Below are 70709 nucleotides of genomic sequence, written 5' to 3'. Positions count from 1 at the left end.
AACTTGAAGCGCACCCAATTAACACGCATATGCAGGATGATCAACCGCAACCAATGACGTCGCGAGTCAAGATTGAAGCTTCGACAGTCGTTTTAGAGAGTCGCCAAGTGGTACACGTAGCTCTTATTTGCTTAGGCCACTGATCACTAATCCTAATCAGTAATGACCATGATATTGGCATAGTGCTATACAACAGGCGTGGGTTGGCTGCACCACGTCGCGCGTTTGAGATGTCGGCAAACACAAGATGCAAGCTCGCGGCGCTTACCTCGGTAAACAAACAAACTTTCAGCACATGTCAACTGCGACGGTTGCTGCGTTGCTGGTTATCTTCGTGATTGCAGATTGCGCGTCAAGGCGATGACAAAGCGCGAAAATACTAACACATAAACGAGCTGGAAACCTAGGAAACCGATGTTGATACCGTCTCGTCTGAACCAGCGAAGCGAAACGCGTACTTGTCTCCGCCTATTACAGATATCGCTTGCCTCCCAAAAATGAACGCCGGTTGATCAAAGTATCATCGGGATCCACGGCTGTGTTCGAACTAAATTTTACCCACGCGGTGGATGAACAGGTTTGATCAGATGTGGGAATAATGAGTTTTCAACTTATTTCGGTTTGTGCCCTCTCACGTTTTGAATGGCTTGCGTGCGCGACGTGTTTCGCCTTTTGCCCGTCAAAATAGAGGAGGCGTGAGCAGCGTTAGTTGAACGTTTTTGTGATACAAAACTGTGATCTTTGTGGCGGTTTATTGGCCCGGCCGGATTTAATCTGGGTAAGCGGCACATTATTCCTGCACCAGGGCATTCTCGCCCTACGAATAAATTTCAACATTACCGCATACGACGTATTCGGGAGCGGGGATGGCTGAACTTCCGCGCTGTTTCGCTACAGAGGCTGCTTCCGCATCGTCCGAGAAGGCATCCTCACATCTAAGTAATCGAGGTTAATCCGCCCTCGTCTCCTGAACATTACCTGGTTGTCTGGCCTCAAACGTACGTTAGACATTCCGAATTTACATTCCAAGTTGTATTTACTTCAGCATTACTCGTTGTGTCGGTCTATGCTTCTATATACCTCTCGTGTGAATTAAGTGGCTTCTTGATTATGTTTTTCTTGACAAAATAAAATATGTGATTGCACTTTTGGCTAGAACCCTACTTGTTTCGCGCTCAACTTTGATATAGCTTATTGATTGAACGATGATCTTCGGTGTAACCGTGGTCATTGAAATGTTAGAAGCTTTTTTTTTTTTTCTCCCACAAGCACAGGCGGCTTCGGCAGTCAGATAAGAGAAGGTATTGTAACGCGGCTGTTTGGTGGGTTAAAAAAAGATGCCCAGCATAGGAATGCCTAACACTTGTGTCATTTAAACTTTTAAACGTTTCGTAAGCCGGGACAGTGCATGCATTTTTACGTCCCGTCGCCATATCGGAACTGCGAGAGAGTCTGTCATATGTTTACCTGCTCTTTGACCTGCGTATCTGTCCGCTCAACGCGGTAATCTTGGCATGTTGTTTGGATCGGTGGAAACAGTTTAGAAGACTAGTTTGGCCTCCTTGGCTTGAGCGGTACGTATTCGTGAAATGTAGACACGGAAGAGGCCGTGCCTCGGACGTCTGTCATTTGCATACCATAAAGAAAGAAGTTTGTGGTAGCAGTTTGATCTTATTCAGCTTACTCCGCTGTGTGTTAGTCCTAAACGCTAATTTACAGCTTTTCATGCTTAATTTCAGTTTCTAGTACTTTCGACAGGCCTATGTTCACGAGTGCTGCTAAGCAATTTAGGCCGCGATGGCCGTTGAAACGTGGCCCAGCTTTGCACTGACCCTTAGTCAAAGGACGCTAGTCTGCCTCCTGTTCGTGTCATGCCCTCCTGACTATTGACTATATGTCTCGATAGTGTCTTGGAACAGTATGCAGGTAAATGTGTCACATTCGTAGTCATATAATAACAGACTTGTACTCAACTTGCTAACCTAAGCGCACATTGCCATCGAATGGTATTCGTATGGTACTAATACTTCCAGGCACCAGTCGGGTGTTCGTTCATTGCAGTTTCTTTTCAGTTAGCAAGAACATGTAATAAATGGTACCACCGATTTCCAGTTCGGCATTTTCTATCTTTCATCTCTTGCAATATCAATAACCTATTCCTCCGCCCAGCTATTTTTTCCCCAGAAAAGTAGTACGTTCAGGAAGCATTTTCGTACATTGTGTTGCTGCAGTAATGCAACAAGCTGACATTACTTTGGTACATTTATTTGTCACCAGTGAGGTTCATTTGGTAGTTTTAGCATGATTCCCTCTCTGTGCTGGTGTGTACCCAAATGATGTGGACTTCAAGTAACTGCATATCATGCGCTTAATTTTTTTCTAGTGATTTGTATTCGTGGTGAACAAGCCAATATACTGTTACACTGAAGATTCAAAGCAATCGTGCAGGTAGCTTTGAATCTTGAGGTTTGCTTTCATTTTGCTTGGTCAATAGAGATTTAGAATTGGGGACCCAAGAGTCAGGGTCCCAAGCCACGTTGGGTAGCCTACTCTTGGGTTTAGAGGAGCAGCAGAGTTTGAGAATTGGGCCGAGCGCTTGGGATGCTAAACCCAAGAGTAGGCTACCCAACGCGTCTCGAGGACCCAAGACTCGGGGTCCCCAAGCCGTGTTGGGTAGCCTACTTTAAGGTTTAGAGGAGCAGCAGAGTTTGAGAATTGGGTCGAGCGCTTGGGATGCTAAACCCAAGAGTAGGCTACCCAACGTGGCTTGGAGACCCAAGACTCAGGGTCCCCAAGCCGCGTTGGGTAGCCTACTCTTGGGTTTAGAGGAGCAGCAGAGTTTGAGAATTGGGTCGAGTGCTTGGGACGCCGCAGTGTGGAAAATAAAAAGGTGCTTGAAAGCAAAAAACGAATAGTTTTTCTTGCAACTGAGAACGAACAGAAAGCATTTTCGAGCAAAAAGGGGCAAACAGTAAAATGTAGTAAATGTAATGACTTTTGTTAGCACTACGAATTAAGTATGCTGCTTTAAGCCGAGCAAAGCTGCGAGGGCGACTTAAGACGGTTTGGGTACCCGCGGTAGTTTGCGATTTTCGGATCTTGGGTCGACGCAAATGCAAGAACTCAAGATTGGCTTGAGTTCTGCGCATCTTTATTAGTGCGTAAGCATGAAAAGAGAAGCTCAGGGTAGGTGGTAATACACTTCTCACATAAGAAAAACTTGGCATGAAAACACAAGGACAGGAAATGTAGGCAGCAAACTTGGCACAGCAAGCACCATTCTCACTAGCATGCATTCTATTGTGGTCGTTTCCCATTTTTCCTGTTGTGTTTTCGTGCTGGCTGTTCTATGTCAAGCCCCCATGCAAAGTATTGCGTCTCAAGTATGAGTGGGTGCTTCACGAAAAGCTAGCAGAAATTGATGTTTTTGATACTGAAACTGGAAAAAAAAAAAAAAAGCTCAGGTTAGGCAGAGATTAGGCAGCATGCTGAAAACCTGAGGCAGTGGGCTGGGATTTGCGTCATATCTTCTGACCACCAGCTGCATGCGACATCTGTTTAAGTGCAGTTCAGAGGCTGTTAATAAAAAAATTAGACATTGTCAGCCTTCCAGCTTTGCCAAGACTGCTCCAACGGTGTACACTACTAATTCCCTAACCAATTCAGCTGAAGCAAATTTTTTTTGCAGCTGACCTTTAAGTCCACTGTAGAATAAAAGCCTTTCAGATGGATCTTCACTTACCACCAAGATCCTGTGTTAGGTAACTCACTGTAGCCATTTCCTGACAAATATTTTTTTAGCCTTGTCACTACTACCCTGCCATCCCTTCCCTGGTCAGCCATTGCTTGAACAGGCCAACATTTATTTGTTCTATGCATTACATGACTCGCACAGTGCTATTCGTCCTCAGCTAAAATATCACCTGCGCCCTGTCAGCCCAAAATCTTTATTGCTGTCTTCTCGTTTCCTAACGTTAGGCCTATCATTAGCTAGCACTAACTCTCATGCAACGTTTGCTCATTTTTAAATATTTTAATATTTTTTCCAGTGCACGCCAAGTAGAGCACGATGCACACCAGCAAAAATGGAAGCGACAGCACAAGCGCCGCGTCGGTTGACGCCAAAGGTGAGCAGGACGAAGCGGTGTGCCACTACCGGGGGCCCCCGTTTCGCTCCCCAGATCCCCCCAGTCACTCCCCCTCCGATCGCTTTTCAGTGACTTGGCTCGGTGAGAAAATGGCCACCGGCCCACTCCCCCAACCCTCTGTTTGGGGGCGTTCGATTGTTTTTGCGTTTCTGGCAAAACGCGCACGTGCCTTCTGCCGCCCCCCTCGGCCGGCAGGGGTGTGCCCCAGCGGCCCGCAAGGCAGCGACGGCTGACAGGTGCGCCTTCTAAGTCCCAACGAAAAAAAAAAAAAGGCAAAATGCCGGCTGTATTTTTGCCGACATGCGGAGGAAGCCGCCATTGATGTGCATCTCTCTTTGTTTTATTCTGACCTGTTTGCGTTGTGCTGTGTCCCGCGGACCCACCTGTAGACGCACACGCTCTCTCTTGGTCGCAACATGTAGACGTCACGTCGAGACGGGACATTGCCACAGTGGAATGATGATGACGCCCGCCCTCTCCTTGGGGAGGAGGCCGCTCTTACTACTCTTGTAAGCTAAAGGGTTGCCCCAAGGTAATAACCACCTCTTTAAAAGCCGATGCCTTCCTCTCTCGTCTGTATCTCGTTTCTTTTATGGGTGGACAGGTTCATAGGTGCAAGTGCGCTGACCCATTGCGTGTCTCGTCTTTTTGCCCTTTCTTCTTCTCCTCCCCCTCCTGCGGCTGTTACGGGTGGGCGGACATAGGTGGCGCCGGTGACACCAAGAAAGAAGGTAAGGAGTCTGCGGAGCTGGAGAAGTACTGGCAGGTGGTGCGGAACAACCCAGCGGACTTCACCGGGTGGACTTACTTGCTGCAGTACGTGGAGCAGGAGGTGAGTTTTCACTAGTGCACCCCAAAGCATTCTGCATCCAGAGGGAGTATGTCGTCTGCTGACTGAAAGAGGAGCTGTGCCATGAACTGCCACTCTTGAGGATTCATTTCTACGTCTGCTGGCATAATTTTCATCTGCCGATGCAAAGAGAAGCCGTGCCGTTCCCTCATACTTGGGATGCCAGTCTAGCAAGTGCGAGCTGGCAAACCTGCATAAAAATGCACATTTTGGCTTTACTGTTTGCAAGTCTGGTTGAAAGCACAGCTCCTCCGGAGTTTTGGACCACTTTCAGCAGGTGCTGTAGCGCCACCATAGCTCTGCATGATGTGCTATAGTGCTGCAACTTTCCTGCTGCTTGGGACACACGGTGGAGAGTAGTAAAGAAAGCGGACACATAGGGAATGCCCATCTAGTTTCTAAGGTGTGTGTGTGTGTGTGTGTGTGTGTGTGTGTGTGTGTGTGTGTGTGTGTGTGTGTGTGTGTGTGTGTGTGTGTGTGTGTGTGTGTGTGTGTGTGTGTGTGTGCATGCGTGCATGTGTGTGTGTGCTACAAATTATTCAAGTACACTCCAAAGCTGTGTTGGCAGTGGGGAGGTTTGCATTGCCACTTGGCTGACCTGTTTGGGAGAAACTGTGTGCCAGTCGATAGCATAGTTGTTTGTTAGCCCAGCCTGGACAGTATGAAGTGCGTTTTTCTTGAGCTGTGACCATTCGATAGGCAACAGTGTCGGAATAGTTTGTGAGGAATACTTGCATGTCCTGTATCCTGTAAAATAATGGTCCCAAAGCACACAACTAATAATGCAAGGAGGAAGCACCCATATGTACGTGCTCACATGAATTTTGTGTTTTTGGGCTTTCCTTGTCTTCTGTAGTCAGTGTGACAACGTGGTTGTACACAACACAATTGCTAAATTTGAATTTGCTACTTGCTCTTCTTTACATGAGAAAATTAAATAGTAAAACGCTGTCACAAGGAGCTTTCTCTGTTTTTGAAACAACTTGGCTGTTTTGGTGCTGTGAGGCCATGAAAGTGCTTCGGTTTCTGTCTACCAGGTGGCACCATGGCAAATTGGAGATTTATCACTTTTACTCGCACCCTTCTTTTTAGTGCCACCAGGTCTAACAAAAGACTCCATTATTGCTAAATAGGCCCTTTGAGTTTTTTTCTGCCAGTTGCAGCACATTAGGAATGACTTGTCACATAAGCTGAATTTTTTATGTTGAATTCCAATGGCGGAGTCAGAGCAGCCAACGGACTCCACGAGCGAGCACTCGACTCTGGCGCAGAGCAACGCCTCCAGATCCGCGAGCGGAACACAACCTGCGCCACCGGAGTAAGGCGGAAGCGGAAATTCTATCACCGAGTTACCCAGGATACCTTGCGCGTTGCCATTTCATTCCGCTATTTGCTCCCAACACTGCCATACCGGTCACTTGTCTCTTCAGCGCCGTTCACCTGTTGTTTTTTTAAAAATGCGGAATGGATATCTCGCCAAGCGTGCAGCAGATTTTGCTTCCTCGCGAGTCGTGACCGGTGGCGCCTCCTAGCAGACAAACGTGGTAAAGGAAATACGTCACGCAGAGTTCCGGTCCACTCCGCTGATTTTGGCAGAGCATCTTTTTCTGCTCCATCGACTGACTCCCGCTCTGAATCCCCTCCGACTCTCTCATTGGAACACCTTACTCCCGCCCTCACTCTGCCTTTGGAACAAACTTGCTCCGAAACGAGCAGAAAAATTTGCTCCGACTCGGCCATTGGAATTCAACATTATTCAGCACTGCTAGTCTTTATAGATGGCGCCAATGATGCTGCAGAAAAACCTACTTTTTTTTTTCGAGAAGGCAGCGTAGTGTTATAACATAGACCTTGCTGTTCCCTTGTGAAATGCTCCTCTAAAAGCTTCTCAATTGTAGGATGTTACTAATGACTTGCTACTCTTTTAAAACTAAGTTCCTGTTTTGGAACAGAAGAAGGTATTGCTGCTGCTGCTGCAGGAGTGCTTTTACTTCCGCAGCTACTAAATTTTAGTTAGCCATGCGGAGTGCTTAATTACCAGCTTCCCAGAGAGCATCAGTGTAGAGGGTAGTAGCCTCCTTGCTGCATTTGCGCAAATGGTCACAAGTACACATGCTTCTATGAAACAGCCCAGTGAACCCTGTGTTGCTGTCTCCGTGTGCTGCAGAACAACCTGACAGCAGCACGGGAGGCCTTTGACAAGTTCTTCTCCTACTACCCCTACTGCTATGGCTACTGGAAGAAGTACGCCGACATGGAGAAGAAGCTATGCTCCATCGAAAAAGCTGAAGAGGTGGGGACTCATTTCACTGTCGCACGTCAAATCTTGGCCAGCTGGCCACATTTTCGTGTTGCGTCCTCATTGCAGGCCGCTGTTCAGTACTTGTACTGGTCTTGGCGAGAGAATCGCTTCTCACACATTTGTGTCTAACATGAGATATACGCGCAACAGATTTGTGTTCTGTTCTTCACGTAAGTGGCTACATTAGACAGACTTCTGGGTAGGTACTGCAGAAATTGCGTGGTCAGCGAATTTATGCCCTGCGACGGACTGTGCGACTTTGGTAAGCTTGACCTACGTCACCGTTGCACCCTTTCCAGACGTTCGAACGAGGAGTTGCCGCCATCCCGCTGAGTGTCGACCTGTGGATTCACTACATCAACTTCGTCAAGTTACACTTCAAGGACGAAGAAAACTACTACACCAAGGTTAAAAAGTGAGCAGCGACGAGATCTGGCCATTTATTGCATTTTGCATGACCACGCTGATGTTACTGTACGAACCCGCATTGCTGCACACACGTTTCGTGTGTGTGCCACTCGTAGTGACAGGATCTTTTAAAATAATTCTGAGGTGTGTTTAGGAAGGAACATAGGAGGACATGAATTATGTTTGAGAGAAGAGCCAAGAGACAATTTGCTTAACAGTTGAACTTCTAGGACGTTTTGGCACGGGTGATGTGCGCAGAGATGCTCTAATGTATGCCTACTGGAATGCAAAATGTTTTTATGGAACACGGAGTCGCGACTAGTGTGCGCAGGGCTGGCATTGCCAGCGTGAAGTTTGTTGCCGTATGTGTGAGACGTGGGCCACGTTTGCACCCCCCATCCGCAGCCTGTTCGAGCGTGCCATCGAGTCGTCGGGCCAGGACTTCCGTTCGGACCGTCTCTGGGACATGTTTGTCACGTGGGAGCTGGAGAACAAGAACCTCAAGGAGGTCACCGCCATCTACGAGCGGGTACTCCAGGTGCCCACCCAGCTCTACGGACACCACTTCGAAAAGTGAGCAGCTTCGCACTCTAGCTGGGCACTCGCGAGTTACGAACAGAAGGAACTGGCAGAGCTCTATCAACAAATTAGTCAAAACGTTTTGTTGCTTCCTTCTGTTCTGTCCCATGTGAAGAGTTGGCACTTTTCTTGCACTGTCTGTCTGTTCATACATCTTTTCCATGGCGAACCCTTGGGAGCCAAAATGAATTTGTAGCTCTCTGCTAGGCACATGTCATAGCCCTTGAGTTTGTTTGGAATAATAAGCCTTGTTGTCATTTGCATTGGTGAACTTGACCGTGTTGAGAAGTTCAAGAAGGAGGCCAGTGTTGGTCAAGCACCTTCTTTAATTTGAACTTTTAAATAATTTAAACAAGTTTCCGATGTCCCACCATGGTGTGATCAAAATAATTTATGTTTTAAGCGGTCTTGCATGCTGCAGTTCCCATTCAAATGAGGCCATGATTGCTTCACATTCTTCCTGTTGTGGTCGCTGGCTTCTGTAAGTTCTGCCGAGCTGGTCATGGAGTTGCACGAGCTAATGGTTTTTTTTTTTATGAATATAGAAGAGAGATGTAGTTGCCTTATAATGGTGACAGCTACTCTTTTTCGCATAGCAGAAACAACAGTATAAAAAATACATGTAGTGAGAAAAGAAACCACATCATAGGGCCAAAAATTCACAGCATACAGTCCTATACACCCACGAACATATATAAAGGGCAAATGCTAGTCACACCACAATGAGTTTGTAAACAAAGTCACAAACACACAGAGCACCGTGATGTAGACTACGATGAGCACATAAACAAATAATGCTTGCACAGAATACAACAAAGTATAATGAGTTATTTATATGTGATCACATTCTCACAGGCAGTTATATTCACTGCCAATGTGTCACTTGAGAACATGGCAGAGCAACAAGTCGCCAACATGGGACAGTCTGTTGCCAATGTTTATTTCATCATATGTTGCCACATCACAATATATTGAAGACTTTCTCTCAAGCGTTGAAACATGTCTTTCGCATGCGTCATTCATCAGGGCGTTGACAGAACAGTGTGAGTGAAGCAACTTCTGGGGACGTGTCACAGAACGCACATTACGCGGGCAACTCTGGCACCTTAGAGGGAGAGATTGTTGGCATTGCTTGGCACAGCGAAGTGTTCATCTTCATTGGCATGTAGTCGTGGCATTGAGATGGTGCTCGTGTTAACGTTGTTGACACTGAGTGTTACACTCACCTGTCCATTTAAACACTTAGGGCATTCGGTCGTGTGGGTGTGCTGGCTCTCGCAGTAATCGTTCGGGCCCGCCTTGGCAACAAAGGTAGCTTGATGTGGAGCTGCCCGTGCAGACTGTGATAGCCCACGAGATGTTTTTCAGACAATAATGTCGCTGCGCAGGTTCCAGGAGCATGTGAAAACCCACTTGCCCAAGGACATACTGTCCACAGATGAGTTCCTGCAGCTGAGGCAGCAGTACATGGAGTCCATGCGCAAAGCCACGCCCGTGGGGCCGCCTGGCCAGTCCGGCGACGAGGCGGGCACCGCGCAGATGGAGATCGATGAGGACGACGGGGATGCCCCTCCGCCGGGCGTGGACGATGCTCCGCCCCCAGGTGTTGAGGACGCCACGAAGGAAGACACCAAAGCGCTGGTGGGTGCTGAGAATTGGGGCTGGTACATTCACTGGCCATTTTCTTTGCTTTGGATTTGCCGGCGTTAATTCTAGAAATTGTTCAGCTTAGTGCCAGCATTTGTCCAACTTAGTGCTGGTGTATGGCTCTTCCCTCTTCAGCTTTTGGCATTTTGGTTTTGAAATTGGGCCTGGTTTGAAAATGGGTTAATACACTACATAACACTGGCGTGAGTGTACTGGAATCAAGCTAAGACATGAGTAGCACCAGTGTAGCACCAGAGTAGCACCAGTGTAAGCCAGTGTTAGCCCAGGTTGCTTGTTCCTGCCTTTGTCAAGAACAAATAGGAGCTAATTCTGGCTCTAGATTCGACATTCGTGATTATCCTACTTTGTTTGGTGTTTTGATCCTATGATGGGGTAGCACCAATGTAGGGCCTATGTAGGACTTGTAGGACCAATGCTGGCATGAGTATACTGGAGTTTCATGGAAACAACACATGCGTATGCTTTTGTGAGTACCTCAGACACCTGTCTCAACATGTGTGGAATGGTTTTCTGTTTTGCAGAAGAACGACAATGAGGCTAAGTACATCCGAGACAAGGTGGTTGAGAAACGACGAGAACTGTTCAAGGCGAACGAGGCAGAAGTGGGTCGACGGTGGGCCTTCGAAGAAGGAGTGAGCTTGCTATTTTTATCATTGTAACCAGGACCCTTGCAAGTGTTTGATACTAACAAAGCGCATATTTTCAATACATTTTTCTGCACTAATGAAAAAACGGGTCACAACTTGTGCTAAAGATGTCAGTTAACATGCTAAGCTAGCGAGAACAGAACTACGTCGCTTGTTTTCAGTCTTCCATGGTGCAGAAGAAAATGGTGGAGCAGATAGCCTAGGCAAGGACCACCATCACATTCGAGATATTTGCACAGTTGTTCGAGAAGTCGGAATAGACTATTTCGCACGCGCGATAACAGCAGCAATCTGTGGCCCTAAGAAACAACCATTTACGTGATTCATTCGTCTACTGTATAAAAACAAAAAGAGTGTTTTAGGTTGTTTCGATGAACGGGAAGTCTATTTTTATGTTTTTGGATAAAGAAGAGAAGCACAATGCCTCAAGACTAATGTTTACAATTTTTCATATAACTTGTGGCAAATTTGTTATGTTGTGACTACGTACAGAGGGGAAGAGTTTAATATCAGTGGGCTTCTGTTTTACCTCACTTCTGCTACTTGCCGTTGAGTTTTTTTGCCCGCTAAATTTAGTGGGCTATTTCAAAAGGCAAAGTTGCAAGCCATCCAGGGCCAATGTTTGCAAACGGCGAAAAGGCCTACCTATGTCAAACAAAAATGAACCCCACGGGCGTGTTGTGGTCCAGTGACAGTGGTAGGAGCTTTCCGATAGTGGTGATGGTGCTTGTTAAGTTTGTGAAGGTAAATTCTGCTGGATTTAAAACAATATCTTTTTCTTATTGTGAAAATTGGAAACATGCTACTTCTCGTCTCGTTATGAAATTGGATTTGTGTCAGGTTGGGGTACGCAGTATTTTCACATATTCTAGTTATGAAAACTTAGGTGTGCGTTAAGATTCGAAGACGCTCAAGAACTGGGCGAGTACTGCCAAATAAAGCAGCAGTATGTTTGTATGTTCATTTGTCTCCCTTCTCTTTAAAGTTAAGCCCAGATGCAGTATAAGGTCGTTCATACGTTTACAAAGAACACGAGAAAAAACGTGCTAACCTGGAAAACACACGGTCCGAAGTAACTAAAATACTTTGACAGACTCAACTGTTGTTGATATCTGCGTAATGCGAAATGTGCATATTTTTGTGGCACGAGACATAGACACACGTCAAGTTTGTAATGCTCTGGCAGCCCGAGACGCGGTTTGTTTTCCCATTGCATGGTGTTTTAAGAGGGCGACGAAAAACCGAAGCGAAACATGATGGCCACATTGCGTCGCCTGCAGCAGGGAAGGGCATTGCATTTGGATTATCGCCTACTAAAAGCGTGCAGTATGCTACCAATGGCACTGAGCATCACTCATTGTAAAGCAGATAGGTGAAGATGCTAAATCACAATATGTTTAACGGCGATAGCTATGAATGCGGCCTGTGATGACCGCGGCAGAGATTTGCTGGTACCGGAATAAGAAACTGTGCGCACCGTCATTTTCACGCAAGATGGGGGGCTATATGCTGTTTTTGATCGCGCCCGCCTCGCGCCTTTTCTTGTTTGTATGAGATCTAGTGGCTGGAAGACATATACGATCGCAGTCTGCAGCAAGGAACGGCAGCGGGTTTTAGTTATCGCCTATTAAAAATGTTCGCTACGTTTCCGACGGCACCGTGCAGTGTAAAACAGATCGTTGAAGTTGCATATCACAACGAGATTGGCGGCGATAGCTGTGAATGCCACGTGCGACGACCCCAGAGAAAATTTGCTGGTACCGAAATGAGAAACTAAGTGCACGCCTGCGTTTTCATGCGAGACGGGCGGGCGAGTATTGTGGTGAAGCTGCCACAGCGGGCAACTATTCACTGTTCTCTATTGCACACGCCTCGTGCATTTCCTTTACATGAGATCTAGCGGTCGGAAAACGCATCATACGATTGCAATTTGACAACGTACATTGGTGCCAAAAAATCGTGTTTTCCAGGAACACGTGGACTAGTAAAAGATGAGTGTAACGCTATCGGGTTGTTTTTTGTGTTCTCGATCGCTGACATTAATGCCGGGAAAACATACGTAACGGGAATATATTAATGATGTTCGACTGTAACTTGATCAATTTCATCAGTCCTGTCGAGGTCGAATCGGTAAAAGCCGGCCATACGCGCATATGCCGCAGGGCAACCTGTATGAACTTGTAAAAATTCTGAATCGGAAGGCTATTGACAAACCTATACAGGCAGGGTCAAAAATTTAGCTGCCTTTCAGTTATTAACAATTCATTGGTGTTTCCTCAATCTCTTCTCATGCAGATCAAGCGGCCTTACTTCCATGTGAAGCCCCTTGAGCGGCTGCAGCTGAAGAACTGGCGCGAGTACCTCGACTTCGAGACCCAGAACGGCAACCACCCGCGGACTGTGATACTCTACGAGCGGTGCCTCATCGCCTGTGCCCTGTACGAAGACATGTGGATGAAGGTTAGCGGCAGCTCTTTATTTTTGTTATTTATTTTCCCATGGAAGAACGAGTTTTGCGCATCGAGCATTTGTCTTTTCCACCTTTTTTTTTTTTTTCCCCCATCTTTGATAGTCTTCCATCATGGTGTACTAAAAAAAAAATTCTGGGGTTTTAGATCCCGAAACCATGATTTGATTTTGAGGCACACCGTAGTGGTGGGGGTCTCTGCAATAATTTTGACCACCTGTTCTTTTAAAATTTTTTTTTTTATTGTACACCTAAATCTTAAGTACACGAGCATCTTTGCATTGCACCCCCATCGAAATGGCGGCTGCCGCTGCTGGTATCGAACTCGTGAGGTCGAGCTTAGCAGTGCAACGCCGTAACAGTAAGCCACAGCGGTGAGTCACGGTGTGCTCAGGTTATAATTACGAAATCAGCTCTGGAAATCTGCAATGTGGGGCTAAGAAAAGTCAGTATTTTAATTGTAGCATAACACTGTCAAGTAAACACCTTGTCTTTTTTTTTTTAAGTAATATAGTGTATTTATTTGAATCTAGGCCAACAGTTTTCTTGTTGTTTTATTTTTTCAGATAATTGTATACTAAACTCTAGCGTCAGCTTAGATTCGAGGATCTTTAAAACACGCCAATTTGTAATTGAAAGTTATAAATTTGGCGCATAGCTAGCGCCATCTAGAAATGTCAGTATCGCAGCCGCTATTAGCCACGCCAGTAGCCAGCTGAAGCGCACGAGCGATGTCGCTATTTTGACCTGTGTCGTATTGGTGTATGTCGTGGCCCATAGGGTGACGTTATCGTAATGGCACCGAACAGGCAATGCCACTGTAGTGCCGCTTTCAAACTAAAACTGGTGCTAGCCTTAGAGGCATCATCAAACGTTAAAGCCGGGCAGGACTTCGGCATCGATGAGAAAAACGTCCCGTCGTAGGAGGGGTCAATGGGGGGACGCTTTTTGCCTGTGCCGCAATGAGGAGATGACAGCGATAGGAAAAATAAGCGCGTGGTCTGAGCTATAGTGACGAGGCTAGCAGCAATGATAGTTTAGAGTGAGCCCGGCATGTTCGTATTAAATAACTGCTGTTTTCATTTTGCGAATGCTGTCCTCACTTTTTTGTTCGCCCTACGTTCAGGTAAGTTTTTTTATATTCTGTGGCTTCAGACATTCAGGGTTTGGCTGTGATTCGGGGCTGGCCTAGATTCAAGTAAATACGGTACAGTGAAACCTCGTTAAACCGTAGTTGGCCGGAGCTCGGAAAAAGTACGTACTAAACGGTAGTACTGTTAAACCGAATAGCATGAGATCGCCCACTTACCGGTCGAAAACGGAACCCAGAGAGAGTGCGATGAAAGGGGAAAAAAAACATTCAGTATTTATTCACTTCGCGATACAAAAATGTTATTTTCGCTTGATGCCGCGGCGGCCTAGCACGACGACTACAGCGGCCTCAAACTTGCTGAAGCTGCGTGCCAGCTTTTCAGCCAGCCCCCTCTTCTCGGCAAACACTCGCATGGCAGATTCCTCGTTCGCGTTACGTATTCTCCGTGCACGTGCGCAGTAGTGCTACAGAAGTCCCGGGGGCGCCTTTTTCATTGCCGGCTGCCGGAGTTTGGAATACTTTTCACTTGGAATAGAGTTACATTATCGAGCCCCTGCTCTCGTCGCGACGATTGCATTCACGAGGCTGACGTAACGCGCAGCTTATGCCACTGTCGGGCCTGAATCGCCCGTGCTGTCGCTTTTCGTGTCTTCCTTATCACTGTCGCTAGTCGACACTTCGGCAACAACACAGGCAACGATGGCGAAAAGTCGAACCTCGTAGCCGACATGTCTTCGCGGTCGCAGCAGCGCTCCCGCGCAACTTCTTCGCATTCCAAATGCCACACATTGTAGTCAACAGCAGATCCCTGTTGCGTGCCAGCGCCGACTTCTTCGTGTCACGTTCGATAGCACGGACGATGTCTAATTTTTCTGTGCTGAGCACCCGGCGTCTTCTTTATCCGAGCTTCGGAACAACGCGAGTCGTCGTTTGGACGACGCCATTATGCTCTCTGGCACGGCGTCGAAATGATGTTGATGTTGATGTGGCTTCTCAAGCAAACGCACAGGGCGCTTGGAGGCTGTTGTTCCGATCTCTGAGGCTTGTTGTTCTGCCGGGCCGCCCGATGGAGACGGCGCACCGCCGTTCTTGCGCGACGAAAAGTTGAAACGCTACGTTTTAACCGATGCGTACGCAATACGGTGGTACGGTTTATGCGGATACAAAACACATTATGTTCAATGGCCGCTGAGTCGGGGATTTGACTTTACTACTTTTAAAACGAAACTACTGTTTAAGCGGGTACGGTTTAACGAGGTTTTACTGTAGCTCAGATCACTCATAATGTAACCACTTATAGTGCAGGACCGCATATAATACTTTTTTTACTCCTTCTATCTAGTGGATGCGCAAACGTGAACTGCCTGCACGGTGCAGCCTCCTGGTGCCGTAGAGATCAAACAGAGAAACGCCTAATATTGCAGTAACCATCAGTATTATACATCAGTGGAAAAGTAGAAATAGTGGTTACTCTGTGTTTGTCTGGTGGAGCCTCGCACCACCAAGTGGCTGCAACGTGCAGACTCTTCACGTTTGCGCCTCTGTACACCTAGTAAAACGCCCAGTCTGCTTGCGTTTACCCGAATACTTGACACGCTAGAACTCCATAATGTGGTTGCCAGAAAATCCCGCAGACAAGCGAGGCAGCAAGCTAGCCGCGGGGAAGGTGATGAGGGTGATGTGAAGGAGGAGACGTGGAACGAACAAGCAAACAAGAAACGGAGGAAAGAAAAGAAAAAATGCGATGGCGGCAGTGTGTTGACTCAGCAGGCATGCTAGTTGCCTAGGCGAAGAGAAGCCTTGTGCTCTGGCAGCTTGTCAGTGGCAAGCAGTCCGCATCAAAAGAAAGTGCGTTGTCTCTTTGGCTCTTCAGTTCACGTTTGGAAACCTAATACAGTCGCCGACTGATATTTTTAGACACGGACGGGGTTGCAAAAAACATCTCAATTATTGGATAAGCCGGAGGAAACAAATTTCGACGGTCATTAAAAAAAAGTTATTTTGGGCCTCTTTACCGCCACGTTTCATTCACACTTCGCATAGCACTGTCAGCTCATTGTTACCATGCCTGGTACCCTGTGGCCAAAACTGGCCTTTGCGCCAAGAAAACCCATTGATCATTCACTCGTTCTTGTCTGTTGCAGTACATAAAGTACCTGGACACAGCAGAACCGGAGAAGGTGAACGATGTCTTCCGGCGGGCTTGCACAACGCATCTGGTGCGCAAGCCAAGCATCAGCCTAGCCTGGGCTACCTACGAGGAGAAGCATGGTAAGAACGGGCTTTATCAGTATTTCGAAAGTGCCGTGGCAACAGTGAGCTTGCAACCACAATAAATTTGTGGTTTCGTGCGCTATCGGTCCATGCCAGAATAAAAAACATCTTTAGAGTTGATTTGCTGAGTTGCATCAACAATTATTTATTGGTGCATCCTGCACCACCACAATTGCCAGCATTGCAAGAAGTCACCGAGCATTATTTCACGTAACTGCAGCTTCCAGTGTAAATTGACGCCGCAATCATGCCATTTAGAAGTTGCGCCTTCTGCCTAATCGTTCGCCTGAGCAAAGGCTGCGATACCTGGGAATGAAAACTTAAGTACAGATGGACAGTTGGCATTAGAGGATTGCGGAATGCAAGTTCTGGAAAAAATGTTAAAAAGTGAAATTTTGGTCCAGTTTCCCACCTTGTAACGACTGTAACGGCACAGTTGGTTGCATACGCTAGAACAGGTACCAAACCTGAAATCCAATCTGCGTTTTTCAGGCTTAGGTAATGATTGGCTCTTGGCTTCATTTGCCACACTCAAGTTTTTGACGCCAGCTGTACCGCGGTTACCATTGCGGCAGCCGACTTGGTCTCCGTTGGTCCGCTAAGGGTGTCTTATACATAGTATGCACGTACATCATTCAACGATACTCCGCGACTTCTGGTTTACAGCAGCGCCACCTTGGGGAACCTATAGGCCTATGCATGCACCTGTTGATAAGGTACCCCAAGATGGCGGAAGCAGACGGCAGCATGGGAATGTGACGTCACGTGCATACTATGTATTGCTTGCAGCAGTGTGCTCTTCACAAGTTCACAGGCGTTTAGTTTTGGCAAGAATCAAGGGGTTAAAACTGCAAAATGCATGCTTACTTGTGAGATTTAGCCACACTGTAATGCACTAGGTGCTCAAAGTAATCCTCAGCCGTCCAGTACGGCATCCTTCATACCTCTATGGTGTCAGTTTTGGGAGGGCAAGTCCACGAATCGGTCTTGGTCTGCTGGTTTGTCTGCTTGCATTACCACTACTGGCATTACTGAAATGGACCTCGCACCCATTAGCTCCGGAGGTGTGTCCACAACAGCGTTTATGCATGCTTGCAGCTGTTACATTTAATACATAGCAGACAAAGCTTTTAGAAAGGCCAGAGACTGAGCTTACAGTCGCAGCTGAAAGGTAGCGCATCAAATATGAACACAGGTGCACAAGTAACACTTAGTTTGTCGTAAAGTAGTCACAGACGACTTCTGTTAATTCAAACCTGACGGGTCTGAGAAAACTGATAAAATTATCTGGCAGGTCGATTTAAACATGCAGAAAAAACTCAAAACGTTCCGCTGATTCATTTGGCAATATTTGAATTGTTCTAATATGCCCCGAAATCAAACTTGCTCCCTGTTTCTATGTGGCCAAAGTATAAACCTAATGTAGAAATAGCATTAGGGCTCCGAAACAAAGTAGAAATGCAATGTTTGCCCCACGTGCACGATAGCGGCCGGTTTCCCTAAAGCCAGCTTCGCCTCAGTTTTTACTCCGCTTCACCGCAATACATCCGTGTTATGCAGTAAAGTATACAAATGTGGCGAAGTCAGTTTTGGTATCTCGGCTGATGGGCACCACACAGGCAATTTTGGGCCCAACTATCCTGAAAAAAAAAAAGAAAAGAAAGAAGGAAAAAAATGCGCATGTTCGGATTGAGTAAATACCGTAATCGGACGTTGTGAGCTACGGTCATCGCTAGAAAATTTTCGTAGGGCAGGCTGAAAATATGCTTCTCAATGGGAAATGATATGTGTTCACTGCATTCACTGTCACATAAGCTGTGTGGAGACAGATGCTGCCACTAAAGAAGTCAAGCACATACATGCCGACCAATGAAGTTCAAATTACCAGTGGAGGTCAACTTTAGGATCAAATTAAGAAATGTTTGGGCCCACAGAAAGGCATTGGCACCAGCCAGGACCTTCAACTGAGATCGAATTGAGCGAAAAATCAAATTAAGCAGAGTTGCATTAATGAAAGTCTAGTGTATTCCTTAGAAAGCTTCGCGGATCAATGGCAACCGGACTGCAAAACACACGTAGCGAGGCTTCTATGACCGCTCTACTTACATGTCGGCTTCTGCAGACTTGCTTGCTAAACATGAAGCAGAGCATTTGTACAAGTCTGCAATTGTCAGAGGAAGGGGGACGCGCTGAATTGGAACACGCTTTCTCAGGCCGCTTCGAGGAGGCATCGGCCATCCTGGCGGAGATGGAGTCGCGCATCCCCGACCTCCTGGAGCCGACGCTCCGCCGGATCAACGTTGAGCGGCGGAGAGGCTGCCCCGAGAAGGTGGAGGAGCTGTACCGCAAGTGCATCTCGCAGGCGGAGACCGCTTCACTGAAGAGCCACTTTGCCGGCAAGCTGGCCCGCTTCCTGTGCAAGGTGAGCCGAGGGCTGCCCCGATGCAGCAGGGGTTGCACTTTTGCATGGCTCTTTTGTCTTGGACTTTGGGACGATAGTCCTTTTTTTTTTTTTTCCTTGCTGATGTGGGGTTGTCAATGTGTGAAGGGCCCTCGCTGTGTTGGAGACAGAAAAGAGACACTTGGTGCGATCTCCGTCTATGTCGTGACTTCAGGTAACTCAAGTGCTCTAGGTTGGGCCTTCACGACTGCTCGGGCATTCCAGACGTTGTCGTGCAGCCCTTCGACTTCGGCCTATTGCCGCTGAAATTCGCACCTCTATTCTCGACCCCCCACGTTTTGGAGACGATTGCACATTGGTACGCTTACAGTGTACCGTTTCTGGCATCTTCCTGCCAGTATAAATCTCGTTGAGCTTGAAGATACGGCAGGTTTACCTGTACTATATGTCTGCAACGTGTCCGCAAGATGTCAAAATTGGGACTGAATTGTCCGACACGTGTGGATCGTTACAATGGGCAAAGCACACGTCTGGCCGGCGCGTAGCAGCGTATGGGCCCAAGATTTACAGTGGAAAGGCTGTTTCTTGAAACCTTCACAGATTGCGGCGTTGGTTCGTAACCGACTCTCCTTCATTTTTGTCTTCCACCAGGTTCAGAACAAGTTGGAAAACGCCAAGGAAGTGCTGAAGGAGGCCCTTGACCGGGAGCCGGTGAGTCGGTTGGCGTCGGTTTTTCTCGCTCGGGAAGATGCTGACAACAGTTCTGCTTTTTTTTTTTCCTTCCTTTATTCTTTCTTTGTCCGCAACCACAGTGGTTTCAGTCATCGAAGACCGCCTTCCCTCGTCAACCCTGCAACTGGCGTTACAATTATGAGCCCTGTTGACTGTTTTGAGCAGTAGCAGCCTGTCTGATGAGAAATCTTCAAGAAGAAAAGTAGAAAAGAGGCTTGATTGCCCTGTAAGGTCTAATGAAAAGTGGCACGGAAAGCAGTCCCTGAAACCCTAGAGATGTTAACAGTGCTAGGTGTGCCTGGGCTTGTGATGGCTAAGGAGAAGTGATGCTTATGTTTTTCTGCATAGGCCTTGGAGAGTGAAAGAAAGGCCTGGGGTTGGAATATGAAAGAATGTGGATAACACCTTGCGCTAGACCTAGCCATGTGTTGTTATGCATTCTGCAGACCACTAGAGTGACACCGTCGTTACTGCTTAGCCTCGTTAGACCTGGAAACTTGAAGGCACAATGTTGCATGCCCGCCCGAGGGAGGGGTGGATGGCCACCGATTCGGGAGTGCTAGTGCTAGGCTTTCACAGGTAGGGTGGTGCTTTTCTCTCCCCTCTGCCCCACAATACAACACGCGCGCTCACACGCCTTCTGCAACCACAGCTGCGACCAACTCTGGGGGTGTGAAGCGGAAGCTGGGGGCAGAGGAGTGAGTAAAAAAATGAAATCGAACGCCACTCGGCGCTCTCGTGCTGCAGGCGTCGCCGTCGCTCGCCTAACTGCTCGCGCTTTGTTCTCTCTCTCTCCCGCCCCCCTCTTTCCCCTTCCTCTTTGCCTCCACTCCACTGCGGCACCACCTCCGCGTGGCCGCTGGTAAACCGGTGTTTCACCGGCCCGTATAATGCCGGACCAACCCGTATAATGCCGTGGTGGTGCTGCATCCCGGTGGCCGTTGACGACTCGGTGTTCTGCCGTCGTTCTCGGCCTGCTTCCTGCCGCGGTGGTCGTGCCGTCTCCATCTGTGTCGACGCACTGCAACGGCAGACAAACACTCGACTCTACATGCAACTGGCCGACCTGGGATACCAGCAGTGCCCGCCCGACGAGGCCCTGGTGCTGGAGGCCTTCGACCTGGCCATCGGCAACTCCCAGTTGCCAGCCGCCGACAAGCTGGTCTTCCTCCAGAGAAAGCTAGAGTTCCTTGAGGACTTTGGCAGTGATGTGACGAAGTAAGTTGCTATTGGGGGTGCTGCTCTGTGCTATGTGGTTGTGCTATTAGCATGATAGTGTCTGCCAGGATTATGACACAGTTGTCTTGAATGCATCTGGAACTGTTGTGTCAGGTCCTGTATAGCGGTAGTGTTTAATAATGTGTGTTTCAGCTGTGACTGTCTTCGATAATTTTAAGATGTTCATTCGAGAATCAGTGATACTTTCTGCAGAACAAGATTCGCAACAAGGACAGACAAAATAAACTTTTAGGACCATTTGGGAGCCTGATTAAAATTTGCTAATTAACTGTTTAATTATCTCTAGGACACCTGTGCCAATTGTATGTTGGTAGCTAACAGTGAGTTCATAAAGCGGCTTGTAAAATGAATCTAAACTCTTACTTAAATGCACTGGTGCAAAGAGTTCCGACTTGTTTTTGGCACAACAGCAAGTACATCGGGAGTGTGCATAACAACCATAACCAAAAAGTGTCTATGCATAATTTGTTGAGGATAATGAGAAATGAGTCACCTAGGTCTTGCACGGTCCTTTTTCTTTTTTTGCAACAAAGAAAATAACCTGTAACATTTTAACGGTATTATGTGACCGCTTGCCAGCGAGAGCAAAGGTCTCTAACGTAAATCTCGTCATTTAGTATGACATGCATATTCTGCATGTTTGAAGCCAGGGCGTTGCATTTGATAAAGACCGAAGACGTGCCGACAGCTGCTGGCATGTTGAGGAAAGAGTGTGGTCACGCCTTCCCATTGCGATAATGTACGCCTGTATTTGACAAAGTTTACATTTGAGAGCACTGCAGTTGATGTCATTTTATTTTTAGATTTTGTGGGCTTCCCCCCCCCCTTTTTTTTTCTTATTGGGATAAAGGACCACGCAACACATAGGTTGTATAGAACGCTGTTATTGATAATTTCTTGACATCTTCCACAGCTTTTGCATTGCTACCTTGTTGATTTGGTAATTGCCGCAGTACTTATTCGTGTGAGATGACTCATGATTATCAAGAATGATGCCCATCATTATACAGTGGATCCCGTTCTTGCGAAGCCCGCTGTAGTTTTTTCATCCTTGTCGACGTTAGGTTGGGACACCCACCGTGCATAGACATTTTAATACCTTTTGTGAGGGTTGTTGGCTTGGGGGGGGGGGGGGAGCTGGGGCTGGGTTACGGGTTACATGCATTCGGGGGTATGGTAAATGAAAGTTGTGGTGGCTGGCTCTGGGTGTTGGCGCTCAACATTTATTAAAGGGGCACTAATGAGAAAAATGATTTCTTCTGCATCAGTAAATTACCTTTCTACAACACTAAAAACACCGCTCTTACTACAATAAGACGCTTGGCAAGCCAGAAAAAAGTGCAAGAACGAAATACTGGTGGCGACGCCTCTTTAAAGTTCCCGCACACGGTCACTGTGACGTTATGGATTTTGATGGCATCTTCTAGGGCCTACTTACTTATCAGCGGTACAGATTGACTACATTGTGTTCCAAAGGAACCAGATATTAAACATAGCAAGTTTCGGGAACCTTTACTCAGGCAACGAGGCCCAAATGTGAAAACATACTTTGGAATCCCTGATGTCACACTGACGTACCGGCGTCGGGGTTTCAGCGCTAAATTAAAATACTGATACTTCGACCTTCATTTTCTCATCTAGTAATCAAACTATTATTTTGAAATGACTGCCTGCAGGGTTCTCAAAACAATGCTTTATTCATCCATACTAATTTATTTTTTCGCTTTAGTGTCCCTTTAAATAGCCCTTTTCGTTTCTTGTCTCTAGGGTTCAAGAAGCCTTTGACGAGTACTCCAAGCTGGCCAAGGCGCAGGAGCTGGCACAGAAAAAGAGGCCAGCGGAGTGAGTTGGCACTTTTCATTCATGCCGTGGAACACACTGTGCAGCCACTCAATATCTTTTTTTATTATTATTTTTTACTTGCAAATGGCCCTGCGTGCAAAAACCTTCTTGGTTACTTCACGCAACACCCTTGCTCCGCCGCACCATGTTGCACGAGGCCGAGACTGACCTAAACCAGCGAGGAGGTGCCAGAAATTGCATGATGCTGCTAGTTGTCACGGTGTGTGTAGCTGCTGAAGGTTGATAACATGTCCCCGAATTTTCGCATTTAATATGCAGTTGAACGTCATTGTATTGAAGTTGCATCCGACATGGAAATACATCCGTTACAGCATATTGTGATGTCGGAAAAGAGAGGTTATTCGGTTGACGCTGCAGAAGACGAAAGGAGCACCTTTTTGCTGCTAACCCTGCTGGTGCAAGGCAGTATGGCCGCGATTTTGTAACCTTGCCTTTTCCCGATGCTAGTGCCCTTCGGTGCCTTTTTCTTTTTTTTTGCGTTCATGAGTGGTCAAAGCGACACACCGCTCAGGGTGGAGCAGAACGTCTACTACAAGAGTCAAACTTTCAATGCGGAAGTACGCACGTAAGTAACCGCTGCCTCGGCAGACAGGTTCTTTGCTAAATTAACCTGCCTGTATGGGTCCAAGTACATGCTTGAAATGGCCAAAAACTTTGTTAAATCGAAACTGTTTAAAATTACTTCGTGAAATTACGAGCAGAAATATGTGGTTTTCAATGGAACCAAGGTCGGGAAGTTCAAATAGTTAGTTACATCGTGGATTTCATCTCATCGAGATTATATAGGTATGACTGTACTCCATTAAAATTCTTTTTTCCCCAGCCTTCTTTTGTGTGATTAAATTAGTCACCGAAGTGATGAATGTAAATTTCGTGCATCTGAATGAGAATGGCAACATATCAAAGGCTTTTCTCATGAATAGGGACTGGAGGCAGTGTATGGTTCTTCGAACTGCTTAATTTGCTGTCATAGTGCTGTGGAGTGTGGCCACAAAATACGACAGTTTTTGTGCCACCCAAGGCAAGTGATATGCCTAAGGCAGGATGCTCCGAAGGTGTCGCACATACGCTTTACGTTTATTTCTGGCACCAAATAGACTCGAGGAGTTTCTGACGTTAGCTATGCCGTTTGTTGTTCTGCATGTTGGATATTTGTTGTAAGGCATCTCTGTTCCTACGGGAATCACAGAACCAGAAAGTTTTAACGAAGTTGCTTTACTTTGGAAGGATTGGTAAACGTGCCCAAGGCAGCGTTGCAAACGAAGCCTTGGCTTATTTGTCGTGTCAGAGAGCCCCAGGAGACGCCAGAGAAGAAGCCGAAGACGGCGGAGCTGAACGGAGCCGACGCAGCGGCCGCATCTGCAGCGCAAGCGATAGCCGCAGCCACGTCAAGCGCAGCAGCGGCCGATGCCACGGCCCAGTACAACTATGCACAGCAGTGGGCCGGCTACCCACAGGTATTTGCACAATTCATCTCTTAATAATAATAGTCAAAATAAAATTGGAGCTTTGTTCCGTATACGAAACATTGGGGAAGGTGAGGGCTCAATAATTAAAGTGAACATATTCACTTGAAGAGCTTCGAACCCCATTTGATTGACAGTTATTGTAATATTGTAAGTGCTAGAGTGTAGGGTGCATGAAATAAGGCAGTGGATATTTACAGTGCAACATTGCATAACTGTGATATATATCGTACACAGTGTTACGACACAACATGACAAATGGCAAGAGATACCATATTTTCGCACATATAACTCGCACGAAAATTCAGAACATTTAACAGTACAGTAGGGTTGCTGGTTATATCCAAATTTCACCTTGAGGTGTGGCTTCATAGCAGCACACACTGAGCTGCCGTGAAGCCACACCTCGAGGCTAGGTTCTCCGCCACATGTTTCGTTATCTCCAAGGGAACCCCGCCCTCTCCCCACCCCAGCGTATGGAACCTCCCTTCTTTTCTCCGTTATGGTCGCTCATTCTCCTTCTCTTCGGTCGCTGTTTTGCATTTAGTGGTTGGCAGAGTGTACGTGGCGAGAGTGCTCTCACAAAAGAACTCTTGATTGCGATGAACTGCGCCCAACAGCCGTCTTTTACAGTGCAGCAGGACTTGAAGATTATCAGCATATACCAAGGGGGGAAGAAAGCCACTAGCTGAAGATGTGACATGGACAAATCGTGGATCTGTGAATGGAGATTGTTTTTGCAAAGATACGAGCGTTGTTGTATGGCAGTTATGTCCGCGAGTTATTCACGCTTTTTTTTTTTTCTTGGGCGGTTGTAATGGGGGGTGCGGGTTATATGCAGAAAAAAGATACGGTAAGTCGGTAAGTGCTAGAAGACAGCAAATAAGATTATGTGCAGTAATGGCTTTATTTTTGATAGGGGGTTCTGAAAGGCGTAGTCTAAACAAGATACAATCCATGCTTTTATGATTTGACAGACGTGAGAAGATGGTGCAATGTCTAAAGCATTGCGAGTGCATTCTTGGTCAGGTATTGTTCACAAGAAGTCAAACCTGAAAGCTGGGAAACATCCTGCAAGAGGGGGGGGGGCACTTATATGCCACTGTTCGCCTTAGGCCATTTCCCATCAAGTGAGACATGTCTTCGTTGCCCACCTTTAAGTGCTGTAGTGTTGTTGGGGCTAATAAATAGATATTTGATTTTTGGTAGTAGCGGGGATGGCAAATTGCAATGCCTGATGTCACCAAAACGAAAAGGGCAATAGCTGTCATAAATGTCTTTTCAGTGAACATGCTTCAGAAAATGGGCATGGCCTTTCCCTATGTCTGTACTCTAGTGTGACACAGAAACAGCGCAAAACATACTTGACTACAGGGCTTGCAAAAGGGAAAACTGAGGAGGAAAACGTAATAAAGAAGTAAACAGTGTAAATATTCAATTTTAAGTTGAAGTGGTCAAGTTTTAAGTTTAGCTGGTGTTCAGTAACAGCCATAGAAAAACATTTAATCTTAGTCATTATACAGTTACTCCTCATTAAAATAGTCACACCTGATGTAGAAATTTGTTATATCCAAGATTCTTTATCAGACTATATACTTAATACATGCCAATATAAATGAGAAACCTTTTATATTTACTTAATTATATCTGTGTACATTGCATAGAGGCTGCTTGCTTGTATGTCACCGCTACATCACGGCGAGTTTACCGTGAAAAGTGGGACCAACATGTCGTACTGTCCTTCAAAGGGTTTAAAGAACTCTGCTTGGGATTGTACGTTTTAACTGCAAAGATCCTTGACCGAAATCCTTGCAAGCGAAATGTGGCAACATCTATTTTCAGTATTTTGCAATGGTCGCTCGTTCGACTTCTGCTGGTACTTGCTCTTTCTTTTTTTCCCCTCTCGTGATAGTGGTTGCAAGTGCTGGTATATATGCGTGCGATACTGCTCTAATGTTTGTCAAGTTGTATTCCTTCAGTGTGCCTTCTCTTAATCATATTTAGTCGTCGCTATCATTTTTTTTGCTGATATTTACATACGTTGCATTGCTTTTGTATTTCCTTTTCGTGTGTGTATGTATATGTATACATGCATATGTAAATATTTGTGTTCTGCCCCTCCTGCTCGGGTCCCCATTTGGGCCTGCAGTATCGTATAAATGAATTAAAGAAACATTCTTCGTGGAACACAAGACCCTTCTGATGTGATGATGATGTGATCTGATGCGACACTTGCAACAACACCTCATGGCATTGGTGTCTCTCTCCTTTCGCAGGCCTACAACTACCAGCAAGCGTGGAATGCCTACCCCGCAAGTTCGTACTACCCGACGCATTGACCACGCGCGCGCGCCTGCGTCGCTGCGCAGCAAGAAACGGCCATTACTTGTACATAAGATCCCGCACACATTGCCCCACTTACGCCCCTAGTTGTCTTCACATGGTCATTGCCGCCCCCCCCCCCCCCCCCCTTTCAGGCCCCGCCCTTTGCGTCTGACTTTTTGCCTCGGCCCTCCATTGGTGGATGGGTCAGGCCAGCAACAGTCTTGTTGCCGGACTTGCTTTGGACAAGTTGGAAAAGGCAAGAAAACAGCCGGGCGGTCACGTGTTCATATTCTTCATTTCACCTTTTTGGCGATGAGCACCTCCACCGTGTCACAGCTCCCTCCCCCCTTTCCCTCTCTCATTTCTTTGGTGTCTTGGAGCTTCCCGTGTTTATCGCAAGCTGTAAACTATTAAAGGAACACAAGGGAGGAAGTCGCCATGTCTTACAATAAAGTGTTCTATCTTGTGTAAATCTTATTGCGTGACTGATTTTTGTGATGTTCCCTACTCTCGCATGTAAAGTATCCCCTTTGCACGTTACACTTCGTAATATAATAAGTTTGCATTCGACATTAATTGCTACAGCCAGTGTTACAAGCGTGCACACAGGATTGGGAGGGGGAAAAGTCGCAGTTGGGTCTATGAGAAATAAAAAATTAAGACATTTACAATACTCCCTAATGCGAAATTTGAGCGCAGCTCTGTATGTGTTCATTTCGCGATATTGTGGCATGACTGCCTTGCTAATCGGGATATTGCGAGATGCAGTGCATGGGCGCGATTCACGGCAGCCCCCGCAGACAGGCCTCTGCCCATGCAGCGCTTTTCCATAGACAACGCACGCTACTGTGGTGCCATCTTGAGACAGACCTCTGCCCGTGCAGCACTTTTCCATAGATAACGCACGCTACTGTGGCGCCATCTTGAGACAGACCTCCGCCCATGCAGCGCTTTTCCATAGACAACGCACGCTACTGTGGCGCCATCTTTAGACAGACCTCCGTCCATGCAGCGCTTTTCCATATACAACGCACGCTACTGTGGCGCCATCTTGAGACAGACCTCTGCCCATGCAGCGCTTTTCCATAGACAACGCACGCTACTGTGGCGCCATCTTTAGACAGACCTCCCTCTGCCCATGCAGCGCTTTTCCATAGACAACGCACGCTACTGTGGCGCCATCTTGAGACAGACCTCCGCCCGTGCAGCGCTTTTCCATAGACAATGCATGCTACTGTGGCACCATCTTGAGACATCTCCGCCCATGCAGCGCTTTTCCATAGACAATGCACGCTACTGTGGCGCCATCTTGTAGCCATCGTCGCTGCGTAGTCGGTCTCGCGTGACACTACGGTTTTCTTCTCGTGCATTTGCCATACCCTCCTCCCGTGTTTTCCTCCTTGCGCTCTCTTCGCGATCGCCATCTTTCATCTCCCGCTGCGTTCCACATTTGCTTTCATCCTTCGCTGTGCTCGTTCGCTCGGTCATGTGGCACAACGCTGACGCTTGCTGCATGAATTGGCACCCAGAGCTGTGCTCTAAGATGGCATGCAATGCTTTAGACGGGCCTGCAGGGGTTTCTTGTTTTTGGTGGCCCATCTGCGGCTTGCCGTGCCTGATACAGGCCATGTGAACAGCGATAAAATACAAGTGTGCTTGACACAATCGTTAATACTCGACCGTGCAATTCTTGCAACCAATCGTGTCTACTGTCGGGGAAAGCCTAAAATTTTAGGGGAATTTGTCAGTTCTGCAAACTTCAAAGGAAAAAAAAAAGATTTTGAATTTTCACATTGATTGCCTTTCATTAAGGAAGTGGTACTGGCAAAGCTAGTAGTATACCAGAAGGAAGCGAGGTTTTAACCTGAACTTGCATAGTCTATACAAAGAAAGGATGCTGTATAATTCAATACCATGCAAAGAACGAGTTGCAACGAGTTGCTTTCCACTTTTATTTTTTGCTGTTGCTTCTCCCACGCTTCTACTCAAGCGCAAAATTAGCGCGGCAAGACACATTAATGCCCCCTGAACAGAGTGGTGTGAACCTGTTTCCTGCAGCCATCAAGGGCACCACCAAAGTGCGTTGGTTCATCCCGTAGTTGGCGCAATACGAGCCCGACTTGTGGCAATTTTCATTTTTTTTTTTGTTGTTGTTGTGAAGTAATATCAAATATTGCGTAAGTTGGTACTGCACAGTTTGAAACATGACAGTGCGACTTTAGGATGAGGGCCAACTGAAGAACCAAGTTAACTGTCTGTCCGCATTCTTCAGTTTGTCGCCGTCCGAAGTCTAGTGCAACATTTCAAAGTTGCTTAGCCTGTTGGTTTTTCAACATAATGTGCTGTTGGTTTCACCATAATGCACCATAATGTCCTGTTTTACCATAATGTACAGTTAACCACAAAAGTTTGCGGACCACAGGATCTCTAGAAAACGCTCAATTTCCAAGCAGCCTGTAACAGTAGTCTGTAAAACTGTCGGTATATCTTGTTCACATATACTAGGAGAGACTGTAAATGCGAATACTGTGCTATGTAGTGGGGCTGCACAGATATTCATTCTCAGATATTCCCTAAAATTTTATGGTTGACAGTACGTAAAGCCCAGCTAAGAACCCTTGTCAAACTTGCTATGATGCTCCATATTTTACTGAGCTAATGTGTATGTGCAAGCTGTTTCCGTGATGCTACTGAATGCATTTGGACTATTTAGTTTCTGCGTGTTTGTGCTGAAGCTGCTTTTTCCTGCAGTCTGCCCAATTCGTGTCACATACCAGATTGCACTACCACAATCGTCGCCTACAGCAATGAACGCTTGTTGTCCTTGTTTCCTTTTTTTTATGTTCTTGTGGCACACAGGAGCAATGTTGAAATTCTTGTTGGCGCTGCATGGGCTGAACTCTCGTTATTCTGCTAGAAATATTTATATGAGAGCCACAGAGGGAGTTTAGGTAACCACAAAGAAAGTCTACAGGAAGCTTTCCCTCAGGTGCAGACTTCAATTTCCCCATTCAAATGCATGTGAAACGAACAAGCACTTTCACTAGACAAACCACCAAACCGGTTTGATTGAAACTTTTTGCAGTTAAAGGGGAAATCTTAATTGTGCAAACTGTAGAAGGCAAACTTCTATTATCAAGAAGTTTCGAAAAAAGGAAAATGGAGCTCAAAGTTCAATTAGTAAGCACCAAAAACAGGCATCACAGTTTTGTACATTGCATCTCTTGGAGCATCGGAAGCATGCAAGTTTGATAGGTGCAGATGTTAATAAAAAGAAAATGAGACATCGACCTACTCGTAGCGATTGCTACAAAGGAAGCCCACACGGGTTCCTTGAAAGAAAAGCCTCGCAGTTGAAGAAAAATTTGTCCTGGCCCGCGACTCGAACCCGGGACCACCGCCTTTCTGGGGCAGCCACTCTACCATCTGAGCTAACCAGGCGGCTAGCAGATGGCAGAGCAAAGTCAAATTTGTTGACAACACAAAGCAAAGGCAAGAGTTTGATGTAATAGTTCTGCGGAAACCCACAAGGTGGAGGGAAGGTGGATGTCTCGTTAGGTGGATGCCTCATTGTCCCTTTATTAATTACTTTCATCTACCTTGCAAGTTCCCACAGAACTGGAAAGTCAGGTGTAGATGTTACGCGAGTGAAATGGTTACAATGTTTACAAGGGTTTTGCAAATTAGCATCATATTTCAAAACAGCTTATCTGTCAATTTTGTCTGCCTTATATAACAGTTTTTGCTGATGTACAGACTCCTGTGCTTCGTTTTATCGAATTTTTTGACGTTCACAAATTTTTCTAATGATGGCCTAAATAAGGAATGTGCTTCCTACAGGTGGTATTAGTTTTTTTAAATAAAATATTAATTTTTTTTCTAATAATGCAAGGCTTGTCAAATTTGGTGCAGTGGATGAAAACAAAAATAAATTCTCTTTTTGCATGTAATTTAGATAAGTGCTTCTAGGTTAGGCTTCCTCTCAGCATCGACTTTTGAAGATTTGGTCTGCGCAGATGATTAATTTGTAGCCATAAGTAGCCTTGTTTCTGTGCATATCTAGCAGTTGTAGTTCACATTCATTTTGTGGCTAATTTCCTTGGCGAAAGGAAGCACTTAACCTACAAACTTTTTCATTCATCCTTCTCGTTCACGCTAGATGGTGTACTGACAAATTTCACCAAGGGGGAACAGAGGGAAAACTAGTGCAAGCCAGCAACTGTCCTTAATAGAAAATGCGCACAGTCCAACAAAAAGCAGGGCATAAAAGTACATACCTCTGAATACTTACCTGCTCATAGCAAGGAACACTTCTGTGCACCTGTCTTTGAGCAGACGACAGCGATGGGAAAGGCCAAATTTCGGCTCGCCACAAATGTAGGAAGCATTTGGTATTTCAGGGAAAAAAGAATGTGAAAATTATTTAAATATTAATGGAGCAGAACTAATAAGGAAGGCGGCTATACGGACACTAGCGGAGGGCTTAGATTAACTTTGAAGGTTTTTTTAGTGGGCCCAGCAACACTGTTTGAGCATGGCGAATAAACTTGCATTGCTATTGAGTGATACTGTAACGAAGATCAGAGCCAAATATTATGCCTCTACATTCTGCTGAAAGCCCACAATTTCAATAGGAAGGCTGCCTGCCCCTTAAACTTGCCAGTGACGTTGGTTGATGCTTTTAGGATCGCTGCTGTCCCATTTTTGGAGAGAAACTGACGCGAAAACGCTGTCTCATGTTGGACACCAGTGCTGTTATAGTGATGGGACAAATGCGTTTGATTGTGTCAATCAGGCCTTGGAGTTCTGTTGACGTGAGCACTCACCGCCACGGTCGAGAATTGAAACCTGACAGCTTGTGCTCGATGGAGAACACTACAGCCATTGGACTGGGCAATTAACCTTTTGCACCCAAGCCATCCTGAGCCATCCTGGACATTTGTAGAGGTTCCTTTCACTCATTTTTAGCTCCTTTGTTATGCACCACTCACTACCGGACGATCCTGGTATCATAGGTGGAATGCCATTTGAACTACTGACAACGTGCAAAAAAGCAAAAAAACGTTCATATTTTAAAGATAACTGATCAACATTTAGTTTCAGACGACAAGACATGAGAGGGGGACACAGGTTGGTTCCAGGCCACTTTGTGATACAAACTAGCCTTTATTTACTATGATGGCATCACTAGGAAAACAGCACACTACACTCAGGTATGTATGTACAAGGTTGCAACAAAGGTCTCTCTCTCTCTTTTTTTTTGTCCACAAATGTGTAGCGAGTTACAGTTGCTCTCCATTGAGCAGGTCGTCCTTGCGGCACCGTTTGTCTATGTACACAATGGCGTTTGGAGACCAAAACCTGCAGTCCGAATGGTTCTGTTTCCCGCACGTATGGGCGCGCCATCGTGAAACATACTGTATCTTTTGTGTTGCAGTATTGATTAAAACACACTCGTTATGCTTATGATACACACATGGCACATAGAAACCATTCCTGCGACTGCATGCACACACACACAAAATTTCAATACCTTCTTTTCTTTTTGGCAAAACACTCTTTTACTTGTTTGACGTATTGTTTGCTAGAGATTGGAATAGCGGAAGAACTTCCTCTTTCTATGCACATTCTCTGAACCTCGACAGCGTTCAGCTAGTTGCAAAGCTGCAGATGAACACAATAATGTAACTGTTTAAATCATGACCAAAACAGACCTCTAATGTGTGATGCTGTTACACATGGTTACTCGAGTAAGGGTAAAAATTAATTGCATTGTTCACCTTGGAAGCCACTAGCATTTTGCTACTCTCATCTGAAAAAATTTATGCATTAAATGAGTTCAATGCGTTCTATCAAACTTAAAATTAGTCTTACTTTTTCTTTTCCCTTTCTTTCAAGGAAAGCATGCAGCTAGAAAACTGCAATTTGTTCGTCGGAACTTGATCGGTAATTTCGAATGTAACTTGCAGCAGTGAACAAATTCCTACAAAATATGCAAGTTTTGCATTTGCGTCGTACTTTGCGCGATGGTTCTCAAACGCAAGCAAAGACGTCAAGAGTCATAACTTACACAACACGCAACAAAACGGTGAAATGTACTAAAGACGAAATAACTTAAAAATGAGAAGTTGATGCTCAGCTTTGCTGTATAAATATACATGGCCACAAGTGGTACCAAATAAAAGCAGTTTGAAGGCGACAGAGAAACTAAGCAGTGAAGAATTGAATTATTTCCTAAGCAATTTCTTTAACAGACAACATAACATGAGTAGTAATATGCAACTATAACAACATACCGAAGAAAAAAAGCATTATTTCACCATCATCCCTGTGTGTGTTCCAAAGAACCACACAGTGCACATATCTTTGATTTGAATGTCGCGCATACGCTTTCTCCAGTCCTGTGACCTAAGTTATAGTCAGATCTGATTTGCTTTGAGCTACCACTGCTGACTCGCTGTTTACAAAAGCGACACGCAACATTTTAACAAAAAAGCCTATACAACTGCACTACAAAATGAATGCTGCGGTGTAAACAAAACAACCCACTGAAACACTTCCTACAAGAATACAGTCAATTCATCCTTTGCACTCGCAGCAGGCGCCACACACTTTGACAACAAGTCATGGCCATGGAAGTCAAGACGACATCAGCAAGCAACACAGGAGAGCAAAAAATGTGCATCTATGGCAAAGATAACCGTTTCCAAAGTCTGATAACTACAAGACGCACATTGCACGCTTGCAAAGCACATATCTCCTTTCCCTCTCCCTACCCACCCACATTTTTTTTCGTTTATCTTGTTTGTTTTTACACAAAATGAGCAGCCAAGAAAGGTCATCCCATGTACGCCTAAGACTTGCTGGCGCTTTCAGCCATGGAGGTTTACAGACACTACCACAGGGCAGTGCATGGATGGAAATTATGGAAAGTGCGCAATAATTTTGCATTCACTCAGCTGGAAAATGCACTCCATAATTAAGTGGCTTCCGAAGGGGCTAACCCATGTGGATTTTAATGTTTAGGTAACATATAAACAGCAGCAGACACTGCTGGTTAGCTTGTTTTTTATCGACCAAACTATTAGTTTTGGTGAAAGTTCTGAAAGTAAGCAAAACGGTAGTCACTTGTAAGTTCCAAGTATAAGCTAGTTAAATGCTGCATAAAAAATTTCTCACGACAGGCAAGCTGCAAGAAATTCAACATAAGAAGCCACAAGCGCTCTTCAAGCCCAACGGAGCCGACAGTCATGTGAGCCTGATTTCAGTCATCCCCATGCTGACATAACTGCCATGTCAGCAACATCTGTGAACACTTATTTGTCGGTATCCCTCCAGTACTCTTGGTCTGAAACACTTATGTTTCCATCCACACAGCCCACAAAGCAAGCAAAAGAGTTGCAACACCACGGAATGAAGAATGACCAGGAACAGTGATTTTAAATGGGCACCAAAGAAAATGTCATGCCAATCCAGACTGGTAGGTTACTTGGCAATGCCGAGAACAGGCATAGTCGGTTACCCATCACTTGGAAGATCACAGCGCACAAGTAGCTGTAAATGGAGAAGCGTAAAAGAAGTGCTTCTGTCCATTTTGCGCTCCTCCAATCTCATCCACTTGCACGCTCTAGTGTTTGGGTCATGACAGGTTATGCCTCTTGAGTGCCAAATGTGTTAGTTCCACCAACGACGGGGTCTTAGTGCCCGAGACAGTGCCAAAAAGGCAAAATACAGGTGGCGATGGCACTACCTTGGCATTCCCGCAGAAGCTCTCTGCTCCACAAATTGTACTGCGGCGACGAACGCACTGAGGGATTGAAAAGCATAGCCAACCAGTCTGGTCTGGTCTACAGTTTCTGTTTAGTGGCCCTTTAAAGGCCTGCATCAATGGCCCAAACGTATGTGGAGCCACAAACGTCTTTGAAGACATTTGCGCATCCAAATGTCTTTGAAGACATCTGTGTCTCCAGAAGAACATCGCCAGCACCTCACCACTGCTACTTTCACTGAAGCAACGAACATTTCATCGAAAGACTGCGAAGCAGCACAAAAGGAAGCAGGTTCGCACACGAAGTCTCAGGAGCACACAAATACATGTGCTAATCTAGTGCATGTCACTGTGCACCTCTGTACACTCATTCACCTCCTTTTCATAGTGAGCACCAGATTAGGCCGCTTCTTCCAGAATCGTAAAATTTCAGCCTAGGTAAACCGCGAAACACAAGCACAAATATGAACCTGAAGTCCTTTTCTTTACAGCTACGCAGTTTGTGATTAACATTATCTTTATAATGCCCCAAGCTTCACCAAAATCGCTTCAGTGGATTTGGAGCAAGAGAATATCTCTGTGCATTTGTATCCCAACAGAAACTCCCAAGCTAAAGCATCTTCTCAGTAAAATTTTGTTCATTCGGGCCAAAACAACTAAAAACAGCAGCCACTCTGTACCAGGCACTCTCATTAGCAATACCAGGAAAGGTTCAGCTACGAAGACAGAACATTCTTTTTTTTTTTTTTTTTGAGCACAATGAAAACAGCTCACCCAGATCGTAGCCCAACATAAGAACCCAACACACACAGAGAAAGGAAAAAGACTAGGAGGAAGCATCACGTGACAATATTGAAGTCGTCGTAAAAAAGTATGCAAAGGAAAGGTTCATGGGAAATAAATGCCCGTCATGTGATAAGCAAGCTCCCATTTCAAGACCGCGGGGCGTGAGATTGCACTGCATAGTAATAACAAAGAAAGACAGTCACACATGCAAGTTGATGGGCATCGCCCTGCGCGTGTGGTCGTGTTTTTCAACTATGTGGCGCAACTCTCAAATCCGTAATCGAGACCCAAGCAGCAGTCACACAACATTTCACTGAAAAATGAACCCGCAGAACAAGTGCAAGCACTTCTTTCTGGCACAAAGCGCTGCACACATCGAATTACATTTTTTTAACTGCACGCAACAAAGCACACACGCACGTACCCATCTCACACTGCAAGACAGGTGGCTTTCAAAGCTGTGTGGCAGCATATCCGGTGGCAAATTGTGCAGAACCAGCAGCCATAACTTGCCAAACATTCATTAAATTTCTCAAAATATGTTTCTTTCATGTCTAAACAATTCGATTCCCTAAAAACAAAAACAAAAATTTTTTTTGTTCCTATACTTACAGACAGCTTCCTGTGGCAATGAAGGGAAAACTATAAGAGGGATGGAGCTTCTGTATGCATGTGTTACTAAGCCAAGTAGCCTGGCACAGTATGACAGTGCATTTCGTTTCTTGAAACAGATACTAAATCAGCATAGCTTCCATATGCGTCAGTTTCACATATGCCCAAAGGTGAAAAGTCAAATTTATCCCTCACTGGTGTACTTTGCCTCGTTTTGCTCTTGCAAATACAATGTACAAGTTTTATCTTCCCCAGTTTAGACTAAGGTGGATGAGAATGCATGACTATCGGAGTGTTTTTGCTTATGTACTCTGCCTCCAGAGTTTTCTGTACATTGCCAAATGAAGCTGTCCATGAGTACAGGACAAGACTTTAGGTTTTGGCTAATCTGCAGGCAATTGTGTCGTTGCCAGCTTTACATGAGATGCCCTAAAGAACACTAATGAGGGCACCCTAACAAAATAAGGTGTTCACAGGAAGATGGAAAGTTTAAGAGATTAACAGTGGCCTAACAAGGGATGCCTCAGGCTGGAGCCAATGTTCCAACAAGAGGACTTTAATATTTTTCAGGGCAACAAGTGCGTTCCTTGGTAGCGTTTATACAGGTCTCCCCTCCCCCAAAACACACCTAATGTGGGTGTGTGTTGGGGGAGGGGAGATACACTCCAAAAGACACGAGGTTTAACCCTAACATACTTTGAAATGCCAGTGTGACCCTTCTTTGGTGCCTAGCAGATGCCCGTAAGAAGTGTCGCCAACTGTATTTAGTTCATGTCTTCCACGGCTTGCCATACTATAGTTCATGATGAGGCTGACCTTGTAAATTAGATTGGTTGATTCTAATCTACCAATTTAGCTCAATCAAAAAATTTTTTTCGGCCTCTCTCTAATGAGCATTTGAGCACCACTGAAGTAAGATGATGACATATGGGTTTTATAGGCCCAAGCGCCAGGAATAGCCAAAGGGTGCCAACTGAAGTAAGGCAGCTGAGTCAGAAGCTAGATACTCGACCACAAAGGATTGCTTCAGTAGCTCAAATCTGAAAAATCAACACTTTAGTGACTCAATTTCAAAATACCCACTCCATAACCCGACTCAGTGGATGTGTCATACTCACTAAATGTTGTCACCATCTTCTACGGCGAAGGACTACTTCAATGTGGTGTTAAAATAATTTAAACATCTTGAGAACAAACAGGCTGAGCTTGCAAAGCACACTGTTATCATAGTACCTGCCAAAAATTTCAGCGCTGAGCATAGTTGGAACCACCACAAACTCATGAGTAGACATTGTGCACTCTTGCCGACATTGGCCAAAGTAACGTTGACTGGATTTTCATCATGTTTATGTCGTCTGCATGTTAGCTACTTGGTCAAAAAGTGCACTCAAAATGCAATGGCTATAACTTGTTTCCGGCTCCCGCATCAATTCCGCCGCGTACAGCTGGCAAAAGCATAACCTTTGAGATGTGCATCTGTTACCTAAAGGGCGCCGTCGCTGGGGTGTGGATTTTGACACCCCCTATTGTCACAGTGTGATGGTCGCTGAATGAACTTCAGCCAAGATGCAGATATTTCAGTGGCTTCCTCACACCAGCAAAAAGTTTAAATAAGAATGTAACACAGAAATGGCAATCAATCAATCAATCAATCAATCAATCAATCAATCAATCAATCAATCAACACAGAAATGTAGATAACTTAGAAAAACTAAACACAAATAGCAGAAACCTCACTCGCATCATTAAACATCCCTTTCTTTTTTTTAGGACTCGTGTGGGTCCCACTTTCTCATGACTAGCAGACGTGCCAAGGCATCCCCTTTCGCTTTTTTGACCAAGAAAATGTCTCTGTCTCTCTTGCGGTTGTGATTTCATCGTTTCTAGGCTGCATCCTGTCGTTGTTTGTCCCACGTGAGAGGCATTTGCAAAGAGTGAGAACACACAATGCCGATATGGAGGGAACACGTTGTGACCGGAAGTGAAAAGAGAGCCAGGCACATGACAAAAGGCAGGCAAACAAAAGAACAACAACAGAAACAAAAGCGCACAGAGAACAGAGTCGGATGAGCTCTCGTGCAGCAGGCTTATGTCTCGCTGATCGCGTTCACTGGCTGGATGTTGCAGCGGCATTAGCTAAGAGTCCACAATGCAGAGCCAAGGCAAATACAAATGCGCTGAATCAACCTCGATATTGCTTCGTACTAAACCAATAAATTTGGGCGAAAGTGTTGAAATTTTCTGGCTCAGCATTGCTTTGGCCATCTTTAACCCTTTCTGGTCCGATAATTCCTGCAGAGATCATAATGTTTTGCAGAAAATGTCTGCTGCCAAGGAAGACAAACAGCAAGACTATTTTCAGAAATGTGAGCGTCACCTATGCTAATTATGATGAGCAAAACGAGAACAAAGTAAAAGTGGGAGTGAATGTTTCAACAAGTGGACTAAGTCTTTTTCAAGGCACCTTGAAAAAGACAAGTACACTCGTCAAAACGTTCGCTCCCACTTCGACATTGTTCTCATTTTGCTCATTGACTCGAATTTCCATCTCCCAATTTCCCCTTGTTAATTATGTCCCTTTCCCTATGCTAATTACGTAATTTATAAACTTTGTGCAGCAGGTAAATATGGATCTCCTTGAAATGGAGTTAGGCCTCTATGCTCTATTTTTGGAGCCTGCTGCATACAGCATGCCTTGGATGGCACAAAAAAAGAAATGGTCTTCAAATAATCTGCGGCCAAAAAATCCCACTGGAAATTTTTCATTTATTTCTCTGACTTTTGTCGTTCCCAGACGCACATAATATAAAATTTTCATTTAAAAAATTTGCACCAGAAAGGGTTAAAGATATAGGCAAACATGAAGTCTGCAAGAAAGGTACTTATTAATGCTTGTATAATAAAGGTGTGGTCTGGCGATGGACAATTTAAGGGTGCCTTGACAACCCACAGAATAATTCTGTATGCCCCAATAGACAGTCAGCCCGGCATGCTCATTTTTTATGTGACCGCAATCGGATGTGTGCATGTCCCGTTGTGATCACCGCTGACCGAAAATTCAGTCTTCGCAGTCAAGCTGATAGTTTGGCGGTACATCACCCAGTCGGAGCAAAGCACCCACTACATAACTTTTACATAGCCTGAATGTATTAAAAGAAGAAACACCACACAGTGCATTTTGTATAGACAGCTAGGCTTTTCTTTCCTGGCTGAGAGTATTACCCGACTTGTGTGCTGCAGAACACACGTAAACTTGATGAGAGGGGTTTTGTAAGGAGCTTATCATGGTTAATGCTACACGAGGTTTGTTGTGGCTAGCTGGGCCCAGGTATTCGTTCCTTGCAAGAAAACTGCAAGGAACGATCTATTACAGGGAGCCCCTGTCGATTTTGGGAACACAGGAATACCTGGGTGCAACCCTCACATTAGCAAACAAAACTTGTGACGGTGGTCAGTGGGCCATTTCATAATTCTGACTTGAAAATCGGAACTTCAGTGTTGCCACTTTCTTTGATCAAGCAGATATAAAAAAAGAAAGAACAAAGAACCATCTATCATATGCCACATCAAACCGGAGTTTAAAAATCATTTAAAGTACTGCTATCATATGCCATGTTGACCTGAACATTGACCTGAACGTTGACCTGAACGTTGACCTGAACATCAGCCTAAATGTCAGCCTGAACATCAGTTTGAACATTGATGTGGTAGCTGTGAAGCAAATCAGTTTTATAAAGCGACAACCTGTCTACTACGAGAATGGCCAGATTTCGGTAAAACAAAGGAATGCATATTGCCGATGGGAAGGGTTTCCACAGAGCAAACTATTGACAAATTTCATGTTTCAGTTGCCACCGGAGGGCACACACAAATGCACAAAAGCCACCTGTCGAGCTGTCAGCAACCATGTCAATTGTAAAGGAAAAAAGGTGGGGTAAAGATTGATACAGCAATCAGCGAAGCAAAGCAACTGCACACACAAAGCGTAGAACGCATATGGGGATATCAGCCGATGGGCATGACGTTATCTGCAGCTTACGCCAGTACAGCCTCTCGAGAGATAAATAATCTGAGGAAGTCAACAGCACCTAGAACACAGGTCTGTCACATCTGAGGAACACAAATGTCTGAATGCAGCTGCACTATTCGATCCAAACTTATCAGGCTTTGCACAAGGAAGAACATCAGTGGCACGTTAGACAAGATCCCATCTCAATTTTTGTGATCAGTTGTAGTAAGAGCTTTAAAAAAAAATTTTACTTTTAACATTGGGCTGAAACGTACATCGGCGAAGGTTTAGTGTGCATGCCGCTAGTAAAAAATTGAGCCGTATTTACAGCTACGTCAAGTCCAATTTTGGCATAGCACTTCTTTTTTATGTGACACAAATTTGTGACAAGCTGCTCTTGGCAACAGGAGAGACACACACAGTGACATTAGATATGCAAGCAAGCATTTTTTTTTTCCATCTTTGTTTTGCAGATAAAAAGCCTCTGCACAAAGCAATATACTGCTTGCCTCACACAACAGCTTTTAGACACACACTGTACAAACCACAGAGTGACTTGAAGCCAGCGACAAAGGAGCTCATTGCAACGGTCACGGTCGCTACGATGTTATCGGATGCCATATCTGACAATACCCCATCTAAACTGAACCCTCGGAAGGCTGCTGTCATTGCCGCAAATTCTAAGCAACATAAACTTTGTGATCGGGGCAGTTGCTGCAAATTTAAAGCGACTGAAAGAAACTACAAGTTTTGTTCACCTCAAAAACAAAAAGAAACATCACACAGTGCATTTTTGTATAGACAGCTAGGCTTTTCTTTCCTGGCTGAGAGTATTACCTGACTTGCGTGTTGCAGAACACATGTAAACTTGATGAGAGGGGTTTTGTAAGGAGCGTATCATGGTTAATGCTACACAAGGTTTGTTGTGGCTAGCTGGGCCCAGGTATTCGTTTCTAGCAAGAAAACTGCAAGGAACAATCTATTACAGGGAGCCTCTGTCGATATTGGGAGCACAGGAATACCTGGGCGCAACCCTCACAAAAAGAAATCTTACGTGAAAGCCACCCTTAAACATTCAGAGTTTCAAAATCCTGGAGGTCATGCTGCAACAAAGCGGTAGGTGGAATACCCAGTCCACTTTCACGGAGAAGTGTGCATGAAGCTGTCTGATGGACAAAATGTTACAGCGAGTGTGACGCAGGCTTCGTGGGTGACGGTGATGAGAACAGAGAAAGAAGTGCAGATGCCTGAAGACGCATCTTAAAAGTCCGACGTGGACACACCGCTCTTGGCTCTATGACCAAGAAGAAAGTGGTTGCTGACTCGTAGACTGATGATATTGCATTTTCTGTAGTTCACTGTTACACTAATGCTGCACTCCTCGGAGGTCCAGCATTGCACACGTGTTACACCCAAGGGTAAAGCAGCAACCCCCTAATATGTGGAAAACTGCGCACAACTTCCAAGCGTTCAACCGCACATGTCAGTAGACGAGCTGCTTGCCACCACCCACACCCTTGCCGTGCTTGCGCGGGAGCGCAAACTGCTTAGTCCGGCACAGGATCACTTTCGTGTCCTCGGTGTGCATGACCCGCCACTGGACTTTCACAAAGTCCGAACACTCACCTTCCTCCTCCTCATTCCAGTCGTAGACATCAAACGAGGATGAACCACCGCCGCCACCTCCAGCACTCTTGGCCGCTTTTGGTGTCCGCGGAGTCGTCTGCACCGGGGTTGGGGGACTCAGCAGCGAAGAGCTCTGCTTACGCGCTGGTGTGAACTTCAGCTTTAGTCCGACGCCTCGCCGCGTTCGCTCGACAGTCCAGCGATTGGGGTTGCTTTCGGACATGCCATTGCTGGTCGCGTCCTCGTCGTCGCGGCTGTGTCTCCTTCGAGCCGCCGTCTGCTTCGACGTGGATGACGGCGGTGCCTCGGACGGAGTGTGTGCTGTCAGCTCGAGCGGCGATGAAGACGAGTTCTCCATGGACGGCTGCTGCTGCTGACACCTTGCGTTCTCTGCAGCCATGGATGGTGGGTCCGAGAAGGGCCACGCAGGATATTGCTGCTGCTGCTGAGGCTGCGACTGAGGTACTAAAGATGTGGGAGCGGCTGCGCCCTCCACGGCCTTCTCCAAGCTCTCCTTGTGGCCATCGACGCTCCGCGAGCCACCACTTCTCCTCTGACCATTCTCATCCTCGGTCTCGTCACAGATGCTGTGCAGGAGGTTCTGCAGGCCAACCGAGAAGTCTGGCTGCGGAAGCTCACTCGTGAACATCGCATCCTGCTGCGGAGGGTCGAGGAAGCTGAGGTTTTCGAGCGACAGGTGGTGGGAACTTGACACCGGTGGCACCCCCTGCGAGTGGTGCGACAGGTGTGGCGGTGGAGGCGGCATAGTCGCTGCCGTCGCTGCCACGTTGCCACCAGAGTCCATCTTGGCGCCTCCCGCCATCCAGCACGACTGTGGCTCCTCAGCCTTGTCTGGAAGGTAGGGTGGGTGCGGAAGGAGTGGCGGTGGCAGTGCCGGAGGGCCCTGATGGTGGTGGATGTACTCCCGAGGGAAGCTCTGCCCACAAATCTCCGACAGCTGGCTCGTCCGCGAGAAGTCGAGGGGAACGGCTGCACTCGCCTCACCTACACTGGAAAGCAGTCCCGAATGGTGCATGGCGCTGGGCGGTGAGTCGTCTTGCGGTTCTTGCTTCACCATCACTTGTCCCGGGTCGAAAGTGGGCCTCGTCGGGAATGGCATAGGTGGTGGCCGGTGGTAGGCAGCGGCAGACGCCTGCATACCGGCTGCATTGAGCATGGCAAAGTGGTACGCCGAAGGGTGCATGTCACCAAGCGCCTTGTCTACGCCATGTTCCCCGTTGCCCACAAAGTCGTCCAGACTCGGGAAACAGTCGATAAGCTCCTTCACGCACTCGAAGTTGTCCTCGCGCAGAGCAAACTCGCGGTGGTGCGCCCCGTCGGGGCCTATGTGCTGCTGCAGGTTGTAGAAGTAGGCATTGCAGCACTCACAGTACTGGTGCTTGGGCGGCGGTGCCGGGGCGGCTGCAGCGGCTCCCTGTTGCGGCTTGTTGGCCGTCCCAGTCACGGCGGGCTCCTTGTCGGAACAGTCCGAGTCGCCGGAGATGGCTCGACCGGACTTCTTCAGCTGCACGTAGCGATCCTGAACGGCGGGGTCGTCGAACGGGCTCGACGGGTACAGCGAGTTGATGTAGAGCGACGGATCCGACTTGAACACCTTGTACACGGGCTTGAACTCCTGCTCGAAGTCTTCGACCTTGATGAGCGGTCGCGGCAGGCGTGACGCCTTGCGCTTGCGGGACGTCGCTGCGGCGGCGGGCTCGAGAGCGGGCGAAGCGGCGGGCTGGATGTTGAGTTGCACCTCGACCCAGCGCAGGAATTGGCTGATGTTCCAGAGCCGAATGCGAGCCTCCCGCACCCTGTCGATGACGCAGTCTTCGGCGGACGCCTCGGATCCCTTGTGCGCGCGGCTCAGGATCAGCTGGCCGCGCGAGCGCGGCGCTTGTTCTTCGGGGGGTTTGGGCGCCGCCGCGCCTACCTTGGTCGGGTCCTGGTCGGTGACCACGAAGCTGACCGCTTCGTCGAGAAACTCGGACACGCGACCGCCGAGCACCTGAATGTTGCGCAGGAGCTCGGCCTCGTCGAGCTTCAGCCGCTTGATCCAAATGAAGAGCGTGAAGCCCAGCAGCGGCTTCTGTTGCTGGTGGTCTCGGTCGGAGCTGAGCGAGCGCCAAGAGGTCCACTGGATGCCGTCCCAGACCCAGCCGTAGTCACCCACTTTGAACGTCATTTTGCGGATCGCGCCGCCGCTGGCCTGTGGGCCATGGGGGACCCGCGGGGGTTCGTCTCGAGGAACGAACCTCTGTTTGACGAACTAGCTTGCCGCACTGAAAGATCTCCCTTCAACACGGCCACAGGCTCGACTTCGCGGGCGTCCCAGGCAACGACGCGTTCCCGCTCGAAGGTACGCGACGCCGATGGGCGCACATCGCGACCTGCTGCAGCTGCTACGGGCACAAGCTTCGGCGACTTTTTAGGGCCGTCGTTGGCGTGGGTTCGCACGTCGATGCTCCATGATCGCGGCCGGGCTTCCTCCGATCGGGGCTTCGGAACGGGCGAGGAACACCAGCCGAGGATGCGAATAAATCATCTTTCTTTCGCCTTCCCTTGCGTTCGTTCTTTTTATCACTCGTTTCTTGTTTTGTTGCTTATCCCTTTTGGAGCGCTCTCGCTGCTAGTACGAGGGACTCGGAAGCACAAGCGGGTAGCGGAGAGAGGGGCTCTCAAATGTCTGGGCACCTCCGACGCTAGATACCGCCGTTGACTTACAACGTCGAGGTTCGCGTGTAGCAATGAGGTGAGAACGAGAAACGAGAACGCACTTGCCTCGTTAGGTTTCTCAAGTCCCAGCGACGAGGATTTAGCGAAAGAAAAAAAAAAATTTCTTACCCACCAAGCGATTAATGGTTGAGAAGAGGGAAGGGAAAGCCCTGGAAAAGCTGCCGGATACGAAACTCAGCGGACAGTCGCGCGCGCGTCGCGAAAGAATCATAAATGCTGCGCTCAGCTGGAATTATTAAAAGCGTAATTGAGCGCGGAAATTTTTTCGCGATCGGTGCGCGATACCTCGAGTGCTTGCGCAACGTTCAGAAAAAACGTTACAGAATTGCGCTGCTGCACAATCGACGGCTCTGATCCGTTGACGCACAGAGCTCGTGATCACGACAACTTCCGGCGGTAGCACACACACGCACGCACATACGAGCGTTGAGTCAAGTCGATACACACGGGAGTCTGGCTATGCTGCAAAGACCTGCCGTGCTGTAAAAAAGAAAGCCTCTGCAACGGGACGTTTTTCAGCCGGTGGCGTGCGTGTTCGAAGCCTTGTGCTTGTCTGACCCCGAAACCGTTGTCGACGAAAGTGCGCCCAGAACGATGGCGGACAACGAGCAAAAAGCCATGCAGCTTGTCGCCGATGCCGAGAAGAAAATCAAGTCGGCGCAGGGCTTCCTCGGGTCGTTATTTGGGTGAGTGCAGTGAACATAGCTATTGCGAGGGTTAGCTAAGGGTCTGTCAAGCGCAATGTTTTGACGAGGCTTTGTTATGTTTGCTACAACACGAGTGTCACCGGCTGCCGCGCTTCACATTGGCGTGGACAGCCTTTTTCCTGGACCTTTCAGCTGCGGTTGCCGCAGTGTGGTGTGATCGCCTGATACCTGGCAGGCCCCATGTTAAGTTTGGGTTGCGTTTCTTAATTGCGAAATCCTAGCTACATTCGCGTATGCGTAAGGTGTCGGAGGTATTTGAAACCGAGCAACATCCATCCTGCGAACTGATCCGACTAGGGGGAAAACGCAGATGTTTCTCTCGTGCCTGGTCGTGCTACCCGTTGTGTACCGCAGTGGTGACCACACATCCGCATTCTCTCAGTTTAGGTTGCCGAGTGACCGTGGCGTATGACTATTCCCCGCTTGTTGCGTCGATGATTTGAGTGCGCCAATGAATAAATACTAGAGAGAAACAAACGAAAAAATCGCGATGTCAACAGAGGTTTTCGGAGCCGTGAAAAAAATAACTTTGCTGTTCAAAAGAGGATAGTTGACATGTAGCATTTTGCCGAGAGGGAATCGCCGTTGTTGTGACGTGCCTATGTCCGGCAGGTGTGTGCGTCGGAGAACTGTAACGACGCCCAACCGTTTTCATATAGCTATAGGTATACACGACTCCAGCGAGGAAACGAAGCCGCGATGTCACGGCCATTTCAGATGCCTCAGCACCGCACGCGGGCATGAACAACGCGATACCATGACTTCGCGTCATTATTTGTCGTACTCCCGTGTGTCATAGTCCACGTAGGTCGGTTGTGGTGGATCGCGGAAAAAAAAAATCAGAAAACGAAATCGCCGAAATAGCTTCCACAGGTCGGGTTTTGTAGTCTGTTCCGCATTCTAAAGTTTCCGCCCCCTTTTTAATACCTCGCGCATCGGATCGAAGGGTTGTCGCCGTCACGTCCTTCGCAGGCGGTATCGCAAAACTTTTCAGTGTGCGGCGCCAGTAGATAAAAGTCATGTTTAGCTGTTGTCTCAGACAAAGGAAATAGCATATACGAAAGGGGGTCAGAACGTATCGATCTCATCGCTACCAGCTTCGTTAAACTGACGCGGTTGTCGCAGCCTGGGCGCGTCGCGGCGTAATGACGAAATCGCTTGTTTATGGCTTCAAAATAGCCACCACTGTTCTTTTTTTTTTAGCCGGCGGCGAAAGCAAATTTAGAAACGAAAAGAAGAAATAGTAACCTGTGTTTGACCCCTTTAACTGGGCAATTGTCACTAACGTTTCGTCAGAGAACCAAAAGGTGTATGACTTTAGTACGATGACCTGCTTATTTGGGATTACAGCACTTAACGATTATCTTGCGTTTGTCGCTAGCCGATTAGCGCGAAAAACTGTGGAGAGGCATTCTGTGATGTGACCTGCATATCCACACATTTAGTATTCTGGTTGACTGTTGAAATAAAAAGATAGTAACGTCTGTGATCTGTGAAGTGGAACTGTTAGGGAGTGAACCAACGTTGGTGCCTTTGGACAATGCATTGGTGATGCTTATTTTTATTTTATTTTTTTGCACATGTAAGAAGACAAAGTAAATAATAACAAAAGCAAACCGGTAGTGAGGCTGCACAGACACGTAGACCCACTTGTCTGTTGTAGACCAATGAGCACATAGACCAGTCACTCTCCCTGACCGTAAGTCATGGAGGGGGTCTTGAGTTTGTATGTGACCGGTTTTTGTCTGTCCCACTTGGCAAAGAAAATGTTGGAGCTGAATGTACTATCAAGAAGCAACAAAATATTGTAGATGGGCTGATGTTTGCGTCGGGAGGCGATAGGCACCCATCTGGCCAATAAGCACTTCAGCAGCAGACGAAATGAACATGTGCACTAGGTGGACACTTACAAAAGAGCCCTTCCTGATTTCTGTTTAAAAAATGGAAACATTTCTCCTGAAGCGCACATTCAACTGTAATACCGTACGAAATAGACTGCTAAATAGGCTATGAAAAGTCATTCATATACAAGATTTGATCATTATGGGTCACTTGTTGGTAATCAACCTAACCTATTGTTTCTTTATAACGCTTTCAATGTATACAGAGATCACAGTGTATATGGTGTTTCAAAACAGCTTGTCAACTTGATTTTGGCTAGAAATTGCAGATTAGTGTTTGGCAGATGACTGGGTCAGAATGGGGAAAAAATTATTAAAAGGAACGAGTGAATCATTATGTTTCTGCTTGTCAGTAGACATGTGTATCATTGCACTGTGACACCACCTTGGCTCGGTGGTGATAGCTGCCGTCATAGCTGTGACAGCTATTACCACCATGCTCCCTTGGAATTCGGTGTCATGAAATCGAGTTTCTTGTATCGTGCCAAGACGCAGATCAGAGTTTGGCTGCATTAAATGGAGGGAAATGTGATGTGAAACACGCAGTGCTGTACTCCTTAGCTCTGTCATATTTAGTTAATTTTACAACTTGATTTAGGGTTGGCCGTTTAAACATGCCCTCACTTTTGATGACACTATTTTGCTAGCATGGTGCCAAGGGATAAAGCACTGTTTGGCTAGTTTAGGTTTGTTCGCATTAGCAAATTACTCGGGCTGGTTGAATAGGGAAATTTCCGAACCGAGTTGAATGCGAATATTAGGGAAGAAGAACCTTAGACGGTCGAATCTAAAGGCTGCCCCACGCTCAACGTTTTCCTGGCGTTTTCTGGCATTTCGACATTCAGCGTCATTCGGCATCGACGTTGAGGGTGGTGCACTCTGGTGCTGCCGCCAGAAGCGGCTCGATGAGCGCGGACCAGTTGGCGCTGGTCCGCATGCTGCTCGTGTGGCTTGAGGCTCTCTCTGGCGCCGTTCATGCGACAACGCCGGCAAAGGCCAGCAGAAATGCTGAATGTAGGGCGACCTTTATATAGAACTATTTCAATTTTCTAAAGAAAGGAGTAAAGCTTGAGGTAATTGCAATTTGTTTAAAAAGAAAAGCCTCATTTGCATTATTTTATACTGCAACTGATGTTCCTCAACTGAGCAGCTTGTAAATTTTGAAAAACAAAGGTAATTTCAGAAATGTCATATATAGTGTAACCACGATGATTCTAATGAAACAAAGGTACAGCGCACGACCAGATGCGTGTAGGAGAGTTATTTGCTGTAGGAGCTAAGCGTAACGCTACAGAACCATACGTCACTTTGAAGAAACACAGACGTGGCAGCCAACTAAAAAATTGCTTTGCCTAAGATTGACACGGGGAATTGGCATGCTGCACAAAGGCAAGGCACCCTTATTCAATGACTGGAAGTTATTGCGCAGAAGTTAACTGGCTCCACAATATTTGCTCACTGACCGGCGCCCCCGTGCAGCAGCACAGCTCACATTCAACAGAGTCCGTGCTCGCAATGGTCTTTCTCTGCGTAGACTTCAAATAAGTGTTATGGCTTATGTTTGTGCTGAAGTGAATATTTGAAGATTCTGAATGGCAAATTATCCAGTCGCATACAAATCGAACTGCAGTGGCTATTCGATTTGTATTCGAATTCTAGAGTATTCGTACACCCTTATAAATGACACATTATTAAAGGGACGTTAAACATGTATTTGAGTTTCATTAGTAAATTACTTTCCTACAATACCGAAATGCCACCCTTACCATGACGGGATGGTTGGTGAGCCAGAAAAGGTGCAGAAAGGAAACACAGGTGGCGCCGCCGCCTTGGAGTTCCCACCCCAGGTTGCCGTGACAACATAAATTTAGACACTGGTTGTTTGGGTTTGGTTAAATTTTTATTGGTAGAGATGGGCTACGCTGCATTCTAAAGCCGTAAAAGAGCAAACTAAGAACTTTTACAGCACCTCCACAGCCCAAATACGAGAAAACAGTTTATGTCAGTGACATCCGGTTTGATATTTGAAAAATTCTACATTTGGCATTCATTCATTCTCTACTAATCAACCTATTGGCACATATTTTACAAAAATAAAGTTTTGAAAAAATACTTTTTCAGTATAAACTGTGACAGTGTTCTTGTTTAGTGTCCCTCTAAACGTCTAAGAAACAAGACCTGTTGCTGTGAACCATTCTATCCATGCATGCAGCGCATTCAACCGATAGCCAGCATGAGAAATTCAGCTGCTGTTTTCAAGGGAGGAAAGTGAGATAACACAGTCTTATCTGTTCATGTGTAACACTTCCACGGGGACAGTTGCCGACTTGGACAACTGACAGGCACCGTACACATACGTGAAAGAAAAGTAGAGGAGAGACGAGGTGGGCTTAGTGCTAAGACGGGCAAGATACAGTAGTAGTCATTTCTATTCTGTCGCGCTGTGGTGGCTATGACGTTCCGCTGTTGAACACAAGGTTTCAGGTTGGGCCCGGGGCCTCGGCTGCCATCTTTCAATTGGGACAAAAAGGTAGAAACGCTGGTGCAGACTGCTTTGGGTGCAGGTTATAGAACCTTAGGTGGTCAAAATTGATCCGGAGTTCTCCACTACAGCGCTCCTTGTCACCAACTCTGCAGTTTCCGAACTGCTTGAGAAACCATCATATTGTCACATTGTAGCAACGGTGTACAACCACCCCCAGTGGCACAACGCAAATTGCAAAACTAACTGTTTATTTGACAAACTTGTTCCCAACAATATAAGTAGCACTTGGAACAGTTATATCGGCGAGCACACTCGTTCGTCGTCAAAACCTGATCTATTAGTCAGATGTGTCGGCTGCTTACGCATAACTTGTAGAAGTTTCCAGCATAATGGCTGGTGCTTACACACCTTCCAGACAGTGCAACACTATTCTCATCGTTCATACAATCTGATTACACAAGGTTCGGCGACAACATAGACATCAGATAGTATCAATGATAAGATTTGAGTAAGTTCCAACGCATGCAGGTGCATCTTGTGCTAAGCGTTCAACAGTTAGCACGTGAAATGCGGCCCCACAAAAAAGTGCGAACAAGTACGCATGTCAATATCAGGTGTACTGCCTGTCTCATGGATGGATGTCTGTGATTGTTAAAATTGGGGCATTAGAGATACACTCGCCAAACTTCAGTGACAGGCATCAGAATGTGTGAGATAGTTGTGAATACACTTACTGTAAGAAAAAGAGGAAAAAAAGAACATCACCAATTGACGTTGAAACAAATGATTTTTGAGGCGTGTTGTGATTGGACAGTTGAAAGTTGGCCAGTGCTCAAAACACAACTTGCTGCTGTACAGTAACGCCTGTAGCGCTAGTCCGTATGAGTTTCACCGTTGTGGAGAAGTGACCTTAAATTGGCATCATGGTGGGTCCTGAGCGTCCGGGATTGTAAGATAGCTTGCTGATATTGCATGCTTTGACTGAATGCTGAATAAGATTCTACAAAGCATACACTAGCGCAAGTGAGAAGTGTTTTGTCCATTTCCAGTGTCAGTTCCATCCCATCGAACAACCATATGAAGAAGAAAAAAAAGTGATAGCTGTCATAACGCTGGCAAGACAACAATGGCCCTGTTCTGTCAGGCTTGCAGGTGCACGTTGGAATTGTCAGCCTTACTCTATCAAAAGCATTTAAGGGGATGCTTCATTTAGCTCAGGCCAATTGGGATTCTCATATCGAAATGTGTATGAGATGTAGGAATATTCTCGTTAATGTTAGAGAACCTCTGAGCTTATTTAGTGAAATTGGCAGCACATAAGAGAGAAAGCTGAGCTCACCTGACTGTAGGAAGCAGGATTTTGATTTAAATCCTTGTAGATTTCGCAGAAATTGGCAGAAAATTTGAATCTAAAAAGAAATGAAGCACCACGTTTCCAAACTAACCTTGCACCAAAAACGGATGTTGCAGTTCCATAAACTGCATCTAAAGAGGAAGAATGTTATAAGTTCACAGCTAATGGTATATTGGTTGCAATGTTTACAAGGTTTTTGCAAGAGTCATGCTTACACGTCAGTGATATATTTCAGTGCGTGGCATGTAATATGTGATTGTGTGTTTTAGGTGCATTGTAAGTGTGGTTTAGGGAGTTTTGATGTTGTGCCGGGGAGTTAGAGTTGCAAGCTTAACGTTTCAGTTTTTTTTTTCCCTAAGGTTTGAGATTTTCAGCAATATCTATAAAAAGGGAAACTGACCTAAATAAAATATTTGCTCCCTGCAATTTGTACAATATGTTTTGTTTTTGTTTTTTTATGTGCTGCTAAGTTCATCAAATTCGATGCAGAGGATGCAGGGCAAAATAATTTCTGTGCCCATTTATTTCAGATAGGAGACTCCCAAGTTTCCTCTTAGTTCTTACAGCCTTATAGGGTGCAAAACAATGTGAAGTATGATTAGGACGTGAAGGAGAATTACAACTAAGTTTATTCGCAGCAAGGATGAGATTGCTGGACATTTGCTTAATTTGCAGAAAGCTCATTTTAATAATAATTAATTAAATTATTTATTTATTTATTTATTTATTTATTTATTGGAAGTGCTTCAGCTTCCCTTTAATGAAGGCATATGACATCAGAAAAATACAAGACATTATTATCATTGATACGTCTGTGGCTCTGACCAACGCTGAAGATAGATTCTTTGATTGTGTATTAAAGTGAACATACATTTTCACAATTTCGTCACCATGGTCTGATTTCAATGCACCACAAATGTGATTATGCACACTGCCACCTTTTCTATAGTCGTAGTAGTAGTATCACAGATATATATGTTGCTACACACACAAGAAAAAAGAAAGGCAAAAAGCACTTTGGGTCTTTTGTGCTCCGTTCAAAAGTGAATCTGTCTGCTATGAATAAACTAAGTTGCAAGTGACGTTTCCTGTTCTAGTCTTATTTCACTGTTCTGGACTTATTTTACATCTTAGCACACCATAATAAGCATGAACCATCTAGTGCAGCAATGAGTAGTAATACTATGTTACAGTTTACAGTTGCTGCCTGTACCTTCTTTCATTTTGTTTGTTTCAATCTCCATGTGCATCTGTGCAGGAGTTCATCTAAGCTGGAAGAAGCATGCGAAATGTATGCACGTGCTGCCAACATGTTCAAGATGGCCAAGAAATGGAGTGGTATGTTCAATACATCATCCTTGCATTTTTTCCTTTTATGCCCTCATAATTGTTAATTGCAGCTCTAGTGGTCACTCTCTTGTAAGCACTACATTCAATTATCAGATAGCTTGCTATGTTGATGAAATAGATTGTCTAAAGGAACTTGTACTTTGGCAAGTTAGTGCTTAGGCTTACTGTACAATATAAGGTATATTGCTCCTGGCACAGTGTAGAACATGTAGAACAAAGTAAGAGAGATTGATTATGATTAATACATTCTGTGCAATTTTTTTTTCATTTATATTGAGTTAATGACACTAAACTGGATTTGCAGTCTTAGCGCATTTGTATTTTAAGCTTTATGATACATGTTTATTTTGTGGGCAGGAACTATGGTGCTGTCACGCCATTAATGACGTTGAGCTCATCTATGAGGACTTCCATGACATTGTTCATGGCTCCCACCACATTGTTATTATTAGCTGTGAACTTTTTTTAAATATCGTAAACGTGAAAGCGAAATTACAGAAGCATGCACTGCACTGATACAATGCACTGAAATATATCCATCTACCAGGAATTGCGACTGTAAACATTATTAATAATTTATTGCTTTTAGTAAGCAATTTTTCCAACAATAAATGTAAATGTACTATCTGGCTAACAGATGTGCTAACTGCAAAAATGAGGGCATTAGCAGTTTTAGCATTCTTGTGTGTCATTGAGAATACCGCTATGATTTGGCAAAACTTACGCTCATAGATGACTCATGCTTTATTGCACTATGGTTGCGCCGATCTTAATCGACACATTTGTCTTTTATGTTTCGTTTTTCATGTTTCTGATGGGTTGTGGCCGAGACACTCTTTGTCATTGCTAAGCGTAAAAGTAAAATTTCTTTGTCATGATTGGTTCTCACAAGTGTTTCACAAAACGACATGTTTGAATGTATGCAGCGGCGGGGAGTGCTTTCTGCGAAGCTGCCAACCTGCACCTGAAAAACGGCAGTCGACATGACGCGGCGACATGTTTTGTGGATGCTGGCACATGTTACAAGAAGTCGGACCCACAAGGTGAAAAGGCTTTCATGTGTTACCTAAAAAGAACACACTACATTTGAACAGGTACCGGTAGGCTTGTTTGTTGCTCCTGACTGAGTTGAAACAGGACACGTGTATAGTGTGTTTTTCAAGTACACTGCTTTAAAGGAGTCCTGACAGAAACTTCTTGCCTCGTTTTTATTACTTTATTGGTTATAGCCTTCAATCTAGTAAGCATGTTGTGGAGTCTCCACTCCCCGCGAGAGAAGCAAATAGTTCATTGTGTTAGCTTTTAATGCAACCATCTCAAAACGCATGCCAAGAACAGTGTGGCTTCAGACGTGAAAAAGGTCGCCGATTTCATCACCGAAACCTGTTGTGGTGTCTTCGGCAGCCTCATGGTACCACAACCCACTGATGCATACACACATACGGTGACTACGGTACCTAAAACTGAGTCCGTTCAGTACTAGGTAGGACACTGGGGTAGGGTGTATACCTTTGTGTTTCCAGGAGAAGCGAACAATCGGAGGAGCCTATTTAACAGCCTTTGGCGACTCGGTCGTTGTGTGCCCTTCGACCACGGCACTCCATCACCCCCATTTTCAGTGACATGAGAAATACCGTATTTGCATGATTATAACACGCACATTTGAAAAATAAACGCGTGCTTTGAAATTTGCATGCGCGTTACAATCGTAGATAAGTCTAACCAAAATTAAAAAAAAAAGCTCAACACTCGATAGCTAGCCACACTGTCATTGAACGGATGTTTTTTTTGTTTTTGTTTTTAAAGCCTTGGTTTGCAGTCGCCATTTTCCAATTTGCTGTAACTGTGGCTGTTCTAATGCATTAGATGGAAGTGAAGATGACTTTCTGTGGTCGGTAGACAGGGAAAAGGAGGTGACGTCGAACTACAATAGCGACTAGCCACTAAGATCCAGCGACGTTCCTTTGTATCTTCCATGACGTCGTTTCAACACAATACACATCGTCTCAGCTTTCGTTACTTGATGTGTGCGGTAGAAGATATTTGGGTGGTAATATAACTGCGCATTACAATCGGGAAGAGAGGGGGGTCGAATCATGCAAATACGGTAACCTTTTTCATGTCCGAGTTCAGTGCTGTTGCTTGACAAGCATTTTTGCCAGGCTGCAGGAAAGGTGCTGTAATTATTAATCTGTCGTGCTCTCGAGAAACTAAGGCTTCATACGTAAACTACGGAGTCCACAGCTACCTAAAGAAATCTGGAAAATGGGGGACACCAACCTTTCGTGCCAATGCTTCTTTTAAGCAGAAGCCTTAGCTCAAGAGTTTCTACCTTAATTAATTTCTATCTTTTAATCATCTTAATCTTAAGTTACATTAATTAATTCTATCTAATTAATCAATTACTTAAGAGTTTCTGTCTGCATGTGCATAGGAATGGAAGCATCGTTTGCTCAACATACAGTACGAAATTTAAATATAGTTGTTGTGTTTAAATGAAGAAGTTATACTGTATGAACTCTTGGGAGCAAATTTCTCTTTCTTTAAGCCGCCAGTAATGCTCCTTTAAAGAATTTGGGGAATATTGGAAAATTACCAATTTAGAAAGTAAAGCATCGTGTCTAAAAGGCCATGACTCGGCAAAGGAATACAATATCACCATTCTCTAAATGGCATTTTTGGGGATGTCTCAAATTGGGCAAAATGTATTACGCACACCACTGAATCACAGCGGTAATTTGTGAGGGGCAGCATTTCCAGACTTGCATAAAAAGTGCAGCAATTTAATGCGAGAGGTAAACGAATGCATCATATTTGTCCACATTAGACGATCTAACAGATGCAGTTGGCAGAACTTCGGCATCCATTTTTGAGGTAGAGATGCCAAGTTGTAAGGCTTGTGCCCAATATATATATATGTTTATTATTTTGCCTCTTTTCACTTGTTTCTGTAAGAAATTTAATGCCTCAAAACTAAATTTTGCTTCTAAGAGTTGGAATATAATTTTTTTTTCTTATAAGCATGAAACTTCATTCAAACCAATTCAGCAGGTTTGCAATAAGAGAATTTCTACTTTTCGTATGTATTGGAGTCATCTTGGAGACTAAAGCTTCCTCTTAACAGTTCACTACTGGGACGGCAGCAGCCCCCCCCCCCCCCCCCTCGCCCTTGAAAAAAAACACAACCTGTGGACCCTTCACAGGAAATTGTACAGCTGTCACTGTTGGCATACATGGGTGTGTGGGCTTTATAAGGAAACTATTTGTAATGGGGTGTTGTTGAGCATCAGCTGTAATGACCGGGGAGACAACCTTCACATTCTGATGAATGAAATCACACTCCATATTTGTTCGTCATATTATTCATTTTCAGAGGCTGTCAACTGCCACCTGAAGGCTATTGAAATCTACACAGACATGGTAAGCTTTTTTGCCAACCAGGTGATTTTGGGTGACAAAAAGAAGGAAAAAGCGTAAGCTCTTCTTCCTACTGAATGGCCAGAAACTTTCCATTGTTTGTGCCTTGTGAAATTTTTGACAGGCAGTCCCGCAGCTTTCACAGCAAACGTGTTAAGTGCTGCTTTAAATGCTTTCTCGCATCCTTACTGTGAAATGATCAGAGAGCATTATCTGTCATAAAGCTAACTTCCATTGAGCCTATTGAATGCTACTGTTTGTTTAGTGTGCGTTCTGTGTTGGCACATCATTAACTCATGCATTCAAAATCAGTCTGTTGAATAGTCATTAGGAGCTCTAACTACTAGGATATGAATTCATTGCATCCCATTGACAAGGTCCACTGAGTACAGTGGTTTTGTTTTAACCCAACCCTTTCCTGCAACTTAATTATGAACCACTTATGCATTTACTAATTATAACTTGTCAACTATAACAAGATTTGCTCCAAACTTGCTCTAATTATGAGTGTTGACGTAAGGATCCATCGCAAATAAGCAGAGGAGTGGTCTACCTTATATGCTAAAATTCTTATCACTTGCAGCTTCATTGCTTTTTTATGTTTAACATTCTATTACGTTTAGCATTCTATTCCTATTAACCTTTCTTTTCTTCCACGGTAGCTTCTGTTCGGTTTGATTTTCTGTATTGTTAGTTAATACTAGTATGACACGTTTAATGCATGGATCATAACGTAATGTCCTTGCATTTTTCAGTTTTATGTGCTTAGTGCATAGTTACCAGAATTTGTCTGTCAATCTGTTGATTATTCATTATTAGTTATAAGCAACGTCAGTTGGGGATTCCTGCGTAGTGTTTATGGTATCCTCTTCTACAAATGTACTGCTTGTATTTATTTAACTTCACTAAATTGAAACAAGTATACCTGCAGTGCGAAATGAAACGTAGACAAAAGCTAGAAAAGACATAGATGGCACTCATTTCATGCTTTCATCCGTGTTTTATTCTGTGTTGCAAGTTCATTGGGACCCACTCAATACCTACCAACTCTTGAATTTTTCTAAATGTTTATGAATTTGGGCTCATTCCACAATTTCACAAATTACCCCCCCCCCCCCCCAAAAAAAAAGAAAGTTTGTTCGTGAAAAACGTTTTGCTTGCCGTTTCTCGACCGTACCCTTGGAAGTCTTCTGGTTGTGAAAGGACGCCAGGGCGGGGATGCCTGCTCGGGGCAAGTTTATTCAGACGAGTTCCTGACACAGGCGAAATCGGCAACAGCGAAGTCACCAGAAAACCTACTGTAACCTAAAAGCAATGTGTTCCTCATCCATCTTCATGGCTTCTTTAGTGCAGCACGTAAAGGCAAATCATTCGTAAAGTGCCTGTATATCCATTCCTTGAAGCATCGCAACAATCTCCTTACCCATCCTACAGCCAAGATGTGGCACTCAGACCTCCTCATGTACATCAGGGTAGAAAAGGGTATTCCTTTGACATGGAACAAGGTGCAGTTAAGACATTGGAGGCAATTTTTAAAAAAAGTGACAAAGGATGGCTTCACCAATGTCATCTATGCTTGGTAGAAATGGGGAGATGCATGCATTTCACTTACTTGGGAGCACACAGAATTGGATAAAAGTGCCAATGAACTATATAAAAATACATATTTCAGAGCATCAGTCTTGGTCTTTATTGTACAACCCTCTTCATTCATGTTCATTACATCTAGGTTCAGCTGTTTCATATGAATGTCTCGTTGCATAGAGAATATCCTTCCTGTTTACAGGGCCGCTTCACCATAGCTGCAAAGCATCACATGACAATAGCAGAAATATACGAGTCAGAAGTGGTCGACATCGAGAAGGTGCGTGACTGTTTTCCTGTTGTTTTGTTGCAAAGGTAAGCACATATACAGTGTGATGTAAAGTATTCCTTTGGTTCACGAGCTATTACTGAAAGCTTTTTGATGCATTTCCTTGAATCAAGCAAAAGCTTCGCATATCCATGCAAATCAAAGCAACTGTTACGTCAGAACAGCAAGGTAGTGTAAGGTAGTTCTCACACCTTTTGGAAATCTTAGCGATCTAAAAGTGTGCCGCTGCCCGAATTATACCCAAGACTTTTCATGCACTTTGTTATATTCGAGCTTGGTACTTCTTTACCCTCCATTATGTAGGGTAGTGTTTTTTTTTATTTATCCCTAACAAAACTTTTTAACATAATCCGAGGACACCTAGGCACTTCTTACGAGTTGTGAATGCGAAAGCATTAATGTCGAATTGAACGGGGCTGAGTGGTCCTTCGAGTTTTGCATTCTGAGTAATGTAAATCAAGCAGTGGTAAGTAGCCTGTGGTCTTTTTCAATCAATGGGCCATTCGATGCTTTAGCATTGAAATTGCTCGTGACACTAGCACAGTTCTGCTTCTTGAGCTGAATTATTCTCAGAGGCAGACATTATTTGCACGAAGAGTAAAAGTGTTTCGCTAATTAATGAAGTTTCTCTAATTTGGTTTTAAGTTATATTATCTTACATATTGCAATGTACGAATTATAGTCAGTGGCTTCAAAAGTCACATCCACTTCGAACAAATACTGCGGACGGCACCAGTTTTGAGAAATGCATTCCCAAAGCAAAGCTCATTTTAGCGTTGTGCATTTTTTTCTGTCACAGGCCATGTCCCATTTTGAGCAGGCAGCTGACTACTTCAAGGGCGAGGAATCTACAAGGTATGGTTGCACAGATATGCCCCTCTACCATTGCAGCAGAGCTTTCACAGTAACTGCTTCGCATTCTATGTTATTTCGGCTGCACAGATATGTTTCGACCCTTCTGATTATGCGTACCGTTAGACCTAAATTGCATTTGTACAGCAACACTTATTGGAGACTGTTTTAGACACCTTAAAGAGTTCTTTTTATTTGTAGTGCTCTGAAAACTTTACGATGATAGGAATTGAGCATATGTTAGGCTGCCATACAAGAAATTTGATGTAACAATACATTACGTTAAAGCAAGCAGCTAGAAGGTTGTTTGAAGCCGAAGGGGCAAAGCTGAGGCCAACTTATGTACTGCCCATCATTGTCGTGCTGGATTAATTGCTGTGCCAGCGCCATGCATAGGCACTAGAGCCAGATTTTCCTCGGGTGTGTTTTAGTATAGGGAGCATGCTGTGGAAGTGACTCTCGTGATAGCTGTAGTAGATAACAGGCAAGGAAAAGACCATGTGCAGTATAAACAAAGCGTCTTTTTTTTTTTTCTGTCCAAACTTTTGTGCAAGATATTTAGATAATTGCCATAGCTGCCACTTAATAAGTACAATACAATGATTCCTAATTACTGTGCAGACCTGTTGATTGTGAAGCACAGGACAATGCATGGCTTGAAAAGGCAGTGAATGCATGGCCTCCGAGAGGGGCAGTGCCTGATAGCACGCTATGTAACACCAAACAGGCCGTTGGTGGCATTGACACTGGATGCCACCATGCCCTCTCTAGGTGGTCTCTTTGAAGCCCTACAGTTTGTTAGAGCAGTTGAATGGATGACAACAGGAGGGAAGTGCAGTTGAATTTTGCAGACGATGAGCTGGCGTGATAAGATTAGGAAATGGGCAGGCGCAAGCTTGGAGTTGGCTATCACAGTGGATAGCTGGAGATAGCTGGGGAGAGGTATTCGTCCTTCGGTGGATATAAAGTAGGCTAATGATAGTGGTGGTGTGGTGATAATTGGTGATGGTAACGGTGATAATTTGTCTAGAGATGACAGTGGTAACGATGGTGGTGACAATCTGGTCTGTGCAGCTCTGCAAACAAATGCATGCTGAACGTTGCCCGGTATGCTGCCCAGCTGGAGCAGTACGAGAAGGCGGTTGACATTTACGAACAGGTGAGCAGAAACCTTCATTTTCGTAATTTTCGTTTGTGCAATGCTCCGAGACATTGAAAGGCATGGCTTCTCGCGCTAAGTCTCCCTTGGCCCCCGTCGTTTGTGGCTCAGTGGCCACGATGTTTCGTGGCTGAGCACAAGGACACGGCTTTAAAACTGCTGTGATGAGTCACACAATCGCGATTTTTATTTGTACGTAATTGTGTTTACAGTGTGATAATAATTTGGTTATAAATAAATAAGAAAGATAAGTAGGCGTGGATGGGCAGATTATTCGAAATTTCGAATATAGATCGAAATAGTTTCTGCTTTTCGAATTGAGAATTCACTAGTAAAAATTGTGTACGTGTGTGTATGTAACTAGTAAAAACACTTACTGGAACCTTCAGGGAAACAGAACAACGAACGTGAGGACTGCTACTCATGATTCTGCTGCAAGATAGTGGCAGTTGTTGAGCAGGGGCACCAGTTCTCGAGCAAATACACAAGGCTTATAACTTCTGCTCATTAATTTCCCATCATTCAGTAAGAGTGGCTCGATTTGTCTGCACCCCTTCAAAAAATGTGCAGTTCTGTAGTATCACACTTCTCTAGTTCAGTGAACACAGCACTGTACCTAGTAACATTGCTTGATTACCGTCATTGCCATGGTACTCCGATCTACAAGCTCCTCAGTTCAGGCGTGTAATTGTGAATGGTATTACATCCATGTGTCATCATATGTAAGCTTGGTTTCCCTTTCTTTTTTTCTAAACTGACTCCACGCAATCTTCATATTTCATGTAGCTGAAATCCTAAATTTACAACAGCCCGTCTGGCTGGGCAAATACATGTTGAATAAGCGTGAAAAGATGCACTGACCACGAAAACTGGAAATTTAATGATTTTTCGGCTCCCCATATGGGAGCCTTGGTCAGAATAAAAATCTATTTTATTGCGAACAATTTTATTATGAACAAGGCTTCCATACGGGGAGCTGAAACGTCAGTAAATTTTCAGTTTTCTTGGTCGGTACATCTTTTCGCACTTCCTCATTTCATGTATCTTTAGAAATCTGAAAATATATTATTTTGACATTCGGTAGTTGTTTTTCTTGAATATTCATATTTGATTTGGGAATTCCACCATTCAAACATCCCCGATACAGTGAGCGATGCCAGGTGTGTGAAATCTGCACTGAGTGACATGTGGTGCTGTTGTAGGCGCGTGCGTAGGCTTCTGAAGGCATTTACAGATTAGTAATCATCCCAAGGCTTCTGAAGGCATTTACGGATTAGTAATCATCCCAAGGCTTCTGAAAGCATTTACAGATTAGTAATCATCCCAAGGCTTCTGAAGGCATTTACGGGTTAGTAATCATCCCAAGGCTTCTGAAGGCATTTACGGATTAGTAATCATCCCAAGGCTTCTGAAGGCATTTACAAATTAGTAATCATCCCAAGGCTTCTGAAGGCATTTACGGATTATCAATCATCCCAAGGCTTCTGAAGGCATTTACGGATTAGTAAACATACCATTGTGCAGGTGGCAGCGTCATCCCTAGACAACCAGCTGCTCAAGTACAGCGCCAAGGAATACTTATTCCGCGCTGCACTCTGCCACTTGTGTGTCGACGTCCTCAACGCGCAGGTGAGTCAGTCATGTTCATCGATCACTGGAAACTTCCTTTGATAGAGTGGGCGGGAAAGGGGACCTTGAGAGGTGAGCAGTGCAAGTGAAAAGTGGAGACTCATGATGATGATAAAAGTGTCATTATTGTAACACTTTTATCACTTTTATCAAATTGTAATCTTGTCGTTGCCACTTTTGTGACCCGGTTGGCCTCTCAGTGTCGCTTTTGGGGCGCCGTTGTGATGCCAGTGTCACTTTTCTGATAGTATTGTCATATCGCTGTCACTTGTGTGATATTTATTTTGCTTGTTTAGAGACCACCGGCTGCGTGTGCAGTTCTAGATTTTAAAAAAAGAAACCAAAATTCAACATGGTTGCTGCAAAGAAAGCTAGAATTTATGCAGAATCAGCTATAAAAAACAACCATACATTATTATAATGATGAATCAGCTTGAATGAGTTTAATGCATGCAAAGTAATGAAGCCAAAATGAGACACTGAAAAAAAAAAGACAGGAGGAAGACAAAAAATCAAATGGTGCAATCTTCACTGTATCTGCTCTCATCAATATAACATTCAATTCCAGACATAAGTGTGCACACATTACCAACATTTACTGCCTCAGTAGGCAGTTGACTACGTTGTGAAACCATACATGGAAAAATTTACTTAAAGGTAACCTTGTGGCAAAAGAATTGATGAAACATCTTTTGTTTTGTTCGCATGTTTGCTAGGAATAGGACTGACATATTTGCTGATGTCTAGGCCAGCGTCACCAAATTACGTGATCACTGCCGCTTTGTTACTGTTATATTCTTACTGTCGCTTTTGTCATGCTGTTTCATGGTCACTGTCAGCTTTGTGATGTCATTTCTCTCTGTGACACTGTTACCTTGTTACTGCCTAGTTCCTGACACTGTTATCTTGTCATTGTTACTTTCATGGAACAGTTGTCACTCTCACATTAATGATGCTCTTATCATGTCATTGCCACATTCGTAACATTGTCAACACGGACGTCCGTGCACTGGGTTTACATGACTGCCTCCTTGTGTCTTTTCCCAACCATTTCTGCAGCATGCACTGAAAAAGTATGAACAGATGTGCCCCTCGTTCATTGATTCAAGGGAATACAAGCTAGTCAAGGTGAGAATATATGTGAATTTCTAGTGCTTGTAAGTAGTGGTCACAGTAGGGCAAGCGTTGACAGGTGTGGTAAGCTTGGCACAGTACTGGACTTGTCAGTACGATGCCCCAGAATGCGCGGAGTGGGCAGGCCTGTTGGGCCGCATTGTACTGATTTGTACTAGTGACGTTTTGACGCACGCAGCTCACATGGCCCGAGGTAATGTTAAAAACCTTGCAATGTCCTGCTCCTACGTGACCACCTTCTACGTCACAATGTCATGACACAGTAACCTCCTAGGAAATGAAACCTAAATTGGCTGTAGGTGAGTCATTAAGTTAAATCATTGTTAAATTGTCAGAGGGTGTCTGAGGCTTGCCATTATGTTTTCTGGGGCTTAGAGGTCCTGGACCTTTGTTGAACGCAAGAAATTAGCAGTCGAGAACATCATGTATGCCTTTAAGTGAATCACTGCAGAGGTTCAGTGGCTGTGGCATTCAGCTGAGCATAAGGTTGCAAGTTTGGTTCCAGGCTGTGGTAGCCACATTTACTTTGGAGGCAAAATGCACAAATGCTGGTGTGTCGAGCTTTCTGTGCACGTTAAAAAAGCCCCTAGGTGGTCAAATAGTGGCGGGCATTATTTACACTTTTTAAGGGTAACCCCATTAGCAAAATCAACAAATAGGAACATTCTTGTGATTCCTTGTTTACTTTGTCCTCTGCATTTTTATTATTTTTTTGCCAACGAAAGAAAAAGCACTAATGCTGCATACACGCGTAATTTTGAAAAGGTCTGATGCTTTTCCTTGTCCTACAAGGCCTTGCTAGCTTCACTATCAGGTGCATTTCGAGCATTTCTGTGTTGATACTAGAACTGTCAGGCCTTTCGTGTATTTATTTATTTATTTATTCCAAATAACCTCAAACGTTAATGCATTGTAGAGGGCAGTGGTTACAAAGGAACAGTAGGTTATACAAAGTTATACAATAGAAACGGTAATACAAAACCTATTAAGGCAGAATACAAGAAATAACAAAAAAAACAAGCAGCATGATGCAAACCAAATTACTTGCAATATAGCACGGTTGTGTTATATTCAGTTTCATTATTCAGTTCAGTTCATTATTTCCCAGGGGGCACTTCTGTTCTGCACTGTATATGCCGGTTTAGCTTGAGTGTTGAATGAAAAGGAACCATGTGCCATATTCATACGCAATCAATAACACTAATAATAATGCGTATTAACCACATGCTCACACAAAGTGAGCAGTGTTGACTGGTTTTGTAACATCTGCATTTATTGTTGTTCTCTACGAAAGGGCAACACGTTGGGATGAAATTGAGTTTGACCTGATTCTCTTAAAACTTGTTCAGAGTGCAAAATTCAAGAATTGTCCGGTTTTACCTGAAAGCAAAGGGCCCTACTTGCAATTCACTGTGCTTTAATATAAACCCCATAGCATAGTACGAAGCTTTGGGCATATGATAAAGAACACCAGGTGGTTGAAAGCAGCACGAAGCTCCTCACTAAAGTTGCTTTCACAGCCACAATGTTGCTTTGAGATGTCAAGTGCTGTGATTAAATATTTCGTAGGCCCTGATCGGCAAGCTGGAGGACCAGGACGTCGAAGGCTTCACGGACACCGTGAAGGAGTACGACTCCATCTCTCGGCTGGACCAGTGGTACACGGTCATCCTCCTCCGCATCAAGAAGTCGTTGCAGGAGACGCCTGACCTACGCTAAAGAGATTTCCTATCGGGGTGTGGGACAAACATAGAAGGAGAAAAATAAGAAGTGGTTCCGGAGGCGCGTCTTTGTTGTCTGTTTCGTCTGCCCTGCTGTGTTGTTTTTGTTTGTTTGTTTTGTTTGTTTGAGGCAATCTGTTTTGAAGCTCGAGACCTGAGAAGTGGGGAACAGTGACCAGGATTGTTTCTGCTTGCTCATTTCATGAACGCGATAGCGTAAAGGCTTATTGCTCGTCGTCTGCCTTCAGGTCTTAATTCCTCGCGTGGGCCGAGTGAAACTAAAGGAACTTATCAGGCTGTAGGCTACATTCACAAGCGCAAAAAGATAAGCAAAAAGTGAGAATAATGAACGCCTTGTTTTGTTTTACAACTGAAATGCGAGCCGTGCGTCATGCAGCACATCATCGACCTGCTGCTTCAGAAAGCGTCGGCGAATATGTATGCAAGACAACAGACCATGCACGCACATCAGAACTTGCCCAAGACCACGATCTTACAAGATGTTACCTGTCAGATCAGTCATGGCACCTGTCGGGTGTGGCATAATGAATGCCTTGTTTGGTTTTACAGCTTAAGTGCGAGCTGTGTGTCATGAAACACACTGTTTGTGAAACACGTCAGTGCACTCTTTTGGACAGCACGAGGGATGTGTTTGCAAGACAACATACATACATACAACATACAGGCACGGCAGAACTTGTCCGAGAACAAGTTCTTTTGAGATGTTACCTGTTGGATCGGTGACATCAGATCAACCATGGCACCTGTCTGTTGTGGCACCTGTTTTGTCGATTGTGGCAGCTTAGCCATAAAGGTTGTGTTTCTGTGCTTCTGTGACTTGTGGGTTAACAGTCGTTCTAAACGGCAGCGTTCTATAGACCAGACTGAATTTGCCGATGAAGAAGTCCTTTCGAGTCGTCACCTAGCTGGCTTGAGTCACATCAAGACAAATGTCTGTTGTGTCACTTGTCGAGATGTGTGTCGGGTCAGTCATGCCAGCCTGTCTGGTAAAATCTATGTTCGCATGCCAGCATGGCTTGTGGGTTGACATTTGTTCTAGATTGCAGTGTTACGTAGGCCTGACTGGCCCTCCTAGGGAAGCACAAACCTGCTCTCCACGTGAGAGTTGGGGCAAACTGTCTTGACATTTTTGTTATGTTTGGCATGCTGGGGTAGTTTACTCTTTCTCACGTTTTGAGAGATCCTAACACTTGTCCTGCAGTGTGCTGGAACCACAAATTGACAAGTCACTGCACTTTCAGGTGCGCCGAAAAATCTTCTCAAGTAATTTTTTTTTTTTTTCATTGGAGTGGCTCTTTTGGTGGCATCGCTATCGCATCACTCAAATCACACGAGATGTTTGGTTGGCACAGAACAAGCTCCGGATAATACCAAGCTTCATTTTTTTTGTTTGGTAGCTTTATTGATGCCATTGGCAAGGGCTGCTTTGTTATACAGCTCATGTGCTGTTGACATGTTAATCTCAGTTCATCGTTTTCTCATTTCCATTGTTCGTTTGTTTTGTTCCTGCAAGTTTCTCAGAACTTCTGATGTCAACACTAATTAGACATCTTAGATTTAGAATGGCAACGACAAAGCAAGTGATAATAAATATGGATTCATCTTGTTGAACATTTGCGTTGCAGTTATATCGCATACCATTTGTGTCATTAGGAACAAAAATGAACCTTTTATTGTATTTCTCGCTGCAGAAGATTTACTTCTGTTTCGCATGTGCAGTAGGGATAGTAATACTTATCACAGCAGTGCATTGTGATCTGCTTTTCTTCGCCCCCCCCCCCCCCCCCTAGATATAAATAAGAGTTTCAGTTTGAGCCGAATCTGGGCAAGCCAGGATTGGTGCTCACAGAGCAAAGATTCTCAATGGCATACCAAGGCTGGCTCGCTTGTGTGGTTTGACTTGAAGGTGTACTTAAAGCTACAGCTAGAGCCTAGGGTTGCATTTCGAAAACCTTACTTGACGTTTGTTGGCACACAAACAGTTCGAAGGGTCTTTTTAGAGCGACGACTGCTGCTTCTTTTGAATGTTGTCGTTCCGATCTGGTGCCTAAAGTGTGGACTGAAACACGGGAAGAAATTTCCACTAGAAGAAGGCGCAGTCGTGTCCGCCTTGTTTCCAATTAAGCCTACTGCTCTGCATGCGTGCGTTGTATGTATTCAAATTTTGACACGGTCATTTGCAATGCACATGGTAGACTTTTACTGCCTATTGCTGTCTAGCCAGTTCCCATTTTCGCATTCTACAACCGAGTGCCCTTTAATTTGTCACAACCAAACTCCATAGCTCTGTGCTGGTGCTATAAAGTCATCGTTCACTGTGGAGACTGGAATCCAGAACTGTAACATTGTGTTTCATGTTGGCCTGCTGTGAAGATATGTATATGCATAATCAGGATGGCCAGCTGAAGGCTGACAGGTAGCCATTCAAAACAGGCCTGAATAAGTGGCACACAGTGGGAACAGATACCCCAAGATGAGTGAAGAGGCTTAAGATACTCAATTAAAAATTCCATGCTTTGTGCCTGATCAACCTGTGCAAGACACTGGGGAAAAGTCAAGACATCATCATTTAGTTAGCTGTTTCATGTTCCTTGCAGTAAGCAATGATACTGGAAGGTCTTCGACAGCTTTAGACATTTAGTTTGCCATTTGATGTTCATTTCAACAAGCAATGATGCTGGAGACTCTTGGGGAGCTTTGCACATTTTGACGGTAAAAAAAAGTACTTAAGAAGTGTCCCGTTGCAGGCCAATCATGAAGGCAAGAATATGCTAGCTTAACATGTTTCGGAAAAGGGATAGAAGTTCAAACAAGATTTAAGTCCAGAAATACGCAAGCGGCTAAGATTCGGGAGTTGAAGTATGCAGATGCCGAAGTCTGTTCGTGACAAATGAAGCTGGCCATCCTGGTGTGATAAAGTGTGTGTGATGTTGGAACGGGGGACAACACTCGGCTGACAACTTTGACATGTGTTGCCACTGCTGCGCAAATGTCAGATATTAGGGCTAGCATCGAACATCGAACCAAAAGTATTGTATGTTTGTGTGTCATTTCTCATGTGACAAAATGTCTGCCATGGTGTTGCATGGGCTCTTACTAAGGATGTAGAATTGGGCACAAATATTTATGGCATAGGGGTTCCATGACAGATATGTTCATAACAGCTGTATTGTGTAGTGCACGAATATAGGGGGGAAAAAAAGGACACAGAAGAGTAAAGAGCACTCTTGACGTCACAATACCGCTGTTATGAACTACGATGAACTCTCCCAAACTTCTACCCTAATAGACAAATATTCTTTTGCTTTGTTAAGTTGGCTTGGCACTTTTATTTTAGATCACATTTGGCTGTGTAGGTCGCAAAGGCACATCGAAATTTGTGAATCAAGACTATGTGCCGAGGCTTCCAAAATTCAGCTTCATTGCAAGTATTGTGTCCCGTAAACTATTGTAGCGGACTGTACTGCGTGTTTTTGTACATAGCTGACACGTTTTGATTGCGCACAGTTGCATGGCGAGTCAGTTAGTTATACGGCATGGCAATTTTTTTCGCTCACATAATGTTGCTTAGACAAAGAAAGCTTTTCACATGTGGCTTTAGGGTTAGCTGCTCTGTTATACAAACCTTTGAGACCTGCGTTACAAGCAAGTAGTCTATATGAAACAATGCCATGATGTTTCTAGAAAGTCTCGCATAAATTTTACGAGACCTTTGAGTCCCGTCTTGTAGAGCGTCTTGCTAAGTGTGCATCTGACAGGTGTGGGCTTGGCTTGGCAACTGAATCGTGTCACAGCTGGTTTGGTCACCCAATTTTTCATGTTCCTATGGAGCTATAGACTTCGATACGGTGTATCACTTTTAATATTTTCTTTAGTTTCTGTGAAGATTAGTAGAGGGTAGCGCGGTGCTGAAATTGTTTTGTCACATGAGAGTAATTCGTAATTCAACTATGCTGTGGGCTCTGTTGAGAGTACAGTTTGTTGTATATTCTCACTGTTCTTCGACATCCAGCTTCATTGTTTGCTTTTACTTACTATTTTACTGTGGTGAAATGTTCAGCACTGGTGAACATTTTATAATGAAATTCTCAGAGATAAACAATGTTTTAATATTTGTCTTCAAATGTGGGCAATATTTAAGTAGTAACTCGCCATGAGGAGACTGTTTTTGATACTGGAAGGGATCGCCGAAAGTGGGCTAATTAGACCGTACACCCAGGCTAAATAACAATTGTCATTTAAAGTAGCCTGAGGGGGCTACTTTCAAAATTGAGGTTGCATGGGAAATTGCAATTAAAGTAGAATGTTAAGCGGCACCTTTCAGACCAGTGCCAGTGTTTTGACAAGATGACTTATATTCGTTTTGTTCAAGCCAATTGTAAGACCTTCACAAAGTCAAGTGGACTTGTCTTTAATAAGGTAAACACAAAGCTTGCTGTTACCCTTGTAGAAAGAGTGGCATCAAATTGAGGCTTCCTTCTCCGGTTTCATTTGACTGACTGCTAACAAACTTGCAACAGTCAGACATTTTGAGCCAACTGATTGAAAGGCTAGGAATGTCGGGTCTGGACGTTACTCCATTGTTCATCGAGCGTTGCTTGCCACTGCAGAAGCTAGCACTGGGTTGCCCTCTGTCTGTGCTTGTGTGAAACTGTGTACTTTTGAGAAAAGAAGTGTTTAGCATATCCAGAAACAAGTGTGTTTGAAGGTCGCCCATTAGTCAACAGCATACCACATGCATATATGCACAGCATTCACGAGAGCGTTGAAATATTGAGCATTGCATGTTGAAGTTAGCCTTACTGTTTCAGGTTCCAGGGTGTAAATAATGTAAAAAAAAAAAGTTATATATGCGCACGCTATCATCGCTGTCCTTGTACTACTACTCACCGTGTCATAGCATTCCCCTACCCCAAGTGTTTTATTGCCTTGTCTGTTGCCTCATCAGAGCTTTGTCATGTTTTTCCTTTCTTCAGTATAGACCTATTTTCTGTGCTGATAGCACAATCGTAGACCTTTGAAATTAGCGAAAGTCTGGTTTGGGCACGAAGTCACTACATTAACATCGATATTGAATACTGACAAGGAGTTTCATGCAATCACTACCAGAGGCCAGTGTAGTCATGGCAAAAGATGTCATGCGAAATTTTGCAAGGGCTTCCCCGTGAATGTAAGCAGTTGCCAGCACCAAAGTGGCCGACCTCACACATGCAGCACTATCGTGGCTTGAGGGCTGCGTGCATCAGCTTGGAAAGGGGGAGGGTGGCAGAAATGGCCTTCATGGAACATATCGGCAAACTGTGAAACCACATGACAGTGGACAAGAAGCGTCAATGGCACATACGCTGGTTAGGAGTAGGTCAGTGTCAGTCAACTAGTTGTAGCCATACTCTGTGCCTCTACCCCTTCAGGTGCAAGTTATGATGGACTGTCGGTAAATGTGTCAAATTAGCACCGCTTTATTCCAATGTGCTCAACACTCCATTACATGAAAGACATGGAAGGATGTTGCTTTGTGCACATTCGAGGGAATTGTCGTAATTAGAGCGTGATTAAATATCCATTTATTGTGTAGTCGGTCATGTTGCATGTTTTGCATGAAGATAATTGAATCGCACGCTTGAATTACATGCACAATTTATTTATTGGCTGCACGGATCTTGAGAAAAAAATATTATTCTTACGACATCGCTGCCAGAATATGGCACGTTTAACGACGGTTCGAACATGGTAGTGCCTTCAACCAAGCAATTGTCTGTAGCAATACAATACTGAAGTTAAATGGAGGCACATTGAGTATTCAGGGGGATATTTGCCGAAGCTCCGTTGCTTTTTTCTGGCCACCATTCAAGAGAAGTGGCAACACGTATCCACGTGCGGATGCCGAACCTGAAGGGGCTATGCAGTGAAGAGAAAGCTACCAATTGTATCAACCAACTGGAAATGAGAACCAGAAGAAAGGCTCCTTCTTTGTCACACCTCCGATTGCCATCTGTGCAACATTGACTGAATGAAGGCCGTCACAGAAGGATTAATAGAGCGCATTGGACGAGCCGTTTTCTGAAACCTGGAGTGGCCCTGGTTATTGTGGCTGATACAAGCCCTGGCCTTTGCTGTGCTATGTGAAGTTTGCAAGATAGTTAAGTCCACTAGTTTGACTGTTCAACTTTTCTGTGGTGGATTTAGACCCCGGGTCTGATTAGTGCTTTTTGTTTTGTTGTTGGACAATTTAGAGTTTCTAAGATGTCTGGAGTCATTTGGTCGAACAAACCAAACTGGGAGCCTGTTGAACACAGGATGAGCTTTTGTGCAGATTGAAGAATGAAGCTTAAGTTTGGTTAACACTAACAATGTTAGTGTTGGATTATTATCTCATAGGGCTTGCATGAAACTCCATGTCCATTAGAGTCCATAGCCGATGATTACAAGCGGGTGCGGGTTCCATTAGAGCCAATGGGATTTTGCCTGCATTTCTTTCCAAGCAAGGTTTTGTGCTTAGGCCTCTGTGTGCGAGAATGATGTCTGCGATTCTTTCTTTCAGAAACTTTCAGATCTGCTTGTTGTGGCCGACTTGACACTGTTCAACAGAGCACGTCTGTCGGCTATGTGGAGTCTTGGCTTTGGGCATATATTGATATCTATTAAAGGATGTTATCTCAGTGAATGTTACTCGCCTGTCTCAGTACACCGCTTTACAATGCAGTGTGCTGTCCAGTCCGGCCTAAAAACACAGGCTGGATGCACCAGAAGACAGCAGCTAATGCAGCCAAATCAGATTGTTTCTTTTTTTTTTTCTTGAACAGGAGAGAAAAAGGGGGAAAAGTGATAGTGAAGGAATGGTAAATTGCGATGATGGCGAGAAGTGAGTGCGAGTATACCTGAAACGTTCGAATAACAAATCAAATAGTGTGTTATTAGATTTGGTCTTTGAATGGAATAGTCGCTATTTGTAAACAAGTATTTTTCTTACTTGGAACACCAACTGTGCGCGATCAAGCATAAAATTCGAGCAAAAGGATGATAAATGTTATCTCTGCGACATGCATAGTGTAGGCATAGGACATGAGAAGTTGTCTAGTGGAGCAGGCTATGTTGCTTGGGCAG

General features: G+C 45.0%; 4 protein-coding genes across 9 annotated transcripts in view; 2 read left to right on the top strand and 2 right to left on the bottom strand.

Annotated features, from left to right (window-relative positions):
* The window catches only part of LOC139050670 (transmembrane protein 179), a 10425-nt gene extending 9465 nt beyond the window's left edge, over positions 1–960 (bottom strand). Inside the window, exon 1 of one of the 2 annotated variants that reach the window (XM_070527272.1) lies at positions 841–960. The gene's annotated coding sequence lies outside the window, so the exon portion shown is untranslated. Of the gene's footprint in view, positions 1–268; positions 615–840 lie in introns of those variants that run through there. The other variant, XM_070527271.1, reaches the window with a different exon arrangement.
* Prp39 (pre-mRNA processing factor 39) lies at positions 648–26934 on the top strand. Of its 5 annotated transcripts, XM_070527269.1 has the most exons (18): positions 760–778; positions 4050–4127; positions 4218–4384; positions 4538–4680; positions 4853–4980; positions 7166–7291; positions 7600–7715; positions 8114–8281; positions 9676–9928; positions 10477–10587; positions 12898–13062; positions 16307–16433; positions 18650–18858; positions 19489–19548; positions 20603–20787; positions 22576–22650; positions 23960–24128; positions 26414–26934. In XM_070527269.1, the coding sequence occupies exons 6-18, from the start codon at positions 7253–7255 to the stop codon at positions 26474–26476; spliced, it is 1740 nt and encodes a 579-aa protein (XP_070383370.1). In that variant the 5' UTR covers positions 760–778; positions 4050–4127; positions 4218–4384; positions 4538–4680; positions 4853–4980; positions 7166–7252; the 3' UTR covers positions 26477–26934. The 5 variants fall into 5 exon arrangements, with proteins under 5 accessions (XP_070383368.1, XP_070383367.1, XP_070383370.1 ...); XM_070527266.1 differs by lacking the exons at positions 4218–4384; positions 4538–4680 and adding an exon at positions 898–998 and having other exon boundaries at positions 739–778; XM_070527268.1 differs by lacking the exon at positions 760–778 and having other exon boundaries at positions 4571–4680.
* A 10356-nt stretch (positions 26935–37290) lies between these two features.
* On the bottom strand, positions 37291–44231 carry LOC139050497 (uncharacterized). The gene has a single exon (XM_070526945.1). It carries the CDS (start codon positions 43449–43451, stop codon positions 41121–41123), a length of 2331 nt encoding a protein of 776 aa, XP_070383046.1. The 5' UTR covers positions 43452–44231; the 3' UTR covers positions 37291–41120.
* A 151-nt stretch (positions 44232–44382) lies between these two features.
* Positions 44383–70269, top strand: alphaSnap (Alpha-soluble NSF attachment protein). Its single transcript, XM_070526957.1, has 10 exons — positions 44383–44688; positions 51708–51787; positions 52726–52842; positions 55173–55219; positions 57003–57080; positions 57889–57944; positions 59016–59100; positions 60625–60729; positions 61789–61857; positions 63433–70269. The coding sequence occupies exons 1-10, from the start codon at positions 44597–44599 to the stop codon at positions 63580–63582; spliced, it is 879 nt and encodes a 292-aa protein (XP_070383058.1). The 5' UTR covers positions 44383–44596; the 3' UTR covers positions 63583–70269.
* The last annotated feature ends 440 nt before the right edge of the window (positions 70270–70709 follow it).

The sequence above is a fragment of the Dermacentor albipictus genome, chromosome 10 (genome assembly GCF_038994185.2).
Source record: "Dermacentor albipictus isolate Rhodes 1998 colony chromosome 10, USDA_Dalb.pri_finalv2, whole genome shotgun sequence".
NCBI classification, from domain to species: domain Eukaryota; kingdom Metazoa; phylum Arthropoda; class Arachnida; order Ixodida; family Ixodidae; genus Dermacentor; species Dermacentor albipictus.
This window is presented reverse-complemented; position numbering and strand designations above follow the sequence as displayed.

What these genes read in the sequence shown, in the direction of transcription:
- LOC139050497 (XM_070526945.1), bottom strand. Translation starts at nt 43,451, where the DNA reads ATGACGTTCAAAGTGGGTGACTACGGCTGGGTCTGGGACGGCATCCAG.
- Prp39 (XM_070527267.1), top strand. Translation starts at nt 4,070, where the DNA reads ATGCACACCAGCAAAAATGGAAGCGACAGCACAAGCGCCGCGTCGGTT. An exon ending in CGCGTCGGTTGACGCCAAAG is followed by an intron (nt 4,128 to 4,852) that starts GTGAGCAGGACG and finishes GGGCGGACATAG; the next exon opens with GTGGCGCCGGTGACACCAAG. An exon ending in CAGAAAAAGAGGCCAGCGGA is followed by an intron (nt 22,651 to 23,959) that starts GTGAGTTGGCAC and finishes TTGTCGTGTCAG; the next exon opens with AGAGCCCCAGGAGACGCCAG.
- alphaSnap (XM_070526957.1), top strand. Translation starts at nt 44,597, where the DNA reads ATGGCGGACAACGAGCAAAAAGCCATGCAGCTTGTCGCCGATGCCGAG. An exon ending in TTCCTCGGGTCGTTATTTGG is followed by an intron (nt 44,689 to 51,707) that starts GTGAGTGCAGTG and finishes GCATCTGTGCAG; the next exon opens with GAGTTCATCTAAGCTGGAAG. An exon ending in CGGTTGACATTTACGAACAG is followed by an intron (nt 59,101 to 60,624) that starts GTGAGCAGAAAC and finishes ACCATTGTGCAG; the next exon opens with GTGGCAGCGTCATCCCTAGA.